The 72,089-nt window shown below is 43.7% G+C and overlaps 1 protein-coding gene and 1 long non-coding RNA gene across 3 annotated transcripts; one reads left to right on the top strand and one right to left on the bottom strand.

Moving 5' to 3' along the window:
• Positions 1-31,487: 31,487 nt before the first annotated feature.
• LOC138795587 (uncharacterized) lies at positions 31,488-48,240 on the top strand. The gene is made up of 3 exons (XR_011363634.1): positions 31,488-31,736; positions 33,909-33,972; positions 48,011-48,240. It is a non-coding gene; the product is annotated as an uncharacterized lncRNA (long non-coding RNA).
• On the bottom strand, positions 42,773-56,522 carry DYRK2 (dual specificity tyrosine phosphorylation regulated kinase 2). 2 transcript variants are annotated; one of them, XM_069974872.1, is made up of 3 exons: positions 55,801-56,522; positions 50,958-51,082; positions 42,773-47,885 (listed from the first exon to the last, which is right to left on the bottom strand). In XM_069974872.1, exons 1-3 carry the CDS (start codon positions 55,844-55,846, stop codon positions 46,284-46,286), a joined length of 1,773 nt encoding a protein of 590 aa, XP_069830973.1. In that variant the 5' UTR covers positions 55,847-56,522; the 3' UTR covers positions 42,773-46,283. The 2 variants fall into 2 exon arrangements, with proteins under 2 accessions (XP_069830973.1, XP_069830963.1); XM_069974862.1 differs by lacking the exon at positions 55,801-56,522 and adding an exon at positions 51,699-51,788.
• Between the last annotated feature and the right edge of the window lie 15,567 nt (positions 56,523-72,089).

The raw sequence follows: 72,089 nt of genomic DNA, 5'->3' as shown, positions 1-72,089 counted from the left end.
ATTTTGTTTTAGAATCCTCACATTTTTGCTTTTGAAATAACTCACAGTTGATACCAAATAGATTACTTTTTACAAATTTTTATTAGCACTGTTTACAGATATGTTCCATAGTGAAATTCCTAAAAGATCATAACTCTGCTAAATGGTTCACCACAGAGACATTGCTATAATCTCAATACACCCACTGTAATAGTGATGTTCAGCATGCAGAAAAGAATTCCGGTGTGAGCCCTGCCTTAGCTACTCCCCAAAGACATACCAAACTTTAGAAGCCACAGTAATACAGTACCTGGCAGCTGACTTGAAAGGGAAAATGTCATCAGAATTTAGCATGTTTTTTTATTATCTTTCAAGTCTTGTTTTTTCCATGTATCTATTATTTTTATTTTTAGGCTATGTTCACACGGTGTATAAACCACAGACGTTATTTGGCACTCAAAACAATGGCCGTTGTTTTAAGTATCAAAATAACGGCCGTTGTTTTAAATGTTATTTGCATTGAAGTCTACGGACAATGGCTGGAAATAATTAACATGATAATTTTTTTCGATGGACATAGCAAACACCGGCTGTTGTTCAATACATTGTCTAAACACCGGCCGTTGTTTGCATTGATTTCAATTCAAATCATTTCATTATGAAAAGAACGGCTGCTGTGTAAATTAAAAAAACAGTCGTTCTTTTCATAAAAAGTATGCTGTATGAACATAGCCTTAAACAAAAACAAAGTAATGCAATGCAGTATACAGAATACAGTAATACAATGCGATCTGGTGTTGTTACCATCCAGTGTTGAGCCGCCAGATCAAAATATGCAGCATTTTTTTCCAGTATAAACATGTTGGAGGCCAACTATGCTGAATGGTTCATTAATGTGGTACCATACTTCCTTTCTATCCTTTGAGGCACCATATGGGACACCATGCATGCACCATACTGAATAAGTAAGACTTTTGGACATATATGTTTAGGTTCTAATAAAATGCTAGTACTTTTTGTTCTGTTCTGATCACTTTTTCACCAGTGACCTCATTATTAGGATCATGAGGAAAGGCAACACTATATAGACCAGCATATAGACAACACAGGATCCCCCACTAACAAAATGTGATGGCACAGCTCTCCTCGGAAAGAGCTGAGTACGCCGGATGTACCTCAGCCCAGTTCGGTCATCTTTAGCTCCAACCTATTCTGCAGTGCAATACAGAGATTTTAGTCACCCATATTGGTCCCTGTGCCTAATGGGGCTCACAATTAAGGATGGTCCGAACCTGCCGAGCTTCGGGTTCGTACAAACCTGAACTCTCGGCAATGATTCCCGCTGTGGATAGGGTGGATACAGCGGGAGGACCGCCTGGAAAACTGGGATACAGCCATATCCACCCTCTCCACGGAGCGGGCAGACAGCGGGAATCATTGCAGAGAGTTCAGGTTTGTACGAACCCGAACCTCGGCAGGTTTGGACCATCCCTACTCACTATGTTTTGGAGAGTGTGATAAATTTCATGCAGACATTGGGGGGCATACATGTAGCTGTTATTCCAGGACCCCAACACTACAAAGTAACATGGCTAACCTCTGTTCCCACGACAACATGGCTAACCCCCCACAGAGGTCAATGCAATGCTGGTGTATTGAAAAATCCTGGAGAACCCCTTTAATTCGCGTCCTGAGAATGCAAACACAATTGGAAGAGGTGGCAGTCAGTCTCACAAGACATAGTAAAGATTCTCAATAACCTGAAGTAACACAACATTCCTCATACTTATTCTCACAACATTGAATACATTATACCAACCATTATCTTGTTCATCAATTATATACAGTTAAAGGAGTTTAGCCAGGTTCAACTCCAAGTGATGACTGCTAATAACAGCCATGCAACATACTAATGGAGAATGAACTTGTATTCTTATTTCATGCTCATTCTTTTCTTCTCATCCCTTTATTGTACATTGTATTTTATTTTGAACACATTTCTAGTAAAGTTACAGCTGTTATTGTTAAATTAAAGATTACTATTTGCTAATATATGAAGGATTGACAGTATAATAAAAAAAATCAATATGACAGGTAGGGGCATATGATGATTATTAAGATAAACTTACTTTAACCATGACTTAAGTTGTTAATTAAATTTTTATCTACTGGAAAACAAAATCCTAACAAATTGTCTGTTAATAGCCAATATTATTCCACTTGACCCTAAGGCTATGTTCACTAATTGTAATACAGCGGGCTATTTAGTACGACTGCTGTATAAAAACAGAAGGTGCAACAGCAACCGACAGGTGCAGGGGCTCACTGTACATACTCCTCCCAGCGTACACACGGTAAACACCTGCTCTGTAGATATTAAAAAGTGGGGATCTTAGCAAACTATTTGATCAAACAGAGTGTACCATGTCGCCAGGTAAGCCACAAGCAGCGTGCAACCTGCAGTGTGAACAGAGTCATAGATGTGCGGCCAATTTTTTCTTTTTCCTTTTTCTTTTTTCTGCTGTATAAAAACGACATACAAACTATGGCCGCTGTAAAGTACTGTCACATTGGCTGCAGGAACATCTTTTTACTATTTGGATTGTGTGCGCCTTTGGGTGTGCCCGCAATCCAACTAAGTATTGAACACAATGTAAAGTGCGGCCAGCTACATTGTGTAGAAAATAGACATGTTCATCATTTTCTATGGCCAACACAGTTCAACAACGGCACAGTGTATACTGTGTGTATACACTATGGCCGTTGCTACAGCCGTTCTTTTTTACTGAAAAGAACCACCGTTGTTAATGACATTTTTAGGTTGTGTGAAAATAGCCTAAATGTGGCCATATTCCTATGCATCTGTTAAGAAAATATGCCAATAATTTTCCTATGTTTAAAGTCCATCAGATCATTCACAGCTCATTCAGAAATCTACTGAGGATATAAATATGCAGAATGAATTAAATAATCTAGTCGTGAAGTAGTCATATATTTAAGTAATGTTTATCAGACATGCTTTAAATAAAAGGCATATAGAGTTCTGAAAACATATTCTTATACTGTTTGTTATTCAATAGCCAAACTTGGAAAAAAGAAACACTTTTTATAACAAATGTCCAACCAATAAAACTGTCAGCCCAGGGTTAATAGAAAGACACACTTGGGTCAGGTGAGAGATTTCCTTTAGCATGTTGAGTCCATTGGCATCCTAAAACCACTCAGGCAAAATCTGCAAACAGCAGTATATGCTCGCATATGGGGTACTGCCATACTCAGGAGAAATTGCATAATACATTTTAGTGTTTTTAGTGTTTAGTGTTTTTGCAGGCTAATATCAAAAACTTTCCTCAAGTATCTGTGGGATGTAAGGGTCCTTTTACATGGGCTGATAAAGGCCCAATTAATACTGTAAACAAGAGCCGATCTGCTAGATCAGCACCTGTTTACTGGGACTATTACATGGCCCAATAATCGTTTAGCAAGGGCTGCACAGACATCATTAGCCCTTGTCCAAACAGTTAATACTTTACTTGTCCACGATCTTGGTCTTCTTCTGCACTCTGTATGCGTCTCAGCACAGGGCACTACAGCTTCAGAGTGGCCTGTCTGAGCTGAAAAGCCGCTCAACCAATTACTGATTAGCTGAGCAGCCGGTCCGAGCTGACAGGCTGTTTGGCAATGGTTAGCCGTAGGTCACGCATTGCTATTCCACGTAGCAATGCACAGTCGGCGGCCAATGATTTAAGGTCTGGGCCTGAAGAAACAATCATCGGCTGTGTCATCAGCTGATCATTGTCTCTATTACACAGAGCGATAATCATCCGAATCGAGCCATTTCGACTAATTATCACTCTGTGTAATTGGGCCCTAAATGCACACTACACCTCTAAATACTTCTTTAAGGAGTGTATTTTCCAAATTGGGTTCAGGAATTAGGTTTCCCCTATATTCATACCATGTGGGCACTGCAAACGCACATGGCACCCTAAAACTATTCTTGCAAAATCTGTACAAAAAGGGCGCTCCTCCCTTTCCGAGCCCTAAAAGTTTTTGGTCACTTATGTGTTATTACTGTGCTGTATTTTGGATCAAGCATTTTTTTTTCTCATTGTCACCTTCCAAGTACTATAACTTGTGTTTGCTATTCTTTTAAGGGGTTAAACATTGTAAAAAAACATATTTTCTAATGATCTTTGCATTATCTTATATTTTCTCAAATTAAACCTAAACCTACTACTGTACTGACCTTCACTCAAGTTCCAGGGGTGCCATAAAAATAATTCTGCTCTTAATTGTAGGAGGAAATTGGATAAATAATTATACAGGCACTTACAACACCTGATAAACTGTCTGCAGAAGTTTTAACTTTCAGCTTGTTCAACTCTAATGTTACACATTGCAACTCGCTTGGAAGGGAAAAGCAGCACTTTACATCATGCACTTGACCTTTCTCTGAACTGTCTTCATCTCAACTTGCAGCAGATCTCACCAACTGGAAGTCCATCTGCTTAAACTTTCCATTGCTAATCTCTCCTCACCATGACCCTATCAGTCATACAGCTCTTCTAAATACATTGTGAATGTAACTTATTAACAAATAGAACATGAAACATCAACCAAAACTTCCCTGTCGAGATGTTCTGTTCCAGTCAACAGGTGTGTGAGTGAATGTTTTTCTTTGACAATTCTATATACTATGTACAATATGCATATTTATTTCTCTGGAAAAAAACTCACATTGCTATGACAGGCCACTTACTTTAAATGCCATTTTGTTATAATAACACAGATTCACTACTGGCAGTAGCGGTAATGTATATTATGAAAATACCAACCATAATTCCAACATGATGGTCATAAAATGTAGAATAGTCACTTCACTAAATTGACTCCAACAAAATTACGCAATAAAGAATTAACAGCTAAGATGTAGGATTAGTGTTGCAGATGGAGGAGTTTAAGACTGTGAGACTACATGACACAACCATATCGATATGTAATTTGCACCATTACATAACCTTGGTCTCACATATACTACTCACATGGACACATCTCTGCATCACCTCTGCTACAGAGTTACATGTCAGAGTTACAACTAAATCAGAATGTTATAATAAATGGAGAAACCAATCATTACTGTGTGAACTTTGTGTGTCTGTCCAATTATTGGCCTAATTATTTAAAATAATAACTTTATTAGGATTTTTTTGTACTTCTGTTTTTTTCCCCACAGGTTTTTAAAATATTTATTTATTTATTTTTTGTTTATTTACAAAAATGCTTAGATAAGCTTTACTATTTAGACATCGATCTGCAGGTATTAGATGACCCAGCATGTGACAGAAAAATAATTCCATACAACATCTCCACCAGCCTGGACTGCTGATACCTGACAGGAAGGGTTCATTGTCTCATGCTGCTTCCACCAAATTCTGACCATCTCATCAGAATGGTGCAAACTAAGGGTATGTACACACAACATCTGCAACGATTTGCAACGATGTCCGCGACTATTAGGAAATTTACGTTGTGCTGCAATCTATGGAATCCCGGCCGGAGTGTATATATATATAGGAGGACATTTATTAAGTCCGGTGTTTTCTGCACTGCAGTACCAGCACTACTGGTACTGCAGTATCGGGCGTTCTAAGACATGACTGAGTGACAGAACAGCTGGTGTGATACAATGTGTGTATCACACCGGCCTAAATGAGGATCCATCTGACCAGGCAATTGCTTTGGACCTCATCTGCTGTTTTTGCCACTCTGTGCTTAGGAATAAGGAGTCTTTGGAAGCGTTAGTTGCAGCACCAGCGGTTGTTGCCTTCAGCTGCAGTTTGCTTGACTGTTACTTGACACTGTTGCATTAGAAAACACTACAAAGTTGTCAGATTCTGAATCTTGCCGCCCACCAGGCTAGCACTGATAAGCATGCCTCATTTGCTTATCATGTCTTATCAAGTTGCTCAGGTCCCTTGATTACCACACTGTGGATTCATGCTGAACCAGATACACGGAAAATTTGCTGACTTGATTTCATGCTGCACTTTGGGATCATAAGTCAAATTTCTATACCAGGAAGCTCCTGTCATAAAAGGGCAGGTTTCTCCAATAAAGTGGCCATTTAGTATATATCCAGGTTCATTAGCCTGTGATCTTATTCAGACTGTTTTTGGGACATACCTTAGTACTATTATGATGCATGATATCACATGGTTAATTCCTTTATGAAAATAGGTATACAGTTATGTCCCACTTGCATGAAGGGTGTATGGCGCAATTGCAGTACTGAAGGGCTCAGGATTCTATACCCAGCAGCCCCTGGCTGCTTTTAGTATCTAAGAGCTCCTACTAAAGAGGCACCATGACAATGACCAAATCTGACAGTGTCATTTAAATGGTATCGCTGTGCATAACTGGTGGATCAGTGGTTGGGATCAGCTTCTTGCAACACTATCGCAGGGAGCTGATCTGTTTTCAGGCCAGCCTGAGATGTTTGCTAGGCCTTTATGGCTGCTGTTACTATGCTATTTATACAGCATATGACAGGCTGTACCAATACAACACTGATCTGATAAATCAATGTAGAACGTAAGTACTGCATTGATCTGTATAAACAATGAAGTGGTTGCTCATACAAGTTCCCTACCAGACTACAAAAGTGTATAAGAAAAATGTTTTTTTAAAAATATAAATTTTTGTGAATGTCGTAAATGAAAAAAGCATACCAGATGCCATAAATGCTTTTTTGCTGTCACATCCCAGCCCAGAAAAAAAATGGAGTAAAAAGTGATCAAAATGCCCATTCTATACCAAAATAGTAAAGATAAAAATTACAGATCATGGCATAAAAATGCAGCTGTGTAGACATAGCTACTACGAGTTTAACCCCTAGATGACCCAGGGCGTATAGTTACGCCATGGAAGTCTGTCCCCAGACGACCTAGGGCGTAACTGTACGCCCTGGGTGTTTCTCCCGCTATGAAGCGTGCTCCGGAGCGGAGCGCGCTTCATAGCAGGTGGGGGCTGGCTGCAATCAGCAGCCGGGACCTCACCGGTAATGACACGCTGCAGCGATCGCGCTGCCGCGTGTCATTAACTCCTTAAACGACCGCGGCGTTTAAGTGTAAGTGACAGGGGGAGTCCCCTGTCACTTACCGATCGGGACCCCCGCAGTGTGACTGCGGGGGTCCTGATCGGTAAAACGGACTGCCGGAGGTCTCTCACCTGCCTCCGTGCGGTCCGATCGGCGATCTGCTACACTGAGCCTGCAAAGGCAGGCTCAATGAGCAGATCGCCGATAACACTGATTAATGCTATGCCTATGGCATAGCATTCATCAGTGTAGAAATCAAACTAATGTATGTACAAGTCCCCCAAAGGGACTTCAAATGTGTAAATAAAAAAAAGTTAAAAACACCAATACACTACCCCAAAACCCGTCCCCCAATAAAAGTTGAAATCACCCCCCTTTCCCATTATATAAATAAAACATATAAAAATAAATAAACAAATAAACATATAATATACCGTAGCGTGCGTAATTGTCCGATCTATTAAAATATAACAAGCGTCATTGCGAACGGTAAACGGCGTACACGAAAAGAGGGAAAAAAGTGCACGGATTACCGATTTTATGTTACATTATATATAAAAAAAATTAATAAAAAGTGATCAAAACGTCCGATCTTCACAAATATGGTATTAATAAAAACTAGAGATCATGGCGGAAAAAATGACACCCCATACAGCCCCGTAGGTGAAAAAATAAAACCGTTATAAGTGTCACAATAGGCCCATTTTATTTATAATTAATTGCCAAAAGAAAGGATTTCATTTAAAAAAATTTATAACATTAGAGAATCTGTGTAAACCTGCATGTGGTTGTGTTCGGACTGACCTATAGAATAATAGTATCATGTCGCTTTTACCATATAGTGCATTACGTAGACACAGGAACCCCCCAAACGTTACCATATTGCATTCTTTTTTGCAATTTCACCAATTTATATCTTCATAAATAATATATTTGGAATTCCATCATACATGTTATGGTAAAATGAATGACGCCATTACAAAGTACAACTATTCCTGTAACAAATAAGCCCTTACATGGCCCTGTAGATAAAAAACTGAAAGTGCTAGAGCTCTTAGAAGGGGAGGAGGGAAAAATGGAAACACTAAGATCAAAATTTGCGCGGTCCACTGGGTCATTTTGGGCCTGGTCCTCAAAGGGTTAAAGGTCTGGTGTGGTGTTCAGCATAATAGCAATACAAATTGTAATTGTGGCACAGGCTGAGAGAAATGACAGCAGTGAGCTTCATGTCACAATAGATCTCTGTAGGCCAAAGGAAGTGGTCTTTTTGCCCATGACACAGCTGTCACCACCCCTTCCACCCTTCTCTACCTTGGTGCACCATGTGAGCAAAATAAAGAATTACATCAACATTTGGTGAGTGCCGCTGCTTTCATTTTTTCTCATAGCTTGGGGCACATTAGATGAAGACAAAATGAAAAATTGCAACACTTCCCAAAAATGTTGTAGTTTATGTAAAAATAATTGGCTTTACAGGCAAGCAATAGACATTGCTGGTGAATTTCTGATTTTCTATCAAAAGACAAATGACATCACTATTGTGTGAATTTGTGATTATTCTAAGTGCTTCATGACAAAATCAGGTGACATTTATTAGTTTAACAGCCTAGTTTTACAAACGGCAGGCAGAGGTGATGTCATTGTTAGCATAGTGCAGGGTAGTGTTGTCTCATTACACAATGTGCAGCCAGTGCTTTCTGGGTTTTAGTTCCCTTTGAACAGGCACACATTTTCAAATGGTCTAGTGCATTACAGTATTTCTAAATATGATTAGGCTTGCAGTCTGACTTCCCTGGCACTCCCTGATATGACTTACAGTGCAAAGCAATTCAAAGAGCTTCTGAAACTTAAAGAAGGCAAGTCTTTAGCGCATAACACTATATATCTACATAGCAAATAGTATTATAGTAGACAAATAATGTTATGCTATATTTATTAAAGTAAACTTAATTTATTTGCAGTGCACAAATGTAAGAGATAGCAGGATTGTAATCTCATAAATAAACTCCTGCAAAATGATAAAGAAAATAAGAAATGTATATTCAGTTTATGTGTGTATATATAAAATATGCACTGCACTGGTATGTCTGTCTATAATACCTGGTAAGAAAATAATAGCCACATCAGAAATGTTTGCTAATATTACCTCCTAATGTTATGGAAGCATCTGGATTTAGTTGAAGAGCAAATTACTGCCTACTAGGGTTGTGAAGTAACAAAGTACTGTAAAACATACTCATCTGACCTTTCCAGCTCTAGCGCTCCATCCCATCCCAGTCCCACTGTTTACTTACCCTGCTGGCTCTCCTGCTCACATTTCAAACATGCTGTAGACCATCACTGAGTTTATTGGGCTCACATAAAACTCATAGATAAATCTGTTTCACAGTAAAAGATCGATAGACTCCAATTAGATCCTAATTCATAACATCCAAGCAAACTTTGTGAAAAGAACAACAACAAAAAACACCCCTAAATGTATGCATAGTACCCATATTTTTAACAGCAAAAAAGACCGGTTTCCCTGTCACCAGTTTTTTTTTTTTTCTTTCTCCTTTTGATTGTTTGTTTGGAGGAACAATTTGTATTTTTAGTGCTGCCATGTAGTAATAATAACAATAATAATAATAATAATAATTATTATTATTATCATTATTATTATTAATAACATTTACTTTAGGGGGGATAGTAAAGTAAAAAGTAATTGTACAGATTTGGGGTGGGGTGTTAGGTGTTATAGTGTTACCTATTTCTTTTTTACTGATTAGTGCCAGATACTAAGCCATTTAGTGATTTTTTTTTAGTAAATTATTATGGGTCAGCCATCTTGCCTGAGCTGTTTGTAACAGCATTTAGAGATATGCTTTAGAGCAAGCCCCAATTAACATCTCCACTATTCCTTGTATTGGGCAGGTTTGTAAGCATGCTTTATGACCTGTGCAAAGGGGAGGGGAGACTGAGCTGCTATTATCTTATCTATATACTGGTGTCACACATCAAGGCCATTTTTTGGACGTTGTGTGAACCTAGCCCAATTCTGTACAGATCACTTTCCAGCAGTGTCTTTATTATCATTACAGATAGAACAGGAAGTCACAACTTAGATGTTGGAAAAGGTTAATTAGTTATGCATTAGCTGATTGTAAAATACACTATTGGCAAAAAAAGTTTAAAAAAAAAAAAAAAATATATATATATATATATATATATATACACACACATACACTCAAGTGCAAGGGTAGATGTTAACTATAATTCACACCAGTTACTGACATGTATTTTTTTTATTGTGTCAAAGTAGTAAAACATAGAAAAGCTCCATGAAGTTGGTATCACATTAATCATTAGAGGCATAGCTAGGCTTTTTTTATACCCAGGGCAACTATTTATTTTTGGTACCCCTTTAAGTAACTCTGTGATTTAAAAAAAAAATTATTTCATTGTTCTTGTGTTTCAGGAACACAATTTAAAAGGGGCTGTCCAGGTGTGATGGCCCCTTACCAGAATTAGTCATCAATATTGGATTGTGAGGGTTCGGATTCCTGGTACTGTGATCAGAGGCACATTGTTCCTGTGAGTGCTACAGTGTTTACACAAGCTGATTAGTATGTACTTGCATACCATGCATCACTGCTACAAATAGTATGGCAATTGTGAGCATAAGAAGGCTTGTAGCTAGTGTAAACACAGAGGAAGCATCAGCACTCCCACAAGCGCAGCACACCATTAAACAGCTGACTGGTGGAAGTGCTTGGAGTCCGACCACTGACAAATGTGGGCAGCCAAAGTTCACCACAAAGCTGGTGGCTGGGACCACCATTGTACAAGAAAAAACTTTGAAAAGGCCAGAGCACTACATAATTAATGAAGTCCCTTTATTCTCTGGATCAGTGAGGGTCCCACAAATAGCTGGATTCCCACCAATAAGAATCTGATGGCATATTGCTACATACTACATGTAGTGGGAAAACTCTGTTCAGGGTATTTTCACACATATTTTCGGTAGATTTTCTGCAACAAAAAAAATCCACAGTGCTTCTGCACCAAAATCCACTGCTGCTGATTGGTTTTCTGGCTTTACTGCAAAAATCAAGAATATCAGCACTGTGTGAACATTTGCGATATACCATTTAGGAGATGGGCACTCATTTACAGTGTGGCTTTAATCGTCTCATACGGCTTTGAAGTTGGTCCACTTCCCCTTTCCCTTCAATCTCAACTGTACATGGGTCACATACCCCACCTGTGCCCCCATCCATACCTATATACCTGGTAATCATGCGTACCTGCAGAATTTTCCACCCTTAAAAAAAGTCTTTCAATACATTTTTGTACTCCAATAAGTTGCCAATGAAGATACATAATAACATATGTAGTGAGGTTAAAAAAAGATCACATGTCCATTATGTTCAATCATGGGAGAAGATCTTCTATAGTTCTATATACGCATTATTGGTATTTTGTGCTAAGAACTTGTGTAAGACTATAGTGAAACCCTCCACTGTTTTGCTGTGACCAGCTCCTGGGTTAGACTGTTCCACAGATTCACTGTAAAGAAAGCCTTTCCCCTCTGAAGCAGAATCTTTTTTTTTTCTCCAGGCGAAGGGAGTGCCCACTTGTCTTTTGAGGAGGTTTTACCTAAAACATCTTTTCACTATATTTTTTAATGGGCCATTTATATACTTAAATAAGTTGATCATATTCTTGTCTCTTTTCAAGACTAAACAGATTTAATACTTTTAATATTTCCTAATATAGGACATTGTTTTTAAGAACTAGCACCCAAAAAAAACCAGAACATTCTAGGTGAGGCCGCACCAAAGCTTTATAAAGTGGTATAATTATTTCTCTGTCCCGCGAGTCCAAGCATGTTTAAATACGTGACAATATCCTGGTGGCCTTAGAAGCAACTGATTGACATTGCGTGATGTTCTCTAGTATATTATCTACAAATACGCCCAAATCCTTCTCCATCAGCGACTCTCCCTAGGACATATGATGCATGCAGGTTATTAGTATCTAGATACATAACATTACATTTATCCACATTGAACCTCATTTACCAAGTACATGCTTTTAATTAAGGTATATTATTCAAAGACTATACTGTACTACAAAGCTTGTTTTATTTATAAAAATACAACATTGCTGTTAACTCCTTCCCCTGTATCATTAATAAATAGGTTAAAAAAACCTTTAGGGGGGTTCACATATAACAGAATCGCAGCTAAATCTGCTGCAATTCCCTTCCTGTTAGCTTCAATAGGATTACATAGTCGCAGCGGAATTGTCATCCCATTGCGAGTAAGTAAGTGGCAGCCCCTTTAACCCCCCGCAGCTCTGTGCATACATTACCAGTCAGCGCTCCGGCTTGTTCTAGGGCTTCCGGTGTCTGGACGTCCCACTCAGCCAATCAGTGGCTGCAACTAGAGATGGGCGAGCATGCTCGTGCAAGCTTGGTACTTGTTCGAGTATTAGGGTACTCGATGGTTCTCATTACATCTTGCGATAATCGAGACAATGGCATTTTCCTCTTCCTGCATGTTTGGCGGCTTTTTCTCAGCCAATCATCATGCAGGAGAGTCTTTGGGAGCTCGTAGCATCACTTGGGAACCCTACATTTTGATAGCAGTGATTGGCTGGCCAAATCAGATGGCCTGGGCATATAAGAATCAGGTCCCACAATTGCTTCAGACACAGGCTGGATGAGCATAGGGAGAGAGCTGCTATCTGTCAGGGAGAGTGTTAGGAAGGGTAAAATAGTGTCTGTTAGGCAGGAATCATCCACAAAGAGCCCAACAGTCCTTCTAAGGGCTACAACTACATTTTATGGCCTCCTCTTCGCTGCTGGCTGGGACTTGTAGTGCAGTTACCACCATCTTGGCTGCATACTGTGCAGAGAGACTGGTGCCAGAAAGGGGACAGCACGTGGTCGACATAGACCCTAAAGAGTCCTCTCAGTACTCATTTTTGCTGCTGCTGTACCTTGGCTTGCTGGTATCTGTAGTGTAGCTCCACCTATCCTGGCTGTGCAGTGTGCAGTCTAACAGGTGCTCTAAAAAACAGCACCTGGTACCTGGTACACACATACTCCATAGACTACACCAAGAGGCCTTCCAGTTGCACCTAGTTGTGTGCTTTCCTAACAAGTGCCAGCACATGTGCCTTGCCCATCTGGGTCTGGGTCGGCAAAATTGTATTGAGGGCCACCACCTGGCTGTTGCCCATAATTTGGCGTGATGTTGCGATTAGCCAGCCCCAGAGGCATCCATGCATGCTGCCCCTGCTGTTTCCGGTCCATTTCCGTGTTGTTTCTATCATTTTCTGAGGTTTCCAGGTTTCTGAGGTTTTCCGGTGCAGGGCTGTGGTCTTTGGTCCCCTGCAAAAATGCTTGAGTTTCCCATTGACTTCAATGAGGTTCGTTACTCGAAACGAGCACACGAGCATCGGGAAATATTCGTCTCGATTAACGAGCACCCGAGCATTTTAGTACTCGCTCATCTCTAGCTGCGACGGGACAGTGCACTGATCAGCTGAGCGGGATATCAGGACAAGGAAGCCACAGAACAAGCCGAAGTGTGGACTGGGTAATGTATGCACCGGGTTAAGGGGGCTGCCATTTACATACTCGCAGAAGGATAACAATTCTGCTGTGAGTATGTAATCCTATCGAAACTGACAGGAGGGGAATCGCAGAGGATTTTGCTGTGAACTTGCTGCGATTCTGTTACTTGTGAAGCTACCCTAAAGCTACATCAAAGGAAAAAACTAACTCTGGCTCTACAAATGCAAAACAAAGGCCCCGACTAATTCATGATCCAGCAGTTTATCGCTCAAAATCCCAACTCATCATTTGCTAGACCTATGACATCACAAAGTGTGACATCACACAGTTATTACCACTAGAGATGAGTGAACCGGGTTCAGGTTCGAGTCGATCCGAACCCGAACGATCGGCATTTGATTAGCTGGGGCTGCTGAAGTTGGATAAAGCTCTAAGGTTGTCTGGAAAACATGGATACAGCCAATGACTATATCCATGTTTTCCACATAGCCTTAGGGCTTTATCCAAGTTCAGCAGCCACCGCTAATCAAATGCCGAAAGTTCGTGTTCGGATGGACTCGAGAATGCTCGAGGTTCACTCATCTCTAATTATGACATAAAGTGACTTTCTGCTCTGACAATAGGCTGGAGGACGAGTTAATCTTCTCTATATAAAACTGCGGTACAATGTATTGAATAAAGACTACAATTCTGGACTATAATACAGGCTATAACTCAATGCCAGTACACGTATATTGACATTTTTGTACAGTTACTGATCTTGAACCTCAATTATATCTGTAAACTGTAAAGTGGTGATCATATGTGAACATATGACTGAACAGATTTCTGAGATGTAGTCTCATTCAACATTCTGAGCTCTGTGAGAAAATGTATATAACACTGTGAAACATACTAAATAAATAATGGCAGCAAATGATTCAAAAACTTTAAAGAAAAAAAGCTCTGAGTTGTCTGGAGACCAAGTTTATCAATGTGTGCCAAGATGATTAGAAGTAAATTCTCATGCATAGAGGTATCAAATGAAAACAGATATGCATTCATCACTCATATATCAGGCTGATGGCTAAAAGATAATCAATGCAGTTAATGTTGATTGGAGCCCTGGTGCAATTGCTGATGTATTGGGATGTAAGTGTGGCTGAACATATATTATTCATATGACTGACAGCATCCTCTGGCTAATACACTTTGTTGTAGTGTTTTTGTCCAGTATTCTCATTATGAGATATCATGTCTATCTGGGCCAGGTGATAATATCATTACTTTTAGAATAACTCCCAGATTATAGCAATCTCTTTATCCTCATTAAGGGATCAGTAGCCAACAGAAATTGTGACAAAATGGTAAGGAGCATTAAAAATTCATAGCTCATTTATAAATGATGTGACTGAGTCTTCAAGAGTCTTACTGAGTTGACATGCCAATTAAATTCACACATAGGGTTACATACTATATACTTTACCAGTTTGTGATGTGCAAGATGAAAATAACAGCTGTTTCTGTATAATGTCTTAATACCAGTACTATTCCCATAGCAAAGCCCCTTTAAGGGTATATTCACACGGGCGGGCTCGCAGCGAGATTCTCGCTGCGAGCCCGGCAGGTCCTGGCAGTTCCCATACACTACATACTTGCTGCGGTCTAAACGACCGCAGCGAGTATGTAATTATACCGCCCTTAACCCCTTGTGCTCCCGGCCGGCTCCCCCGCTGTAAGCATACATTACCTGTCCTTGCTGCACGGGTCCGGCGTCCTGCTCTCCCGCCCGGCCAATCAGTGGCTGCGGCTGGGAAACACACTAATTGGCCGGACGGGAGAGCAGGACGCCGGACCCGCGCAGCGAGGACAGGTAATGTATGCTTACAGCGGGGGAGTCGGGCGGGAGCAGAAGGGGTTAAGGGCGGTATAATTACATACTCGCTGCGGTCGTTTAGACCGCAGCAAGTATGTAGTGTATGGGAACTGCCAGGACCTGCCGGGCTCGCAGCGAGAATCTCGCTGCGAGCCCGCCCGTGTGAATATACCCTTACACAGTCCAATTATTGGGAGGTAAGAGCCACATGAATGATTACTGGGTCTTTCATGCGGCCGTTCACTTCCGTGATTGTCCGCAGCGAATCCCATTTACATAGGGAGATGTGCTGCCAACAAATGGATTATATTACTGTTTAATGTTAGCGTTCAGTATTGGCAGATTGCTGTGCCTTTCAGCCAATAGTTGCCCTTTGTAAAATGGCCTTAATAGCATATCGTTTCCAAAAACTTTTTGTTTTCTTTTATAATAAAAAAGATATGTTGTGATCTGATGGCATTTTATCAGTTATTATCATGTATGCTTTGTTGGGTTGTGATTGGGTTGTGGTAGAGAGAAGCATTACATGCAATCCTTCTAATCTGACGATACATCTTTGGAGGAGTTTGTCTAAGTGCACTGATTGCTGTATTTCCACATAATCGTTGGTCTTTAAACCACTAGGGTCTACAATGCTAACAGTGCTGACTTCTTGGCATATGCATCTAGCAAACTGCCAATAAGCCAAATAAGCCAAGATCTATCAGTTCAAGGATTCTGTCCCTTTTAGTTTGCAAAAAGTGGCATTGCACAGAAGGCAGAAGGCATTGCACAGACATACTGTACTGGCTTAATCTGATGGCTGAGGTTTCATGTAGTTGAAAATATTTGCTTATGATTTAGCTTTTATACAGTTGAAGCCCCTCCTACATGCCACAGATTTGCATTAGGTGCATGAAAATCTGATCATTTCCAGATCATGGTGACACCTGCTGCGTCCTTGATTTGCATTACGTTATGAACGATCCCTCTGGGTGTTGCAATTTAGTGTTGAGGAGTGTATGCCAGTAAACTGACAATGTATCTTACCTGTAAGGGTGGATTCACATCTGCGGTTAGAATTTCCACTATTAGGCAAAAGAGAAACAAATGTGTCCCAAATGTGATTTCAGTGGGACACAAAGGGGTCTCACTTTGCCACAAATTTAGCGCTGTTTAGTTTGTAGTCCATTGTCTAAACAGAGGAAAAAAATTGTGCAGGCACTAATATCCTCCCTTGAGTGAGAAGAGAGGTGATCAATGCTGTGTCATTTAAAGTAAATGTACCACCCCATCTAATAAATAAATATTTATATACAATGTGATCAGCGCCACAGTGCAGAATCTCAGTGTCATCCAGTTCTCAAACATTTCTGTGGATGCAGATGAAGTAGTTTGGTACACTGAAGGCAGGCCCAGTTCACTGAAATCTCTTCCCTTATTGCTGTGCCGCCTCCTAAATCTCATCAATCCCTGGCCTGGCTCTCATCAACCAGGGAGAGCATATAGGTGCACTGGGGGGTGGTGGGCCTGTCTTCAGTCCGCCGGACTAGTTCCTTTGCATACACAGAAAATAGGGGAAATATTGGAAATTGGGTGGGGGTTGAGAAATGAACGTCAGTGTCAGAATCTGTGTGGCTGTATCAATGAGGTTTTATGAAAATATTTATTTATTAAATGTGGTGGTACATTTGCTTTAAGCAGTTCAGCTACATCTCTTGGACACTTCCGGTGCCTATCTAAAGGGGTACATTTAAAATACATTTTATAGTGTCTGTCTAATACTAATACTGTCTGTAGTTTATCATGTTAGAATGAGCAGACATACACCCTTTAAGCCAGAAAATGAAATATATGCCTTCTCTAAGCAATATTTTCTGTTTTGTAGTCTATTCATATTTTATTCTAATTGATCTTATTTTAGGTAGGCTGGGTGTAAACTAAGGTAAAAATATGTGCTTCCACAACACCAATAAGGGAGCATGTTTTAACTGTTTATGACAGCACCATTGTCCCTTTTACACAGAGGTATCCTGAAAGAAGTGCAAAGTACAGTGAGTGGAAAACTTCAGCCATATTTTCCAGAATAAGGCTATGTTCACACAACGCTGAAATGGCTGCTGTTTTTATTGGACGGCCGTCATTTACCAGCGGCCAATGTTACTGAATAACACCCATTATTTGCCGGTAAATGACAGCCATCCATGGTGTGTGACACATGGCCTAACTCTTCAGTGTAAATTGCAATGTGAGTAGACCTTTATAAATGCCACAAAGTGAGTGTCCTGTTACAGATAAGCTTCAAATATCGTGACAGTATCACAGGTAATATTATGTAGTTTTGTAACGCCTGGAGTCGTGGATCCACTGAACTGTCACTAGTGATGGTGGAAACCGCACCAGGGAGCGGAGTCTAAGGGGCCCAGAGCCTGCCGCAAGGCTACCCCTGGCTTGGTTGCTAGTGACAGCAGGCGAGGCTTGGCAGGAGCAGTAGGCAGATGGTAATGCAGGCAGAGGTCTGAAGGCGTAACCGTAGGTGGCAGGCAGCACTCAGGAACAATGGGTAAGCAGCGGACAGGGACTAGGGACCGGGACTGAGGACAGGGACTAGGAACAAGGACTGAGGACAGGAACAAGCGGGAGCTGGGCCAAACGCTATGGGAAGCATGGAGAGGCTCCAACACCTGGGTGGGGGCAGGGCTGGAACTTATAGGGGAGTGATTGGCACTAAAACCAATTAGGAGCGCACTGCCCCTTTAAATCTGGGACAGCCGGCGCGCGCGCGCCCTAGGAGGCAGAGACGCGCGCGCCGGCCGGCACAGTGACGGGCAGGAACGACTACAAAAAGAGTTTGAACATTTACTTAATGTTTTAGAATTTTTATTGTTACTAATTAAACTTTTTTATTTAAGTGATAACAGATGGCTTCTATCCCAAACAACTGAAGTGTAAAGTGACAACATATGAAAGCGTTATATATGATTTTAAGCAGTATAAGTAGACAGCTGTTTGGTTGTTTACTACAGGAGATTGGAGAAAATAAACTTTATTTTGTTTGACGTGAATAGTACAGCTAGAATAAGAGCATGTATAGTGGCACCAACGCAAAATGGCATGGCAAATGTTTCTTTGGAGATAGATATTAAATAGTCTTAATAACAACCTTGCAGTGCTTTGCTGTATATACAACTTTAATTTCAAGTCTATTATTATGTAAACAGTGTAAGGCTATGTTCACACAGCATTTAACAATGACCGTTGCATAGCAATGGACGGTGTTATACTGCCGGCCGCTGGGTCATTACTTCAGTCGATACTTCTGTATCAGCTGTAGAAACATTATTTTTTCACAATTGACTTGCAAGCAATGTCGGGTGTGCTCGCAAATCAATTAACCATTCACTCCAATGTAAAGTACGGCTGCAGGTCGTAGTTTATATTGTGTGACCAGCTATTGTTTCCAGAAGCTCTACAGTGTATAGTGTCCGGAAATAATAGGCATGTTCACTATTTTAATGCCCTTTCTAAAGAACGGGCGTTAAAATAATAAAGTGTGAACCCAGTGGGTGGCATTGCATTGAATTCATTGCTAATTTCATTACAATCAGCGTCTGTTCTTTTCAATAAAAAAAATGGAGAGAGTAAAACAGCTTATTAAACCACTTTTGCCTCCCAGGCCACCTCCAGTCCAAGCAGTCCAAATGGGTCTTGGGGGCCATTGATCCTCAGATAGGTACCATTCCTAGAGTGGTGCCCATACCTATCAGACATTTATGGCACAGCTTGTGGATATGACTAGATACACATAACATGTCAAAAGTTTTCTTAAATGACAGTAATGTTTTCCAGGTCTTTTTGTTTTGGGCTGTGTCTGATATTACGGTTCAGCCCTAAGCAAACATAGACCATAGACTTGCAAACAAGAAACAATTATTAGATTAGTCTGTGTAAAGTAGCTACATACCAATCCAGTTCAAAGGACACAAATGCTTGTTTTGTATCTCTAATACTTGTTTTATTGTTGCAAGCCCATTTATATTTTAGGCAATCAAAGAACGAAATTCAACTGCAATGTGTAAACCCAGAAAACACACAGGGGGAGATTTATCAAAGGGTGTAAAATTTGGTGCAAACTTGCCACAGCAACCAATCACAGCTCCTCTTTCCTTTCACCAGAGCTGGAAGCTGAGCTGTGATTGGTTGCTGTGGCCAGTTTGCACCAGTCTTAATTTTACACCCTTTGTTAAATGTCCCCCACAGAGTTTGCTTCAAAGGTTGATGATGGTCGATCCATATTAAAGGGGTAGTGCAGCGCTAAAAAATTATCCACAGAATAACAGACATTACAAAGTTATACAACTTTATAATGTATGTTATGTCTGTGAATCGCCCGCTTCCGTTTCCCCCCACCCACCGCACGTGTACCCGGAAGTGTGGTGCATTATACATTACCTGATCCGTGTCGAGGGCCGTCCGCCATCTTGTGCCAAACGTCATCTTCGGACGGACAGCCGAGTCGCTGCCGCCCCTCCCCCCTCCGCCGCGTCACAACTGTGCTCAGCCGCGATTGGCTGAGCACAGTTATGCTCAGCCAATCGCGGCTTAGCGGCTGATGACGCGGCGGAGGGGGGACGGGTGGCAAGGATTCGTCATCAGCCGCTCAGCCGCGATTGGCTGAGCATAACTGTGCTCAGCCAATCGCGGCTGAGCACAGTTGTGGCGCGGCGAAGGGGGGACGGGCGGCAAGGATTCGTCCGTCCAAAGATGACGTTTGGCACAAAATGGCGGACGGCCCTCGACACGGATCAGGTAATGTATAATGCATCACACTTCCGGGTACGTGTGCGGGGGTGGGGGGACACAGGGAAGCGAGAGATTCACAGACAGAACATACATTACAAAGTTGTAAAACTTTGTAATGTCTGTTATTCTGTGAATAATTTTTTAGCGCCGCACTACCCCTTTAACTCTTAAAATAGTATGGTTGCGGATTTCAGGCACTGAATTGAAAATAGCTTCAAGTTTAAAACTTGAATTCCTAAAGGGGTTATCCAGCGCTACAAAAACTCCCCCCCCCCCTCTCTTGTCTCCAGTTTAGGTGCGGTTTGCAATTAAGCTCCATTTACTTCAATGGAACTGAGTTCCAATGCTACCCAATCTGGAGACAAGAGAGGGGAAAAATTGGCTATGTTTTTGTAACACTGGATAGTCCCTTTAAAGTGGCAGGAGGTTTGGGCCAATGAACCTGCTGATCTTACACAGTCGCTGTTTACCTTAGGACCGCACTGCTGTTAATCTTATTTCTCTGTCTTCTGGTATAGTAGCCGTTTTGATAATTTCAGATATGCTAATCCCTCGCTAAGGAGCATTCTGGGCGTTGCCTGGAGCACCCCCTCAGCTAGCCTGGCTTACCCACTATGCATATTCATAATTGCATAGTAATATTGCCTGTTACGGGCTGCTTCCTGCACATGCGCAGTAACAAGTGGCATTACTATTCATATATGAATCTGCATAGTCGGCGGGATGGGAGGGACGGGCTAAGCGGGCCGAGGGGGTGCTTTGGGCGGGCATCTCCCAGAGTGCTCCTAACTGGGGGATTAGCATATCTGAAGTTATCAAAAAGTGTCACTATACCAGAAGACAGAGAAATAAGATTAACAGCAGTGCGGTCCTAAGTTAAACAGCGACTGTGTGATATCAGCAGGTTCATTGGCCCAGCTGCAGCGCACTGATTGGCTCACAGCGACGTCTAGCCGGAAACCCCCAAAGCAAGCCAAAGCGTGGAGCAGGTAATGTATGCTCTGGCCGGTGGGGGTAAACAGGGCTGTCCGTTACATACTTGAAGCAGAATGTCAATCCCACTGTGAGCATGTCCTCTCATAGAAATTAACAGGCAAGAAATCCACAGCAGATTTCACCACGAAAAATCCGCTGCAGATGCGGCCTGTGTGTTTGTACCCTTAGAGAGAGGAGATATTCAAGCTTGTAGCTTGAAATAGGTTCTCTCACTCTCTCTACCACAGAAAAAAAGCATTTTCTACACAGGCACAGATGGATATATGAAATGTACCATGTGTCTCCTTGACCTAACAGCTATCTAACAGTGTCAGCAGTTTGGACAGTTCATGGCAAATGGATGAGAACCACATATTGTATTAGTTTTAATGCTGTCATGGTTTTGCAGCAAAAACAGGAGACGCCAATTAAGGCTATGTTCACACTGCGTATATATTTCCGGCCGTAGTGTGAACCGCGAATATACACACGTAGTTTTGAGGTTGATGCGTTCGCTTGAAAGTATACGATATACGGCCGCACAATGCACACTACGTATGAACTTACGACCGGATCGTATACGGCGCCGTGAAAAATGAACAAGACCATTGTTTGAGGACGGAAATGTTCCCACTCACGGCCGTGGATTTCCATGCGGTCCCGTACGGAGTACTTATTTCAGCCAAATTGAACTTGATTTTTCGATCCAAAAGGTTCTGTGAGTTTTATTGGGCTGGGCGAAGATTTCCAAGTAAATGACCTGTTTCAGTGAAACAAGAAGTATGCCAGGGCACTCACCAATCGATGCGCTGTAATCTTTATTGTATAAACTTCATAGCAGGTTAAAAAGCAGGCGGCGGGGAGGATGCCAAGCCCTCTCAGCAGGACAGCTGTTTCATGTTTCCACGCTTCATCAGTGACTGATGAAGCGTGGACTCACACAGAGAGCACCACTAAAGCTGTCAAGATTACCACAAGTATAACTCCTATCCTCCCGAGTATGAATCTAGCTGCATGGAGGTGGTAGTGCCGGTAGCTGTTTTCTATATATAGACATGACCTGTTTCAGATCGCTTCGAAAAAAGCTAGGGAAGCATAACTGTACTACGGGCGTATATTCACGGTTCGTATGCATCCGGCCGCATGTCGATTTTTCCCACGCCCGCAGTTTCAGCCGCACATGTACGGCGGCGTACGAAATGCAGCTGGAATCGTACGCAGTGTGAACATAGCCTTAAACTGTGAAAGTGTGGCAATTAGTGATAAAATAACATGCATATGTGGCCTGCATTTCTATGCCACGTGGCAAGAACCATGCCACAACTGCACTTTTTGAATACACCGTTAGTATTCCTAGCAAGATGCCTTTGTACCTTTCCCTAAATGGGTAGTTCACAAAAAAAATTTTTTCAAACCAACTGATGCGAGAAAGTGTCAGAGATTTGTAATTTACTTCTATTAATAAATCTCTTCCAGTACTTATCAGCTGCTTTATGTCCTGCAGGAAGTCTGGAGAGCAGGAGAGGTTTTTTATGGGGATTTGATACTGCCCTGGACAGTTCCTGACACGGACAGAGGTAGCAGCAGATAGCTCTTTATCAGACTGGAGAGAATACAACACTTCCTGCAGGATATACAACAGCTGATAAGTACTGGAAAACTTGAGAATTTTTTGACAGAAGTAAATTACAAATCTCTTACACTTTCTGGCAGCAGTTGATTTGAAAGAAACATTTTTTGGTAAACAACCCCTTTACATTGCACCTATGCATAAATGAAAGTCAGCACCGATAGGGAATGTAGAATAATGTAGGAATGATAGGACCCCTACAGTGCTAATACATATTTGTATCAAGATTTTACTTTGTATAAGCATTTTAGGGGAGTAAATCTTCGGCATAAACAGCAGACTACAGCTGTCAGAAATGAATACACTATGTAAAACCACAGGTATTAATTTAGTATTAATGGTCTCCGGTCTAATTAATTCAGAGATGGATGACTGAGACCTTCCTGTGTAAAATCAGCTTTCCCAATTGTTATGTTACTGGAATAATAGCCGTGGCAGGCGCCATACAGGATTGGGGGGAAAAAACAGTTTCCATCTTAGAAATAAGCTCTTATGTCTGCTATCCTGTACAATGAGGTTGCATAATGTTCATTACAAGCGGTGTCATCCAAGCAGGAGTCATTTTAGCTGACAATCAATAGCGCACAGCAGCAGCTCGGAGACAGGACTGAAGGCAGGCAAATCACAATAAGTGACTATGTTAGTGCTGCACACTCCCCACATTCATGCTTCTTTTCCCATGTGTTGCTTTCTAAATATAGATGTAGTTCTCCTAATTGACAGCAGTTCATGCTGTGTGTACCAAACTCCTAATCTCCATTTCACACATGCCTTTTAAGGCAGAGCAAAACGACCAATCAAATCCAGGAGATTCTTACAGTATACTGGGAGAATAAGGGTTGTGATCCTCACCCTATATTTATTCTTTTTCTTTAGTCACATGAAGCACTTTGCACAAAGCAGTATCCATGGTGAGAAACAGATGAAGATCAGGGCTGACAATATGCTTTAATGTTTGCATTGGGATTCTTTACAAAGAGCAAATATGATAAAATAATAGACGTTAAGTGGAATACAATTACAAACAGAATGGAAGTAATAGATTAGTAATAAACAACTGACATGAGAGCTCATGGTTCAGCTGAAAAGATTTAGAAAAGGACAATTGTGTCAGCAGAAAATCACTTTATGCAATTGTAGCACTTTTATTTGGGGGGGTTATTTTTAGCCATATTTTCTGCTTTTGATTTAAAACATTCTTATTTTAAGTGCATTTTTACTAACTTTTCATTATTGTTACAAACAAAATGTCTGGCCTGGTGAGAGGTGGGGGGCCTGAGATGTTTAGGTGCTGGAACAAGTCAAAACACAGGTGTAGGTAACTATAAGGCCCCTTTCACACTACAGAATCAGCGCCAAGATTCCGGGCGGAACTCCTCCAATGGAAGAAAATTGGGAGAGAGCACGCCTCCACTAAAAGAATTGACATGTCAATTCTTTGAGCGGAGAGGCGTGTAGAGCTGAGGCGCACGGGCTCTCCCGTTGTAATTGATAGAAGGCAGGAGTCAGTACAGAGGAGTTCTGCACAGAATCTCGCCGACGATTCCGTAGTGTGAACGGGGCCTAAGGGTATGTTCACAATGAGCACATGTCAAGTCTTTGAGCTGAGGCGCGCGAGCCCTCCCATACAGACGCCATCTTACATTGAAGCAGGCAGGATTCCGCGGCATAGAGTTCCGCCACGGATTTTCACCCATTTGCCCAGTGTGAACATACCATAATTCAGACTTTTCCTTTGCACATCAATCAACCAACAAAATGGTAAAACAGTCTCTGAAAAGCAATAATGCAACAAAATGATCTCGTCTAAGGTAAGAGAGGAAATTTGTAAGGTTCCAAATACTTCCAAAGTTCACTAATTTATCTATTAGGTGTGCACACTATTGGTCTCCCAGTGGAATCCAGAAATAACAGTAGTATTTAATGCATTGAGCTGCAATGGCCACTTTGGGGTGTAGGTTTAAGAAAAAAAAAAATCCGTAGCTTGGAAGCCACAAAAATATCTAGATTGCATAAACCATCACAATCTCACAAAAATAGTGCAAAACAGTGAAACATTAATATACTTTAGGATAACAGATAAATAACCAATAACCAGTTCACATATTCCATAGGAAGCTGCAGTGGGACACAGCACATTATATATAATATATATATATATATATATATATATATGAACAAGATCTAAGTATATAAATGTGGTAAATAGCAACTTTATTGCAGAACAACATACAGTAGGTGTATTGTAGCTACAACATGTAGCAGAAGCACACTGGAGTAAATTATATTTTAGTGGCTTGTTAGTTGAAAGCACAGTTTTCTTTAACCACTAGGGTATGAGCTGCAAGTCTGATGAATGCATGTCTCCTCTGTGAACACACTGATGTCAGTGATTTAAGCATTTAAATGTCAAGATCAATAGCGATCACAGAATTTAAAAGCTTTATTGACTTGTCACATTGGTTTCCAGTGTCCAATTGGCACCTCCCCAACAGGATTGTTGTGTGACAGTCAGTTACTATGGCAGTCAGAGACCTTTAGTAGGCCTCTGTACCAGCCATAGTAACAGAACGAGCACTGAACTAACTGATTAGTGCTATGCAGAATATAGCAATGTAACGATTGTTTATAATAGTCTCCCAGTCAAAAAAAAACATTTTTAAAAATTTATATATATATTTAAAAAAGTTCAAATCAAGTCATTAAGAAGTTAAATTTTCTTCATAATCCTTTCAGTGATCCTTGGCTTGTCAAATCTATCCCCCAAAGCAAAAAATGGTCAGCACCCCAATACCACTGTTCATATTGTACAGGTCGCTCGCTGCTGTGGCTAATGTACATTGCCAATCTATCCACCACAAAATCAGTATATTCCCAACTATTCTTGTGACAGTCTACAGCCTGATGACCAAATGAACAGTTCTTTTATTCACATAATACAAGCTGGGATTACAACTAGAGATGAGCGAACCGGGTTTGGATAAAGCTCTAAGGTTGTCTGCAAAACATGGATACAGCCAATGACTATATCCATGTTTTCCACATAGCCTTAGGGCTTTATCCAACTTTAGCAGCCACCGCTAATCAAATGCCGAAAGTTCGGGTTCGGATCGACTTGAGCATGCTCGAGGTTCGCTCATCTCTAATTACAACCAAAGTAAAAGATCAATAAAAATGGGTTTCCCACATTGATGGCCTATTCTTAGAATAAGCTAGCATTGGGTAACTGGTGGGAGTCCAATATCCAAACACCTTACCAGACATCCAAATGAAGGCACTGTAGCACTCCTGGATCATCAAGGTCCCTTGCCTTTTGTACAAGACACAGCAGCTTTTCCGTGCCAAGTACTGCAGCTCTTTGTCTATAAAGCTAGGTTGCACATATAATGCCTCGCTGCATTTGGTACAACAGTGGAAATGCCATAATTGCGCAAATATATCATTAATGCATTCAACACAAATAGGCCTAAATTTATCAAAGGGTTTGAAATAGAAACTGGTGTAAACTGCTAAGAGAAAGCTATAGTGGTCAAATCTCAGCTCTGGTAAAATGAAGGCTGAGCTGTTATTGGTTCCTATGGGCACTTTATGCCAGTTATTTTATCCCACTTGATAAATCTGGGCCATAATGTTTTATTCGGATCAAACAACTCTTTATTAGTGCATTATTTTTTGGTCATTGAGTGTATGATATTACTGCTGAGGCAAAGTTAAGGCCACCTTCACACGACTGTATATTTCTATCCGTAAACTGTATATTGATAATGCATGATTATGGACATTATAGAATCTAATGATTGCTATGGAGCAGAACACGCAACCATTTTTTCAGACCTCATACAGATTCCATTTATGTGCTGTCCATATTTGCTAATTCTTTCCCTGTAAACCCTTGGGTATTCTAGGGTTGGTACAGGCTTGTGACAACTTAAAAAAAAAACTGCGGGGGTGGGTGAGAAAAACAAACAAATAATTGAACGCACCCGTCCTGTGCCTCCATTGCGCCACTCTAGGGGCCCATTCATCACCGCCAGCTGTCATCTTCTGCAGGAAACCAGGTACGCCATGTACCTTGATCCTGCAGCAGCAACGTCACAACCTCCGCTGAGTGATTGCCCACTCAGCCAGTCAGTGACTGGGGCGCTGTCCTGTTCCAGTCACTGATTGGCTGGCTGCCTACCATTTTTACAGTTTGTGGGACTTCTCCTTTAGGGTGCCTTGACACAGGATGGATCCGCAGCGGATTTCTCGCTGCGGATCCCTGCCCTGTAACGTCTATGGGCCTACATACTCACAGTGGGATGTATATCTTGCTGCGAGTATGTCGGGAGACCGCCACATTAGGCCCTGGCCGGCCGGGACTTATACATTACCTGCTCTGCGATCCGGAATGCTTCGGGGGTTCCCGGCTGCACGTCTCGCTCAGCCAATCAGTGTACTTCGTCGGGGTGCATTTACTCCCTTATAACTATTTCAACTGGGCTTCATTGCAATTAATTGCTTTCTTGTAATTTCTTTTCTTTTCCATACCTAGGTATCTCAAAATACTTTATTGTAATTCATCAATACAATTGCATACTCATGAAGGACTAGACATCCCAAACGCAATAGCACAGCTGTATTATAAACAGTTTAACTACAAATAAATGAACAATTTATAGTTCAGGGCTGCTCTCCGCTGTCCTTTAAAAGCTTATTAGAATCCTATTACTTATGATGTCTTTGCGAGGATTTGGAAGAGTAAGATGAAGACAGTAAAAATCTAGAGCTCATCAGCTAGTTGGCTGCAAGTCAAAGAACAAAGAGTAATTTATTAAAGTCCACTACTTGAAATGGAATTAAAACTGGTATCTCATTTGAGATGCTCCTCCTCATTTGCAAACAAGTGAATGATTTGTATGCTCCAGCAGAATGGTCAACCCTATTAACACATGTATCCGTAAGTATGCAACCAAATAGCTTTATTGCGGCATGACCAAAAAAGTTGGAGTAGTGTAAAGCTGCCTGGCTGACAAATTAGAGAAATGGTTGGCTAAACCCACCAATTTGGTACCAGGCATCCATTGTATGTGGTAGTGTTAAACTCCCAACTCTCCCTTGAAGGCAGATGTTATATTGCAGCTGTCCAATCCTTTTTTTAATGGGATGATAAGCCACCAGCAGAAGTGTCTGTCACTACCTTACTTACCCCTCCATTGAAAACATGAGCTCACTGTGCATGTTTATGGCTGGTTTAGGGGTGGGGGGTGTAAGAAGAGACTGCTATTTGCACATCCTTTATGTAATATGTATATTAAAGTGGTGGTGTCATGAAGCAAAGAAGGTATGTACCACATACATACATGTACAGGAGAACAAATATGCTGTTTATAGTAAAGTGGCCTACGTCACTCTTTCCTAACCATGTAATTTCTTTCTGGTTTCCTCGTTGAACTGTGATCTGGCTGTTACCATGTAACAATGCAGACACTTTTCCCACAATCCCCCTTGCTGCATGTAAAGTGAAAACCAACTGCCAGTACTAATCAGGCAGATCATGTGACGACTGAACCGAGCATGTGTGTCCCAAGCTAGTAGAGGCTGGGCAGGCCTTCACCAAGGGCAACAGATTATAAAACAAGGCAGACACATGGGGGGATTAGCAAATCTATACCTTTCAAACAATCCATTTTAAGAAATGCTTGTACATTGGAAATAAATATATGTCTTACTTTACAGAATGTATCAGTATAGACCTAGTTTCCTTCATGACATCACTCCTTTAAAGGAGTAGTCCACCCAAAAATTATTTCTTTCAAATCAACTGGTGCCATAAAGTGCCAGAGATTTGTAATTCACTTCTATTAAAAAATCTTAAGTTTTCCAGTACTTATCAGCTGCTGTGTGTCCAGCAGGAAGTGGTGTTTTCTTTCCTGTCTGACCCAGTGCTCTCTGTTGCCTCCTCTGTCCATGTCAGAAACTGTCCAAAGCAGGAGCAAATCCCCATAAAAAACCTCTCCTGCTCTCCAGACTGGAAATAATACAACTTCCTGTTGGGCATACAGCAGCTGATAAGTACTAGAAGGCTTGAGATTTTTTAATAAAAGTAAATTACAAATCTCTGGCACTTCATGGCAGCAGTTGATTTGAAAGAAAAAAAATTTGGGTGGACTACCCCTTTAAGCCTAACAAGACTAGTGATAGAGAAGCTGAGCAGAATAATGTATCGATTACATTGTTCTGTGCAGTTGGTTTTAGTGTTGTGCCTAAGGTTTGGACAACATTACCAGGTTAGCCTGGTCCACTTTCAAGTAATTTTCCAACTGGTATTGTCCATGCTACACTATATTGGTGCCCCTCTTTATATATGTTTTTCGTCTGCCCTGTCACTAATTTCATGTCGTGCTCATTTAAGGCAGCATATAAACCTAGTGACAGATTTCTTAGGTTACTTGGGTAAACATTCTTGATGGCCTATCCTCTGAGTAGGACATCAAATGCTGATAGTCGGGGCTGCAGCAGCAGGATGTATGTGGTGAACAGGGCTGGAGGCAGTTGGTTTCGTTCACTGTGTAGTGGCCACACCTGGTTACTGCAACTCAGCTCCCGTTCAATGCAAAGAACCAGGCGCAGAAGTCCCGTTGGAGAGTTGATTGGTGGTGTATCCGGATGTTGGCAAACCACCAATCAGTTATAGATACCCTATCCTAAGATCAAGCCATCACCATTTCTGTCTTAAAAACCCAGCCCGGCTCAGCTGTGTATCCATCCCCATATGCATATACCCATTGATTGGAATTGGTGAACATATCCATAGCTACTACAGATGTGTAAAAGGGCCTATTGAAATCAACAAGTTCTAAACTATCCACAATTACAGACCCATAATTGCAGACAATATAATACTGATGTGTAAAGCTGTATTCTAAATTTTGTTAAAACAACAATTAGAGCCTGATAGGGTTGTAAAACAAAAATAAAGCATACTCGCCTCGCTTAGTCCAGTGTTGGCAATCCAGTCTGCCCTGATCTATAGTGGCATTTCTAAGCTCAGTGGTAATTCAAAACGACAATGGTATTTTATATACTGTACATCCTAATGCATTATTAACTTAAAGCAGCACTATAAGCAGGTTCTTCCCAGAGAACCTGCTGATATTCTGCAGTAGCTGTATCCCTCAGTAGATCACCATTAGTTTCACCCCTCTCCTCCCCCGCATTGTTTCTAAAATCGCTAAATGCCCTTATGCATATTACTTGCATAAGAGCATTTAGGGCGTTGCTCGGAGCTGGAGAGCATCACCGCGCCCCCCATGCATATTCATGACTGCATAGTGGGCTGTATACACTGACGCTGCACGGGGAAGCAGGCCCGTCTGAGACAGGCTGCTTCCGGCGCATGTGTGAATCCCCCGGGGCGCTGCCGATCCTCCCGGAGGAGATATATATCTTATATGTACGTCCTGAGGGACAGGGCCGGACTGGCCATAGGGCAATTCTGGCAAATGCCAGAGGGGCCGGCCCCGGCCTCCTCCGTGCCCGCTGCCCGGCTACATCTTCTGACTGTGTGAACGCTGCACCACACGCTCTAATGTGCAGCTTAGTTACCAGCAGGGCCGGCCTTAGGGGTGTGCGACTAGTGCGGCCGCACAGGGCGCTGTGCACTCCCAGCAGGAAGGGCGGCGCCACCTGCCTCCCCCTGAGCCCATAAATCCGGCCCTGCCTCTGCACAGCAGCCTTGCTGAGAGACAGCAAGGAAGAAGCCCTTCTCCCCCTGTACATGTGATTGCAGCCTGGCCCCATCCCCCGCCCCCCCACAGCGTCTCCCGACTCACAGATGCCCATAACCCCGCCCCCTCTCCCCACAGAGACACCAGCAGTGTGATCCTCCGCTCTACCTCCTCATGGGCAGAGACATCCTCCACTGATCCTTCTGTGTGACTGAGTATATATATCTACCTCTGTCTGTGTGTGTCTGTGTGTTAATGGAGTTTGTGTGTGCTCTGTGTGTGTTAGGGCTCTGTGTGGTAGGACAACAACTCCCAGCATGCTCCTGTGTGGTAGGACAACAACTCCCAGCATGCTCCTGTGTGGTAGGACAACAACTCCCAGCATGCTCCTGTGTGGTAGGACAACAACTCCTAGCATGCTCCTGTGTGGCTGTGTGTGGTAGGACAACAACTCCCAGCATGCTCCTGTGTGGCTGTGTGTGGTAGGACAACTCCTCCCAGCATGCTCCTGTGTGACTATGTGTGGTAGGACAACAACTCCCAGCATGCTCCTGTGTGGCTGTGTGTGGTAGGACAACAACTCCCATCATGCTCCTGTGTGGCTGTGTGTGGACAACAACAACTCCCAGCATGCTCCTGTGTGGCTGTGTGGACAACAACTCCCAGCATGCTCCTGTGTGGTGTGTATGCGTATATGTGACTGTATGTGTGTCTGTGTTTGCAGGCTATATATATATATACTGTGTGTCTGTATGTGTCTATGTAAACAGTATATACACTGTGGGAGAGATTTATTAAACATGGTGTAAAGTGAAACTGGCTCAGTTGCCCCTAGCAACCAAAGAGTCTGTGAGGAATGACCAGACAGCCGTCGGTCTCGTGTCTGGCCCGCCCACTGTGATGTCACATGCCTACGTCTCCTCCACGCTTCCCTCACATCCCCAGCACTGGCCTTACATCCCCAGCGCTGCCCTTACTTCCTAAACGCCGCCCTCACATTCCCATGGGCCCCCTCTTCTCCCCAGCACCACCCCCGCCCCTGATCCTGTTCCAGGCGCCCGCCATTAGCTGATTCCCGCCTGGCCTGTGAGGTGGAGCAGTACTAGGAGCGAGCAGAGCTTGTACAGAGAGGCAGCCAGCAGGTAGTAAAAATGAGCAAGTATAAATAAAAAAAACTGTAGTGTGAAAGCTGGGCCACTACCCCTGGGATTAAAAAAAAATAAGATTATAATAAAAGTTGTGAACTACACCTCCCAGCATGCCCTGACACTGTCAGTTATATACCTTCAGTAACTGCTGGGAGTTGTAATTCTCCCAACAAAATAAAAAGAACTATAACTCCCAGCAGTTACTGAAGGTATATAGCTGTCAGGGCATGCTATGGGGTTGGGTGTAAATTTTTTTTTATTCATGTAAAATGAATTCTCCAGACCTATGTAACACCCAACCCCATAGATTGGGAACTACAACTCTCTTCATGCCCTGGCAGCTATAAGCTTACAGGAACTGCTGGGAGTTGTAGTTCTCCCAACAAAATAAAAAATAAAAATAAAAAAGGATTTTGTAGGGAGAACTATAACTCCCAGCAGTTACTGAAGGTATATAGCTGTCAGGGCATAGATTGGGAACTACAACTCCCAGTTTCCCCTGACAGCTATAAACCTTCAGGAACTGCTAGGAGTTGTAGTTCTCCCTACAAAATACAGGAGTATGTATTTTGTTGTGAGAACTACAACTCCCATAAGTTCATGAAGGGCATGATGGGAGTTGTAGTTCCCAATCTATAGGGTTGGTTGTTCCATATTTCTGGGGTGTTCATTTTACATGAAAAAAAAAATGTAAACCCCAACCCCATAGATTACAAAATACAACTCCCAGTATGCCCTGGCAGCTATATAACTTTAGGAACACACTACACTGGCAGGGGTTGTGCGTAGCCTTAAGGGTGCCTTCACACCTACCGGATCCACAGCGGATCTCACTTCTGCAGATTCGAAGCGAGAACCGCTGCGGATCCTGTATCAATGTACCCATATGATAGCACATATTCGCAGCGGGATTAACATCCCGCTGTGAATATGTGCTTTAACTCCCTGGGGCCCGCAGCCCCGCCGTCGCATCCCGCATGCCCCCCATCCCGGCCAAATCCCCCCATTCGGCCACCCCCAGCCCCCCGCCACCCGCATCCCGCCGCCGAGAGCATACATTACCTGCTCAGCGGCGCGGCTGCAGTGAGGCTCCAGGCTCCAGTCCCGCTCAGCTGACCTGAGCGGGACCAGAGCCGGCAGCCTCACTGCAGCCGCGCCGCCGAGCAGGTACTGTATGCTCTCGGCGGCGGGATGCGGGTGCCGGCGGGCTGGGGGCGGGCGGATGCGCCGGGGATGCGGCGGCGGGGCTGCGGGCACCAGGGAGTTAAAGCACATATTCACAGCGAGATGTCAATCCCGCTGGGAATATGTGCTATCATAGGGGTGAATTGATACCGAAGTGAGATCCGCTGTGGATCCGGTAGGTGTGAAGGCACCCTAAAAATGGCTGGATTTTCCCCAAACGCCGTGCGGTAAGTGGGCCTATGTACTCTGAAATGCCAGGGCCGATTTTCAGTCCCAGTCCGGCCCTGCTGAGGGACCTCCAGGAGTATCAGCGGCGGCCCAGGAATTCACACATGCGCCGGAAGCAGTCCGTCTCCTATGGGACAGCTTCCCTGCGCAGCCTTCTTGTAAAGAGCCCACTATCTCTGGGAAGAACCTGCTGATAGTGCCGCTTTAAGTTGTGAGAAGCGGCCACTTCTGAAACACATTATGTAAACACAATGCATGGGTTAGTGATTAGCAAAAATTAGATAAAGGGAGCAAAGTTCATCACATACTGTGCTGTGTAGCACAAACCAGCCTCAGCTACTAGGAGGTATTGGCTTCCTCATTTATATCATGTACCTAATTTTCATGCCAGCTCAGGATTTTCTTGAGTTGCCCCAATTATGCCCAACTCACTCAAAGTAATAGCAGTGGCTACTTTATGGTGATTTGGTTGAAGCATTATTGTACAATTCTGTATAAAGGGCATTAAGCTGCATTACCTCATGACGATAAATGCATACAGCAGAAACCATGCCCCCATGCACACACCAGTGGTCATGCAATGCTGCCAGAATTGGGTGGCATGGTTTCTGCTGCACACATTCATTGCCATGCGGGACTGTAGCTTAAAGGGAATGTGTCATCAGAAAATGAGTTATTGTTTAAATAATGTTTTTATGGTAAACATATTTTTAGGAATATATATTCTTTGTGACATGTTTTTCTAATTTGCAGTGACATGTGACACAAGTACATAGAGGAGACAACAGTAGCTCCCTGTGGAATGACTTCATGAAAGGTAACAGAGTACACTCACTAATGTTTCACATTGATCTCAAAGGAACAGACTAAGGCCACATTCACACACCCGTAGTGCAGTCCGTGGCCGCGGAGCGCACTACCGTATGTGTATCCGTAGTGCTCCGTGCTTCATGGAGCACTACGTTCACACATCATTACACCAGCGATCTGTGCCGCAAAAAAATGGTCCGCATTACAACATGTCCGTTTTTTTGCAGCACGGATCGCGGCCCCGTATACACGTACAGACGTGTGAACGGGGCCATAGGATAACATTGGTTTCATGTTCTGTCCGTAATTGTGTGCCCGCAATTGCGGAGAGAACAACGGATGTGTGAATTAGCCCTAAGTCGGCTATGTGCATGAGTCTGCATGTAAAGCATGTCACTAAATGCTGTTAAAAATAGCTGAGGTAAGATGGTAGCCCCCATAACAATGTACAAAAACGACACCGGCATCGCTGCGTTTCCCAGTACTATCATTTTGTATAGCTTTACATACTCATAGGGGAATTTTCATTGCACTGTCAGTATGTAAATCACCATTTCTCTTAACTTGTCCGTGCTCCGGCCTGCTTCTGTGGATCCCGGCACCCTGACGTCCCGCTCAGCCAATCTGTGGCTGCGGTGGGACAGTGCACCGACTGACTGAGCGGGACGTCAGGGAGCCGGGAGCCACAGAAGCAGGCCAGAGCGCAAATGGGTAAAGTATGCACCGGGCCACAGTGTGTTAAGGGGGATAGGGTTTTGCATACTCGCAGTGTAATGAATATTCGCTATGCGAGTATGTAAACCTATACAAAATTACAGTAACTCGCATCGTGAAATCCGCTGCCATCCGGTACATGTGAACCCACTCTTAGGGTAGAAACACAAACACTGAATCTGCAATGGATTTCACGGTGCAAATTTTCAGCGAAATCTGCTGCAAATCATTTTCGGGGCAGCGCACTGATTGGCTGAGCGAGACATCCATCCGTTCACCCCGCGATGCGATCACGGGGGGGAGATCCGTTCTTCTGCCCGTACCGGGCCTCAGCGTCGGAATGACGCTGATCCCGGCTCGGCAGTAGATTGCTATGGCCTGCAGCAGGCCATAGCAATCTATGACCGATCTCATGGATCTTTGCTGTGTATATACACAGCATTGATCTCTATGAGAGATCAGTGCTATGTATATACAAGCCCCCCAGGGGGGCTTCTAGTCCATGTAAAAAAAAAAGTAAAAAAGTGTTTTTATTAATAAAAAATCCCCTCCCCTAATAAAAGTTCAAATCACCCCCCTTTTCCCATTTTATAAATATAAATTAATAAATAAATAAATAAACATATTTAGTATCGCCGCGCGCGTAATCGCCCGAACTATTAATTAATCACATTCCTGATCTCGCACGGTAAACGGCGTAAGCGCAAAAAAATCCCAAAGTGCAAAATTGCGCATTTTTGGTCGCATCAAATCCAGAAAAAATTTAATAAAAAGCGATCAAAAAGTCGTATATGCGCAATCAAGGTACCGGTAGAAAGAACGCATCATGGCGCAAAAACTGATACCTCACACAGCCCCATAGACCAAAGGATAAAAGCGCTATAAGCCTGGGAATGGAGCAATTTTAACTGACATATATTTGTTAACAATGGTTTGAATTTTTTACAGGCCGTCAGATACAATATAAGTTATACATGTTATATATCGTTGTAATCGTAACGACTTGAGGAACATGCATAACAAGTCAGTTTTACCATAGGGCGAACGGCGTAAATGCAAAACTCCCCGAAATCAAAACAAATTCGTTTTTTTTTTCAATTTGACAGCGCAAATGATTTTTTTCCGGTTTCACAACATATTTTATGGAAAAATTATGCCTGTAATTGCAAAGTACAATTGGTTTCGCAAAAAATAAGCGCTCATATACGTCTCTAGGTGAAAAAATGCAAGCGCTATGGACTTTTAAACATAAAATGGAAAAAGCAAAAGCGCAAAAACGAAAATTGGCTTGGACCTTAAGGGGTTAATGAATTTTGTATTTGATCTCTGAAGCCTATAAGATTTGTGAATACTGCTGGCACATACCTCCCAAGGAAGAAAATACATTTCCTTGTTTAGGCATAATAAGATGCTAAAGCCACATACATATGCGTCATTTCTCTTTTAGATTTGCAACTAGCTACACTACAATGCAAGTGATCGGTATTTAGGAAAAAGAAAAATCTGCATGTCCATAGCTCACAGAAGCAGCCTTCTAAAAATATAAATAAACTGATTGTGTTACATTTCCTAACTGTGCAATAGATATCTTTAGGCCATGTTTACACAACGTATAAAACCATCCGTTTTGTGACCCGGCTGGGTCACAGAACAGCCAGTGTTACTGAAGTACAGGCCGAATGATCTTCACTTCTGCTGAATGCGGACGCGGGAGCATCCGAATTCCCCGCTGCACACAATGGAGCTTGTGGCCGGAGCCGCACGCTCCATTGTGTGAACTGACAGGTTCTATGCGGCCGCTATTTAATGGATCTGCAGCAGATTTAATGGCACAGATTTGAAGTTGAAGATTCAAAGCAAATTTAATCAAATCTGCTGCAGATCCTGTACGTGTGAACGCACCCTTACAATACTATGAAAAAGAAGATAATCTTTGACCACTTCAGTTAAATCATGTGAATGACATGGCTTCTACTGTAAGGGCAGTAATCTATGAGCATGAATGTAAAATCGGTGGAGGATGGCTAATTTAATAGAAATACAAAGCAATAGAACATGTTTACCACAGGAGCAGCTGTTCAGTTTACACAGTCAAAAGATGATCGCTTGTGACAGGCAGAAACCAAAGGACAATGCAGCTGCAGCCTGCTCCGGAAAAAGGCAATCATAGGATAATGCACCCTCCGTAAACACCATGTGGTGCATTAGCTGGAACACATGATAAAATGACAACAGTAAAAGAAATAAAGGGCTATAAAGCTATAAACCTACAAACTGTGTCTATATACACCAACACAGCCATAACATAAAAAAGTATGTAGTCCCCCTTAAAGCGACTCTGTACCCACTATCTGTCCCCCCAAACCACTTGTACCTGCTTTTAAGATCTTTCCTGCGGTCTGTTCGGCAGGTGATGCAGTTATTCTCCTAAAAAACAACTTTTAAAACATGCAGCCCTGTGCCCAACAGCCGGGGCTAATGGTACTTTTACACGGGACGATTGATCGTTCGTTTTTGCACGATAACGGTCAAATTCGAACGATAATCGTACGTGTAAACGCAGCGAACGATCAAACGACCAGCAAAAAATCGTTCATTTTGATCTTTCAACATGTTCACAAATCATCGTAGATCGTTCGCAAAAAATTCGCAGATTGTTCAGTGTAAACATTCTTTCAACGATTTCCCCTATGTGTGAGATAGGCTTAAATGATCGCAAAACGATCGCATAGCGAATTTTCCGTACGATGTATCGTTCCGTCTAAACACTGATCGTTAGAAAAAAAACATTGTTCATTCAAAATCGTTAATCGTGCGATCAGGCAAATTATCGCACCGTGTAAAAGTACCATTAGAATATCTGTGCCCTAACTTTGCACTGTCTCTCCTCCCCACCCTCTTCATCGTTAGGAATGCCACTGGAACATTTTCTCCTGTCTGAACATTGCACAGTTGCCTTAACGATCCAGCCCATGTTCAGTATTCACACAGCTGATGAATCTGCTTGGAGCACTCCTAATGAGGAGGAGGGTGGGAAGGAGGGACAGAGAGGTTGTGCCAGCCTAAGGGCCCTATTCCAAAGGACGATTATCATTCGCATAATCGTTAACGATAAACTATCTCAAACGACCGATATTGCGAAAGACCTAAAATCATTCAACCATTTACATGGAACGATAATCATTACTTATGATCGCTCTTGCAGTAGTCTTGTCGACGCTATTGCGTTCGTCACTACTGCAAACGACCGAACGACATCTTATTTAATGCAAACGATTTGCGAACGAGCAACGATAAAAGTAGTTCCAGGTCTTAGTAAGCGATCAGCAATTTCTCGTTCGGTCGTTAATCGTTGACTGCTAGTCAAGCGAACGATTATCGCTTAGATTTGAACGACTTAACGATAATCTAAACGATAACCGTCCCGTAGATTAGGGCCCTAATGCATAGACATTCTAAGCCCCGGCCATTGGGCAGGAGGCTGCAAGTTTGAAAGTTGTTTTTTAGGACAATAACTGCATCACCTGCTGAACGGACCCCAGGACAGATCTTGGATTAAAAGCAGCTATCCGAAGGTACACGCGGTTTGGGAAAGGGGGGGGGGGGTCAGATTGTGGGCACAGAGTCACTTTAAACAGCTCTGTCAAGACTTTCCACATAGAAACATAGAAGACCGGTCAGAGCCTTTAAAGGGGAACTCCGGATAAGGAAAACTAGTTTTCTATTAAAAGTACATTAAAAGTTATATAGATGTGTCTATACAATGTATTACCGTATCTGTGCGGTTCTGCCACACTGGTAGCTGATAGAAATCCAGGAAGTGAGGAAAAATGGCCTCTGTGCCAATTCACAATATCTCCTGCTCCCACTGCTCTCCCACCTTAGGCTATGTGCACACTGAGGAATTGTCGAGGAATTGAAGCAGAAAGTTTTCAGGCAGAATTCAAGCAGAATTTAAGCCCCCCATTGACTTCTATAGGATTCCTCTAGCAGATCTACAGCAGAAAATTCTGCTCGGAAATTCTGCAGTGTGAACAACAGAGCAGAAAACCCATTGAACGCAATGGGACTTTGCTCTGTACATATTTTACAGAAGGAATTTCAAGCTGAATTTCAAGCTGAATTCCTCGCCTTTTCCTCAGTGTGCACATAGCCTTAGGAGACAAATCTTCCATGTCTCTGTCTCACATTGTGTGTATTTGCTAGGCACAGGCTGCTAATGCAGAGAGAGGGCAGGGCGTAATTCACCATCTCTGACCGGCCAGAAGCAGGTATTTCAACTTCGCTGATTGTGCAAAAGTCTACAGAGAAATTAGGGCTTTGTTCACACATGTTGGAGTGTCATTGCAGTACTGCAGTATCTGCACAAAAATGATGCAGTAACACAAATAGATAATGCTAGGATAGGAGCCGACACTGCCAATCCCACCTGCACAAAAAACAAGGCATAAACAGTATATCCCATGTAAGATAATATCGGATAAAGTCCTTTTTGTGGGAATCAACTTCAAAGATAAAAGATGCTTGCGTGTGGAAAGGAAAAGAAAAAAAAAAAGTAATTTAATTCATTCCAATATCAGCGTTACAGGTAGAGAATAACTGTGCGGGTAGGACCACAATGAAATGATAAAGTACTGCAAATAATTCAGTAACACAATGAAACTGCAATGTGTGAACACAGCCTAGATGTTCTGCAACAGATTTGGGTGGGGAATGTGCAGGGTGGGGGACTGTGGAGGGCAGGGTTAAGTCAATGTCAGCTCTTAATGGTGCGTTCACACCTACAGGATCTGCAGCTGATTTTCTGCAGCAGATTTCATTTAAATAACTGAACAAAGCATCAAATCTGCTGCAGATCCTGTAGGTGTGAACGCACCATAACTCAGTATTCAAAGAATGTGATGGCAGATTACTTGAGCAGGGTGTTCTTTAATCAGGGGAAATGGGTCCTGAATCCCTCAATTTTCTATTAGATTATGACACTGTGGGGAGTTCCTTTCATTAGCTACCTGGGGCAACAGAAAGGTTTTATTCTCTGAATCTCAGGGACTTCCCGTCGGGGGTCGATGCATTCACCCAGAGCTGGAGCAGGGGGCTACTATATGCTCCCCCTCCATTCGTATGATTCTCAGGGTTCTGAGGAAGGCCTGAAACATAATGGTAGTGCCCTTCTGGCCCAGAAGGGTTTGGTTTACTTTGCTCAGGAGTCTTTAAAGTGACACTGTCACCCCTTTTTGCATTCTGACTTCTCTAAAACAAGTGTAAAGGGAAAATTTAGCAGTTTTCATACATTATTTTATATCATACGTCATGGTGCTTGTTCAAGTAAAAAGTGATCTTTTATCAACTGCAGACTGTGCTAAGTGGGCAGGGCTTTACAGCAACTGCACCACTTAGCTCCGCCCCAGCGCCACCATAGGTCCAACCCCTCAGTTACATCGTTGGCACATAGACCCCGCCCCTCGAGCCCCATTGGAACAGGCTGGCCTAAAGGTCTATGTGGTGTGTCAATGTAATGGAGGGGTGGGGCCTACTGGTGCACTACAGGTGGAGCTAAATGGCGCTGTTACCATGACACCCCACCCACTTGACACAATCTGCAGATGATAAAAGATCATGACGTAAGATATAAAATAAGGTATGAAAACTGCTAAATTTACCCTTTAAACCAGTGTAGAGAAGTCAGAATGCAAAAAGGTGGTGACAGCATCACTTTAAGTGCCCAGGCCTTGGATATTTCCAGAGATCTTGAGTCTCCTATTCCAGGGACCAGTACTTCATCAGTCATCAGAGAATCTTCATCTGACAGCCTGGCTGTTGAGAGACCACTTATACTAGACAGAGGGCTGTCAGAGTCGCTTATCAATACTCTATTAGCCAGTAGGAAAAGGGTGATGTGACAAACATGATGTATCATCATGTATCTTATTGTTTTCCTATTGTTAAAGGGTAATTGACAAACTTCAGTGTGCTGGCTGGTTAATGAGCTCCAGCTGGGCTCACATCCTGTCTCAAGGATGAGCCAAGTTAGTGGAGCATTATGGGATTGATAGTCTTCATATTGCCTTTGTTAGGGTTTATTACCTACTGACTCCAGTCACCAAAGGGATTGGCTGGAGGGCAGTAGGAGACCCCAGGTAACTTGAGGTGATTGGGGAAGGTAATACAGTGGGTGGTCTGCCCAGCACAAAGTAATAAAGTGTAATAAAAACCCAGTGAGTATTCAATCATCAGCCAGAGGAAGCATTTGAGTAACACGAAACGTGTTTCGCTGAGACCTGTCTGCCATGCTCCCTCACCCTGAGTTTTTTTTATGACTAACTGTAGAAGATTACACATTTATGGGTGAGTGCCCGTTCCTTTATCGAATTTGGATTTTTGTTATTATATAACAGAGCACCGCTAGGACGTGTGTGTGAAACGTGTCTTATTGAGGTGACAGTATATGCAGGATCAGTAGTGCCTGGTCCAGCTTGCTTGTTGGACTGATTATTACCAGTGAGTAATTCCAGTTTTTCTCCTCTGGCTACCCTAACAACCCATCAACAAATCACTATGGGTACGTGCACACTACAGAATCCTGACGGAAAACCCATTGATGATTCCACAGCTCAGACCCATTTCTGTCTGCACCATAAGACTCCTTTCTATGCACGGGCGGATTCCGCCATCCATCCACATCCTGTCCGGCTGAAACCACCTGTGCGCAGAAAATAAATAAATGCATAGTGCAAACTTGCTTCATATCACATCTACTGTTGATTTAGATTTTGAAAGTTATGACAACATTGACACTTTAATATTTAATGATAACATTTAAGACAAATTGATTTTAGGGTACAAACACACACACCGTATATGCAGCGTATTTTCTGCTGCGATACGCAGATTAATCTAAATAACTGAATACAGCATTAAATCTGCACCATCAAATCTGCTGCGTATACGGTGTGTGTGTGTTTGTACCCTTAGGGTCTGTTCACACGTACAGACTCGCTGCATAAAACTCGCACAGAACTCGCATCAAACTCGCATGAAAGTAGCTGCGTTTTTTGTGGTGTTGAACTTGCCTGTGAAAATCATGTGAAAATCAAAACTCGCATGTAAAAATCACACCAAGCACGCAGCAAGAATACACATACATTGACTTGATAGCAATCAGTATCACTGTGGATTTTTGTGCGAGAAACTCACAGCGATAAATACGCAGCGAGTCTGTACGTGATTCTGTGCTACTATACCAATAAAAGGATGCTGACATATACCACAGTGGTTCTCTTACTTTGCTCCAGTTACAAACATGTACCATCATTTTGCATGTAAAAGGTACAGCAAACAATGCTTTTTAGTCCCACAAAATAGAAGTATATATTGAGCATTAGTAGACTGTGTTCGATTTATTATAGTGAATGGGCCTTTTGTACTATACTGGTGATGTAGAGGCAGAAGGCACTATTGACCCAGCCTAAGCTATGGACTTCATATCAATCTTTTCCTAAGGAAAAATTGACGGAAATGTGGAACCTGACGCCCCAATTTTCTGGTTCTGGTATTTGGAACCCCTCAAGACATTTATGGCATATCCAACTGATAAGCCATAAATATATTCTAGTGGAAAAAAAAAGAGAATAGACCAGGAACCTAGGATACATGGACCTTTGGATTTGCCATCTGTGCTGGCACTTACAGCAAAATGTATTTTAGTGATATTTTTTTTTCTTAATCATTATGGACATACGAAGAATCAAGTAAACAGACCACTTATTGTCTTGAACAAGAGCAGCAAGGCGGCTTGTATTTTAGAGATCCTTTCAAGGGAACCTGTCATCACTTTCATGCTCCCTGAATCACAAGTGATCAGGATGTTTCCCAGCAGTGGCTTCTGTCTCCCTTGCTGGCTTTGATTGACAGATATCTCCCTAAACCCAAACAGGGAGAGACCTATCAATCAAGCTGATTGGGTGGGGAAAAAGCCACCAAGGACAGCCATCAAGATTTGCAGTTCAACTTTTTACATCACTAAAAGAGTTTGCAAAAACAACTTAGGAAATGTAAGGAAAAAAGCCAAGGTTTAGCTATAAAAGGCAAATAAATAAAGGCAAAGGGACATACATTTTATTCTGAAATGATCTCTGGCCACAACAATAAAATTTAACAAATATTCACTAGAAAGTCATACTTCTGTCATCTGCTGTACAATACATACAGTATTATAAAACTGGCCACTGATTCTAGTCCACTAGAACATCTGTAAAGAGGAGCCAGCAGCATCTCACAGAAAATGTACACAAAATATACACAAGTCCACATTCAATCCAAGTGTTTCACATATTATCAGTACACACAATTGCAGCATTTTACAGTCACATGTCTAAGATGTTGCTTGAGAAGCAAAGCGAAGGCCTAAAGCAGTGGTTATTACTATCAATCCCAAAAGGAGAATGCTTTAAAGACCTCTCATAAGGAACAGGACAATTATCATGTCTCTTGCATTAGATCACTCAATAAAACGTTCTCCATTTAGAATGCAGGCAGACTCGGATGAATAACCACATACCAAGGCAATAGTAGCGGTTTTGTGAGCATTCACATTAAAAGTCTTCAGAACAAAATATCTGCCAAGATGTAAAAAGCTTCAATAAAATAGAAGTCACATTGTCATGTTTATGATAAACGTGTATCAAGGGGCTATACTGTAACCTATGGAATAGCATTTGCTGGAAACCTTTAGAATAAGCATACTAGACTTACTGAATGTCCACCTGGGTTACAGTACAGCCCAAAGTAAGAACATGTGCACTCCAAGGTCATACATGAAAACAGGCTCAAATGCCTTGCACCTAGTAAAAGTCCCCAGCTCTATTCATTACGCCAGGTTATTAGAAAAGGAATGCACTTTGGTTCTTACCAAATGCCCTGGGATTGAACACACAAAAAAAATGAAAATTTCTTGAGGTAATTCTTACAAAAAAAAAAAAAAAGATCTCCCACTAAGTCTAGCATAACAAAACCTTGTACAAAAAGGAAGGGTTGGTGTACAAATGCAAGAGACCAGTAAACCATATATTGTACCTGTTGATTGACTCAGAGCTTCCTTAAACCTTCAATGGAAGTATGTTCCTGCAGTCTGATTGGTCAGTGATGAGAAAAACAATATTACCGTTATAGTTCCTTGCAAGGCCTCGAAGTAGGATGGTGATTTTAAGACAAGTAGCTTTATTCTGTAATAAAAACGCCTTTACTGTCAGAGTAAAATATGAGGCCAAAACATGCCCAGCATGGCATCAATAACAAAAAGGCACGTGGTTCACAAAGGGCACAATTTATCCGGTATTGTCAACATTAACTCCTTCTGTTGTTGCACTTCAATTTCAACACACTTATGTGTTCAATAAGCCCCAAAGGGTTTCTGAAACCAATCCAAACAAGACTGCAACCAAAGAAACAGCAACCCATTGTGCTATCACGACTGCTGGAAATAGTCAAGATGTCCCTCGACAATGGGAACCTGTGAGACGCAATATTGTTTCCAGGACAACCTACAGCAGATCAGTCGCTTGAGCCCTTAAGAAAGTAATGACAAACTTAAACTCAACAGGCTTAGAGTTTTCTCTCTTAACATTACAAAATGATTCAAATAAGAGAGCAGCTAGAAAAAAAATTCATGGCTGTATGTGAAAAGTGTAATAGCAAAAAAATGGAAGGAAACATCATTCAAGATAAAGAGGCTTGTTCACTTCTCATACTCCACCTAAATTATAGGATTTAAAATACCATCGGAAAAAAACATGGCTGCCTTGTAGCAGATACACCACCACTCTTATCCACAAGCTATGTCTTGCACTTCAACTCAGCTCCATTTACGTCAATGGGATGAAGTTGCAATACCAGGAAAAGGCTACGGACAAGAGTGGCACTGTTTCTATATATATTTAAAAAAAAAAAAAAAAAAAGCAGGCATATTTCTCTAATCTGCTATAATTTTTTTGCAGAATTCCAACACTCCAAACTACAGACAAAAAAAAAAAAAAAACAGATGAGAAAGTAAGTGCATTCAATGCCCAGTGGGCACAGGAGACATACAACATATTAATGGGCTCATCTTTAAATTAGCGTATAGAATACATAGTCAGTATACTGCTGGCCAAGTCCGTGATGACCAGTGGTTCTGTCTTCACTAAACACAATGTGCAATTACCAGTGTGGATATTCTGTCTGTTAAATATATAGAAATAGCCTTCTATAATAAATACATTCCTATATTTAGTGAAGAGGGATAAGGTTTTCTTCATATTATAGAATATTTACTCTGGAAAAAGGGTTCAACACAATTCTATCTGGGAAAAGATTACAAACACTGTAAAACAAACTGTTAAACATTACGTTGCCCCTGCTGACTGAATGTTGCCTTTACCAAAGGAATACAAGAAACGGGAAAACCAGCAGATTGTTTTAGCGGTATTGGGAGACCATGCTTTAAGTGTTACTAAAAAAATCTGAACTGGAGGTCTACAGTGTAATTAAAAACATTTAACAGTCAAACACTGTTCTTTATTCCATTAAAATATTACAAATCTGGACAGCCCTTCTAGTATACTACCAACCAGGTGTATTCACTCATAAAATACGTTAAAAATACCCACTCTACTACTGGAAGCATTCATGTGGAAATGACAATGCAAATGTCTAATGCTGGAACTAAGAACCGTGGGGCACCGATATCCATGCGCCTCCATTCCTCCAAAGCCAAGTGCAATAGGTAAATAAATATTAAATATTTCAGGTATGACTTACACTGTGCCGTGAATAGCGCTGGTCCTCAGGGGTGGGTACATGACACAGGGATTCTCTCTTTAGTGTTCTTTGAATCCCTCTGGTGTTTACTGCCCCAGATGCCCTGTACTATCCATTACATAGAAGACTTTAGACCAGAGTGTTCTGGTCTGGGTGCTTAGAGTGGGGTGGGTTGGGCAAATAAAAGGAATTGTCTAATCCTGACAAACCCTAAATACCTATTAGATTATATATAGTCATATATATATATATATATATATATATATATATATATATATATATATATATATGTATTCTCTGGTTCATTTTCCATCATACTTTCAAGTTGCTTGCTCAATGCAACTTGTTCAACTGTTCATTAAAAAAAAAACAAAAAAAAAACAACTCTAAAATGCACACCCAACAGGAAATGTTTTCCCTCTGTGTACCGCATATGCATTAAGAATTAAACTGTTAAATACAGGGCTAGATTTCTTTTTTTTCTGTAGTTTTATGGTCACAACTTTAAAATGAATGGTGGCAAAACCTTCCAAAAACAATAAGTTATGTTTAACAGTCAACCAATAGTCAGTGGCCAGCCACTGATTTTGACACTTCCTAAGCAAAGCCAACTATAAATGGTATACTTAAAATATAATAAAACCCTTAAAGCATCGTCCCCAATGTTTAAATACAAAATTGCATTGTTACTAAAAAAAATTACAATGGCTGCCTAGATAAAGAGTTGATATAAATGGAGCCATTAAAAATATCCCGAATTTGAGCTGTCTGCGTAAGGCTCAACAAGGTGTTCAAAGAAAGTTGTTTACATCAGCTAACAAGCTTTGGCAATACAGTCCTTTGCTGAATATTTCCATTGGCATCAGTCATCTGGGCCAAATTAGTTCTTAGTTTAGCAGCTGAGCCTGATGTGGGAGGTAACTTAGAAATGGATGTTATAGCACCAGAGCTTTCAGTTATTCTTTTGGATGTGGCCTTCTCTCCAGTTGGAGGCTTTGGCAAGCGTCTACGTAGCCAATGGTGTCGTAATGCTTGGCTGGGCGTCATGCGCAAAGCAGGATCCCATTCTAAACATTGCGCTAGAAAATCAAGAAACAAGGGGTCATCACAGCCTTTTAATGCAGTCACCCAGTCCCTACTCCCAGGGGGGCCTCTTAGTTTTCCTCTTCGAGAACGCCCACCATTCAGTACCACAGATCCATCTGGTAGAGTTGTAACAGTGCAATAACGTGGATAACCTTTGGAGCTGACAAAATTCTTGCCTCGTTTAGAAGAATCCAGCAGTTTTTGGGATGGCATCCCTAGTAATTCAATCATACACGCAAGCTGATCCCCTTCATCTTCTCCAGGTAAAAGTGGATAACCAGTTAACAATTCTGCAAGAATGCAACCCAAGCTCCACATGTCAATAGGCATGCCATAGCGACCACCAAGTATTACCTCTGGAGCTCGATAGAAGCGTGACTGTATGTATGTGTACACACGTTGATGCTCATAACAGCTGGAGCCAAAATCTATTACTTTAATGCCACTTCTACCCTGTTGCTTCAACAAAATGTTTTCAGGTTTAAGGTCACAGTGGATTATTCTGTTTTTGTGCAAAGCATCCAAGCACTGTAAAATTGAGTGCGCAAACTTACGGACTAAAGGGAGACTGAAGCCCTGAAATTTGTTTTTCTTTATGAGCTCATACAGGTTCATGCTCAGCAGCTCAAACGTCATGCAAATATGATTACGGAATGTGAAGTTCTCCAACATGTGGATGACATTCATGTTGTTATCTTTATCCTGCTTCTTTAGGTGCTCTAGAATGCGTATTTCTTCTGCAGCTTGACGGTGAAAGCGTTTCTCATTCCTTACCATTTTTAAGGCCACGTGCTGATGGAGTTTGTGATCATAAGCCTTCACAACTTGCCCAAAACTTCCTTTGCCAATCACCTTAAGAACTTCATACCGGTAGGCAATATGATCGTGTGGCACTTGCACATATGAACCCTGGTCATCATCATAGCCACCATTATTTGAGCCACCAATCACACCTTGACGTTTCTTTGCATTTGGACCCAAAAAAAAAATCTCGGGATAGTTAAAAATTTCATGGTGCTCAAATGCTGTCAATTTTTGCATGTATTGCTTCATTGCTTGCTCGGGAGTTAATGAAGAGGACTTTACTTTGGTTGTCCCATCTGAAGATTTCAAAGAGCTAGAACTTCCTTGTCTACGATGTGTTCCTTCTAGTTGTCTCTCTGAAACAACAGGTAAGCCAGTTTTGCTAACAGCGGTGAGCCCATTGGGTTGTGTCGTCAGAACGGTCCTTTTGTTGCTGTTCTCTTCAAATAGTTGTTGAACCTGAATCTGTCCATGGCTGCCAATGTGCAGGTGTTCATTCATGGTGTGCTTATTGCCTCCAATCTAAAAAACACAATGTTAAATGTTTTAACATTATATGTTAACAATTTTTTTTTAAACTATTTCAGAAAATATGTCATAATTGGAGTAATTCTTGTTCTAACACATTGTTTGCATTCCTTCACCAGGCAAATGACAAGATGAAATTACAACTTATAGATCTGCTTCTACAGTCAAAAAAACTAAAACCATTGTTCCTTTCAAGGCATGGAAAGGGGGCTATCCCATTGGGACAACTCCTCCTTCAAAGAAAGCGTCATCCTGTGATCCGCTGATTGTGGGGAGTCCAGCAGCTAAATATATTTCGCCACTTCAACATTAGGGGTAAGGTCATATCTTGCTTCAGCTCAAAACAAGCGAAGGCAATCATTCAATCATCAGAGGCTAAGAGTGTCCATCTGTCCTCTGCCTGGCGGATATGCATCAATGTATATTTTTAACTGTGTGTGAAGCATAAAGGGTTGAAGTTTCCTATAGAAGTTTTAAACAATGGGCAGCTTGACACTTTATAGCTATAAAATGACACACATCAGACCCTGCCATCAGCACATATGGATGTAAAGAGTCTAATGCCACAACAGGGAATGTAGAAATATATGTTACGACTACCCATCTAGCAGAATGTTAAATGTCGCAGTAACAGACAGATGATTGCTACCAAACTTCCTTGCCTTTTTTCTTGGCCTAAATAACTAAAGACACTGGCATCTGGGGACATGCTCCATGATAAGTCCACACTAGATGGTCAGACATGACTAAACTGAATAAGAGATGCAGCTTCGGGACAGTGAAGGTATGCCATATCATATATTAGGTTACATTTCGGCACAGTTTTCTAAAAATAAATACCAGTCAAGCACCTCTTTAAAAATATACACAAATTGCACTACCCTAACCCTCCCTCTGGGTCCTCCACTGAGCCTGTTTATGACTATGGGGGAAACAGAGGGAGGGGCATGGTCACATGCTCCTACATTTTATTGACAAGGTTGCCATTGAACATTGAAAGCAGGACGACACAGACAGGAGGGGAGTCTGATATTTGCTCTACAAGGCACACAAGGAGCTGCTGTCAGTAAATGCAGTGCATATATTTACTAATATGGGACACTGAACAGTTGTACAATAAAGTGACCAACCCCTTTAAGGGATGGACTCAAGACGTTAGTAGCTGATTCTCTAAACAATATAAACTGTGACATGTGGTCTTTATGGATCCCACAATTGCTCAGTCAGACTGACATTTGGAGGCAATGTCAGCACCCTGAATCTTTTGTCACATTCCTTAAACTATTCCTAAATAATTTTGTTGTATCGAAGCTATTATATATATCAGTATTATGTGATACCATTATCATGTAGGAGTGTGCTTGGTCTAAAAAAATGTTTAGGTACGTGATGTCAAAGCAACAGCAACATGAATGCCAGGAACCAAGATTTCCAATTGCTTAGAGCAGTACACTTTCTCCAGCGGCTTGCCTTCATCCCATAGTGCATCCTGATGCCATTTCTCCCCATGCCAACTTCGGATACCAACATATCCACTGTAGGGCTTTGAGTCTAGAATAATCACAACCCTGTAAGGATTTGTTGACACTGTGTAAAAATGGCAGAATTCCGAGGCACCCCCGGAATACTACACTTCTGACTGGAAGGTAGTGAAGGCATTCCATCGACACACTGAGGCAAGCGGGATTCCGTGTGAACATACCCTAACAGTTTTTGCTTCCTTGGACCACCTATATTAGATAGTAATCATTGAATACCAGAAACACCCCCTGCCCCCCCTCTACATGATCTGACCCAGTAGCCTAACAGTCACAATTAAGCCCGGTCAGATCCTTACACTCAAATTTTTCTACTTCTAACACTTTAATTTTAAAGGGGTTATCCAGCGTTACAAAAACATGGCCACTTTCTTCCAGAGACAGCCCCACTCTTGTCTCCAGCTTGGGTGGGGTTTTGCTGCTCAGTTCCATTGAAATGAATGGAGTTTAATTGCAAATCACACCTGAACTGGAGACAAGAGTCGTGTTGTCCCTGAAAGAAAGTGGCCATGATTTTGTAGCACTGGATAACCCCTTTAGGGACTGTCTATTCATTTTCTGCCCCTTGAGACCAAACTTCATGTAATTGTATGGGACTGGATCGCTCCCATTAAAAATGCACTGTATGCGGTGGGCCTATTCTGGCACCAAATTCACAATACACTTACATTAGAGAAATTACTATTGTGGTGATATACTAGAGGTACATTTTAGGGGTATAATAAAGGTAGGCAAGGGAATAGCACAAGAAGGTAACGAGGAAATAAATAGATATATTCAACCATATCCTTCAATTATATTTAAGAATGCAAGAATAAAAATAAAAGAGAAGGGTCACCAGATTTGGTTAAAAGAAAAACTGGCAGAAAGAAACATAACCCACTCGGTTAATGAAGATGACAATTAAGCAGCAGAAACTGGTACTGACATTTTATTCCTAAAATGCTTGAATAGTGAGCAGCTGTCAGCCACCTGTCCTGCCAGCACCCAGGGCATCCAACAGCTGCTATACACTAAAACCTAGAACTGAGCTGTTTGTGTGAAATAAGCGCCACATGATATGACTGCATGCGACCCAGCACACAAAACTAAACACTGCATTCTCTAATAAATAATACAAGGCATACTTGCTAAAATATAACTTCAGCTGCCAATTGTTTCTGTTTTAGAAGGTTCATACAAGGTAAAGTGCAAATTCTCATGAAATAGCTACATATGAGAAAATGTGTCTAAGTGGTTCTAAATAAGAACTAGCTATGCAAACACTATTTGTACTATATTGTACTGAACATGTATTTGTACTATATCGTACTGTACTATATCAGTCTTGTAGCCTTCCCCAGCAGAAAGGAGATAAATCTGCGGCTTGGCTGTCACCTTGACTGTACCTTGCACATTTATTTCTATAAATACTAATGTCTTAGCTGAATTTAGAAGGCAAGAAGACCCTTACAGACGGACCAGGAATGTGACAGAAAACAGGCTGGTGAAGTCATTTAATATAAGAAGTGGCCATTAAGATTCTCACCGTGTGTGTTGCGTTGCTGGTTCTTAAGGGTGGCAATGATACTGGTGATGGTGGCCCTGTACCAGCTGCAGAGCGGGGTAAGGCCGGAGACGCCTGCAGTTGACTAGTACCTTCACTTCCTCTGCCTAAAATACAAGAGACAAAAACCATGACTCAATGTGGTTATTGCAAACATATATAGCACACTTAGGACTCACATGTCCTTATTGCATGGGTTTTTTTGTGTCTAATTGCAGGTTCATACTAGGACACATGAACATGGCGATTCAAGCTAATGGATCTGTAGCTCTGTTCACAATTGCAGACTAAGGTCATGTGAATAAGGTCTCAATGTACAGAACATATAGCAATACCTACTAAACACTATAGTCTGATTTATCATTCTGCTCCAATCACAGCTCAGCTTTCATTTCTCCAGAACTAATAAAGGTTACTGGTCACAATAATTCCCATGCCTGGTGAGCTTCTTTCACAGGCCACTTAAAACAGAAAAGGACTCGTGAGACCAGTACCTTGTATTAGTTCTGGGGAAATGAAAGCCGAGCTGTGATTGGTTGCTAGGGGCAAAGCAAACCACTTTTTAGGCAGAATGAGAAATCTTGCTTATAGTGTTTAGTTCTTGAACATGATTCATTTAATAATGTCCGTCAGGCCCATACATGTGAGCTGTCCCCGAGTTATCTGTCATAGGCACACACTAGACACATACAGCACAGTAGTATCTGTAACATATAGGTTAACCTCTTAAGGACGGAGCCAATTTTCGTTTTTGCATTTCCGTTTTTTCCTCCTTGTGTTTAAAAGCCATAGCACTTGCATTTTTCCACCTAGAGACTCACATGAGCCCTTATTTTTTGCGTCACTAATTGTACTTTGCAATGACAGGCTGAATTTTTGCATAAAGTACACTGCGAAACCAGGAAAAAATTCAAAGTGTGCTGAAATTGAAACAAAAAAAAACCCAACGCATTTTGTTTATTTGGAGGGTATTTGTTTTTACGCCATTCTCCCTGGGGTAAACTGACTTGTTATGCATGTTCCTCAAGTCGTTACGATTATATATATTCCTTAAATTCGCTGTATTCCCAGGCTTATAGCGCTTTTATCCTTTGGTCTATGGGGCGCCATGATGTTTACTTTTTGATCGCTTTTTATTAAAATTTGTCTGGATTTGATGCGACCAAAAATGCGCAATTTTGCACTTTGGGATTTTTTTGCGCTTACGCCGTTTACTGTGCGAGATCAGTAATGTGGTTAATTAATAGTTCGGGCGATTACGCGTGCGGCGATACTAAATATGTTTATTTATTTATTACATGGGAAAAGGGGGGGTGATTCAAACTTTTATTAGGGGAGGGGGCTTTTTATTAACACTTTTTTTTTTTTTTTAACACATATACTAGAAGCCCCCCTGGGGGACTTCTAGTATATGCACTCTGATCTCTCATTGATCTATGCTGTATATAGTTATACAGCATAGATCGATGAGATAGGCACTTGATTGCTTTCAGCTGCTGCAGCCGAAAACAACCGAGGACCCCGGCAGGTAACTGACACGGAGATTGCAACGGGGGGGGGGGGTGGCGATCTCCGCCACTAGACACCAGGGACTGCTGCATACAAGTGATCGGATGCAGCTGTCAACTTTGACAGCTGCCTCCCATTACTTAATTAGCGGGCACGGCGAACGCGGCGGTTCAGAGCGCGGCCCTGCTCTGAACACCTTTTGCAGACGCATGACATACCGGTACGTCATGTGTCCTTAAGAGGTTAAAAAGAGATATAACCAGAAAGCCACTGCTGCACAGTACATGTTTTTCTTTACAGGATTTAGTTAGATGGAGAAGCGTGGTACTTCTGCTAGAAGTGTGTGAAGTGCGGCCCGCCATAAACTGCTTTAGGGTGCCTTCACACGTACCGGATCCACAGCAGATTTTACGCTGCGAGTTTTCATTCCGCTGCGAATATGTAACCCAGCCGCTTTAACTCCCCGCCGGCTCCGAAGCAAGCAGGAGCCTGAAGCAGGTGATGTATGGTCTAGGGCTACCTGCTCGACACAGCGACTGTGTGAGGCTCCCACAGCCGTGGCGCCAAACAGCTAATGTAGGCTGCTGGCAGCCGGGGGTTAAAGGGGCTGGGTCACATTTGCAGCGGAATGAAAATTTTGCTGTGGGTATGTGACACCCATAGGCTTTCATTATACCAGGATCCGCAGCAGATCTCGCTGCAAACTCGCAGCGGATCCGGTACGTGTGAAGGCACCCCCTTTAAGGGGTTATCCAGTGCTACAAAAACATGGCTACTTTCTTCCAGAGACAGACCCACTCTTGTCTCCAGCTTGGGCGGGGTTTTTCTGCTCAGTTCCGTTTAAGTGAATGGAGCTTAATTGCAAACCGTACCTGAACTGGAGACAAGAGTCATGTTGTCTCTGAAAGAAAGTGGCCATGTTTTTGTAGCACTGGATAACCCCTTTAGCACACAGTGAATCTAGCCTAAGGAAGACATTAAGGAGCCCTTGTATTGTGTAGAAAATAAAGAGACTATATTGTACTGTAGGGAACAGGAGCCATAGGCCTGCTACTGAGCGCTACACATAACTGCCATAGACTGCTGCTGCACCTCCACAGACTGTCATGTCACCCAGGGCAGGATCCAGATTGACTGCTTCTACACCCAACTAAGGATCACCGAAGCCTGTCATACTACCCTATACAGACAACCCACAGATTGCCGCTGTGCCCCACACACAACATCCATAGACTGCCGCTTTGGCCTATACACAATATCAATTGACTGCCGCTATGCCCCATACAGATCATTGATAGGCTTTATTCATACGATCCGTGCCGCGATCCGGATAAGGATTGTGGCACGGATCCCCTAGCAGTGACACTCCCTAATTGTTTGGACAATTTTACAGGACGTGTGAATGCATCCATAGCCTGCCGCTGCCCCCCATGCACAACCTCCATAGCCTGCCGCTGCCCCCCATGCACAACCTCCATAGCCTGCCGCTGCCCCCCATGCACAACCTCCATAGCCTGCCGCTGCCCCCCATGCACAACCTCCATAGCCTGCCGCTGCCCCCCATGCACAACCTCCATAGCCTGCCGCTGCCCCCCATGCACAACCTCCATAGCCTGCCGCTGCCCCCCATGCACAACCTCCATAGCCTGCCGCTGCCCCCCATGCACAACCTCCATAGCCTGCCGCTGCCCCCCATGCACAACCTCCATAGCCTGCCGCTGCCCCCCATGCACAACCTCCATAGCCTGCCGCTGCCCCCCATGCACAACCTCCATAGCCTGCCGCTGCCCCCCATGCACAACCTCCATAGCCTGCCGCTGCCCCCCATGCACAACCTCCATAGCCTGCCGCTGCCCCCCATGCACAACCTCCATAGCCTGCCGCTGCCCCCCATGCACAACCTCCATAGCCTGCCGCTGCCCCCCATGCACAACCTCCAGAGCCTGCCGCTGCCCCCCATGCACAACCTCCATAGCCTGCCGCTGCCCCCCATGCACAACCTCCATAGCCTGCCGCTGCCCCCCATGCACAATCTCCATAGCCTGCCGCTGTGCCCCCATACACAATCTCCATAGCCTGCCGCTGTGCCCCCATACACAGTATCCATAGCCTGCCGCTGTGCCCCCATACACAGTGTCCATAGCCTGCCGCTGTGCCCCCATACACAGTATCCATAGCCTGCCGCTGTGCCCCCATACACAGTATCCATAGCCTGCCGCTGTGCCCCCATACACAGTATCCATAGCCTGCCGCTGTGCCCCCATACACAGTATCCATAGCCTGCCGCTGTGCCCCCATACACAGTATCCATAGCCTGCCGCTGTGCCCCCATACACAGTGTCCATAGCCTGCCGCTGTGCCCCCATACACAGTATCCATAGCCTGCCGCTGTGCCCCCATACACAGTATCCATAGCCTGCTGCTGTGCCCCCATACACAGTATCCATAGCCTGCTGCTGTGCCCCCATACACAGTATCCATAGCCTGCCGCTGTGCCCCCATACACAGTATCCATAGCCTGCCGCTGTGCCCCCATACACAGTATCCATAGCCTGCCGCTGTGCCCCCATACACAGTATCCATAGCCTGCCGCTGTGCCCCCATACACAGTGTCCATAGCCTGCCGCTGTGCCCCCATACACAGTATCCATAGCCTGCTGCTGTGCCCCCATACACAGTATCCATAGCCTGCTGCTGTGCCCCCATACACAGTATCCATAGCCTGCCGCTGTGCCCCCATACACAGTATCCATAGCCTGCCGCTGTGCCCCCATACACAGTATCCATAGCCTGCTGCTGTGCCCCCATACACAGTATCCATAGCCTGCTGCTGTGCCCCCATACACAGTATCCATGTGGAGGTGCCCTGTGTACCGGCAGCCATACTGATCCCCGGTACAGCACAGACCGCACGGCCGCTCCCTGCCATGTAGATTCCGGCTTCCCCGTGCAGACCGGCAGCCCAGCCGTCCCCTGTACTACCCGGGAGCCATTGTTACCACAGCCCGGACTCGCCAACCATTAACACGTTATGGTCCGGGAAGCGGCATGGGATTCCCGGTGAGACAGCCGGTGCCTCAGGATCTTCCCGTACAGACAGGCGGCCGGCGAGCAGACAAAGCGGGGGGAAGGGGCTTAACCCTTCGCTGTCCGCGGGCCTGCAGCAGCACGTCTGGAGAGGGTGGCTCAGGACATGGCCCCAGCCGCATCTATGGGAGATCCCGGTACACACGGCGCGTCTCCGAGGAGGAATCCGGCTTACACGGTCCGGGAGGGACAAAGCTACCGCCCCCCCTGCTCCGGGCTCAGCTCTTACCGGACGGATGCACCGCTGCAGCAGCACAGGGTTTCCTCGTTAACATGGCGGCTGAGCAGGGAGAGGCCAGTGGGGAGCAGAGACCTGAACTCCGGACTGGTTATCCCCCACCGTCTCCACGACCTCCGCTCCCCAGCTTCTTCTCCGGTCAGCACGGCAGCGCCCCGGCATCCCCGAGCCCGTCTCTCGCTCGCACAGCACGGGTAGCCCCGATGCGTCCTCCGCTCCCAGGCGAACTCCCCGGGGAGTCAGTGTGGGAGGAGAGCAGCAGGGAGCCCAGGCCCCGCCCCCTGGACTTACGGCCCCGCCCACACACTGGAGACGCCGTTACACCGCCCACACGCCTCACCGACCCTCGGACGGGCTGGGTGGCGGACGCACGCGCTCAAACTGCTGCCACTGCTGGAGCCGGACTGGCCCGTCTGACTATAGGAGGCGGGCGCCGGTGACAGAGTTCGGGGAAGGAGGCGGAGACACGAGGCCGGGTGACCAACCGCTGACAAGCGGCTGTGCTGTTGCTAAGCAGCACCGTGACACACTATTCACGGACTATCAACGAGGAAATGCCGCGCAGGAGGGCGTTTGTTTTTAGGAAATAAAGTGGCAGGAGGCGGGGAGCGGGCGTAGCAGATGGCTGTCACAGGGTCTGCTAACAGTGCAGACCAGGGCGGGCCCGAGAAACGTGGAGCAGCTGCAGCGCCCCCTGCCCCCAGGCTCCCGCACTGCACACTGGCCACATGTAACGGCTAACAATAGGTCAGCGCCCTGGTAACCGGCACCACGTTGCTAGGGCTGCATTGTTTGTTTACCCTGGCAGCCATTCATTGTGAACTGCTGCCACCACAAGGGGTGAGGTGTGGGGAGATCTCCTAGTGATCTGTCAGCCACTGGGCTGTAGAAGGTGCTGGACATGGCTGATATGGCTGCATTCACACACTGCTGATATGGCTGCATTCACACGCCGCTGATATGGCTGCATTCACACGCCGCTGATATGGCTGCATTCACACGCCGCTGATATGGCTGCATTCACACGCCGCTCATATGGCTGCATTCACACGCCGCTCATATGGCTGCATTCACACGCCGCTGATATGGCTGCATTCACACGCCGCTGATATGGCTGCATTCACACGCCGCTGAAACGGCTGCATTCACACGCCGCTGATATAGCTGCATTCACACGCCGCTGATATGGCTGCATTCACACGCCGCTGATATGGCTGCATTCACACGCCGCTGATACGGCTGCATTCACATGCCGCTGATACGAATGCATTCACATGCCGCTGATATGGCTGCATTCACACACCGCTGATATGGCTGCATTCACACGCCGCTGATATGGCTGCATTCACACGCCGCTGATATGGCTGCATTCACACGCCGCTCATATGGCTGCATTCACACGCCGCTGATATGGCTGCATTCACACGCCGCTGATATGGCTGCATTCACACGCCGCTGATATGGCTGCATTCACACGCCGCTGATACGGCTGCATTCACACGCCGCTGATATAGCTGCATTCACACGCCGCTGATATGGCTGCATTCACACGCCGCTGATATGGCTGCATTCACACGCCGCTGATACGGCTGCATTCACATGCCGCTGATACGAATGCATTCACATGCCGCTGATATGGCTGCATTCACACACCGCTGATATGGCTGCATTCACACGCCGCTGATATGGCTGCATTCACACGCCGCTGATATGGCTGCATTCACACGCCGCTCATATGGCTGCATTCACACGCCGCTCATATGGCTGCATTCACACGCCGCTGATATGGCTGCATTCACACGCCGCTGATATGGCTGCATTCACACGCCGCTGATATGGCTGCATTCACACGCCGCTGATATGGCTGCATTCACACGCTGCTCATATGGCTGCATTCACACGCCGCTCATATGGCTGCATTCACACGCCGCTGATATGGCTGCATTCACACGCCGCTGATATGGCTGCATTCACACGCCGCTGATACGGCTGCATTCACACGCCGCTGATATAGCTGCATTCACACGCCGCTGATATGGCTGCATTCACACGCCGCTGATATGGCTGCATTCACACGCCGCTGATACGGCTGCATTCACATGCCGCTGATACGAATGCATTCACATGCCGCTGATATGGCTGCATTCACACACCGCTGATATGGCTGCATTCACACGCCGCTGATATGGCTGCATTCACACGCCGCTGATATGGCTGCATTCACACGCCGCTCATATGGCTGCATTCACACGCCGCTGATATGGCTGCATTCACACGCCGCTGATATGGCTGCATTCACACGCCGCTGATATGGCTGCATTCACACGCCGCTGATACGGCTGCATTCACACGCCGCTGATATCGCTGCATTCACACGCCGCTGATATGGCTGCATTCACACGCCGCTGATATGGCTGCATTCACACGCCGCTGATACGGCTGCATTCACATGCCGCTGATACGAATGCATTCACATGCCGCTGATATGGCTGCATTCACACACCGCTGATATGGCTGCATTCACACGCCGCTGATATGGCTGCATTCACACGCCGCTGATATGGCTGCATTCACACGCCGCTCATATGGCTGCATTCACACGCCGCTCATATGGCTGCATTCACACGCCGCTGATATGGCTGCATTCACACGCCGCTGATATGGCTGCATTCACACGCCGCTGATATGGCTGCATTCACACGCCGCTGATATGGCTGCATTCACACGCCGCTGATACGGCTGCATTCACACGCCGCTGATACGGCTGCATTCACACGCCGCTGATACGGCTGCATTCACATGCCGCTGATACGAATGCATTCACACGCCGCTGATATGGCTGCATTCACACGCCGCTGATATGGCTGCATTCACACGCCGCTGATATAGCTGCATTCACACGCCGCTGATATGGCTGCATTCACACGCCGCTGATATGGCTGCATTCACACGCCGCTGATATGGCTGCATTCACACGCCGCTGATATGGCTGCATTCACACGCCGCTGATACGAATGCATTCACACACCGCTGATATGGCTGCATTCACACGCCGCTGATATGGCTGTATTCACACGCCGCTGATATGGCTGCATTCACATGCCGCTGATATGGCTGCATTCACACGCCGCTGATATGGCTGCATTCACACGCCGCTGATATGGCTGCATTCACATGCCGCTGATACGAATGCATTTACACACCGCTGATATGGCTGTTCACACGCTGCTGATATGGCTGCATTCACACGCCGCTGATATGGCTGCATTCACACGCCGCTGATATGGCTGTATTCACACGCCGCTGATATGGCTGCATTCACATGCCGCTGATATGGCTGCATTCACACGCCGCTGATATGGCTGCATTCACACGCCGCTGATATGGCTGCATTCACATGCCGCTGATACGAATGCATTTACACACCGCTGATATGGCTGTTCACACGCTGCTGATATGGCTGCATTCACACGCCGCTGATATGGCTGCATTCACACGCCGCTGATATGGCTGCATTCACACGCCGCTGATATGGCTGCATTCACACGCTGCTATGGCTGCATTCACACGCTGCTGATATGGCTGCATTCACACGCCGCTCATATGGCTGCATTCACACGCCGCTGATATGGCTGCATTCACACGCCGCTGATATGGCTGCATTCACACGCCGCTGATATGGCTGTATTCACACGCCGCTGATATGGCTGTATTCACACGCCGCTGATATGGCTGCATTCACATGCCGCTGATATGGCTGCATTCACACGCCGCTGATATGGCTGCATTCACACGCCGCTGATATGGCTGCATTCACATGCCGCTGATACGAATGCATTTACACACCGCTGATATGGCTGTTCACACGCTGCTGATATGGCTGCATTCACACGCCGCTGATATGGCTGCATTCACACGCCGCTGATATGGCTGCATTCACACGCCGCTGATATGGCTGCATTCACACGCTGCTATGGCTGCATTCACACGCTGCTGATATGGCTGCATTCACACGCCGCTCATATGGCTGCATTCACACGCCGCTGATATGGCTGCATTCACACGCCGCTGATATGGCTGCATTCACACGCCGCTGATACGGCTGCATTCACACGCCGCTGATATAGCTGCATTCACACGCCGCTGATATGGCTGCATTCACACGCCGCTGATATGGCTGCATTCACACGCCGCTGATACGGCTGCATTCACATGCCGCTGATACGAATGCATTCACATGCCGCTGATATGGCTGCATTCACACACCGCTGATATGGCTGCATTCACACGCCGCTGATATGGCTGCATTCACACGCCGCTGATATGGCTGCATTCACACGCCGCTCATATGGCTGCATTCACACGCCGCTGATATGGCTGCATTCACACGCCGCTGATATGGCTGCATTCACACGCCGCTGATATGGCTGCATTCACACGCCGCTGATACGGCTGCATTCACACGCCGCTGATAAGGCTGCATTCACACGCCGCTGATATGGCTGCATTCACACGCCGCTGATATGGCTGCATTCACACGCCGCTGATACGGCTGCATTCACATGCCGCTGATACGAATGCATTCACACGCCGCTGATATGGCTGCATTCACACACCGCTGATATGGCTGCATTCACACGCCGCTGATATGGCTGCATTCACACGCCGCTGATATGGCTGCATTCACACGCCGCTCATATGGCTGCATTCACACGCCGCTCATATGGCTGCATTCACACGCCGCTGATATGGCTGCATTCACACGCCGCTGATATGGCTGCATTCACACGCCGCTGATATGGCTGCATTCACACGCCGCTGATATGGCTGCATTCACACGCCGCTGATATGGCTGCATTCACACGCCGCTGATATGGCTGCATTCACACGCCGCTGATACGGCTGCATTCACACGCCGCTGATACGGCTGCATTCACATGCCGCTGATACGAATGCATTCACACGCCGCTGATATGGCTGCATTCACACGCCGCTGATATGGCTGCATTCACACGCCGCTGATATAGCTGCATTCACACGCCGCTGATATGGCTGCATTCACACGCCGCTGATATGGCTGCATTCACACGCCGCTGATATGGCTGCATTCACACGCCGCTGATACGAATGCATTCACACGCCGCTGATACGAATGCATTCACACACCGCTGATATGGCTGCATTCACACGCCGCTGATATGGCTGTATTCACACGCCGCTAATATGGCTGCATTCACACGCCGCTGATATGGCTGCATTCACACGCCGCTGATATGGCTGCATTCACACGCCGCTGATATGGCTGCATTCACATGCCGCTGATACGAATGCATTTACACACCGCTGATATGGCTGCATTCACACGCTGCTGATATGGCTGCATTCACACGCCGCTGATATGGCTGCATTCACACGCCGCTGATATGGCTGCATTCACACGCCGCTGATATGGCTGCATTCACACGCTGCTATGGCTGCATTCACACGCTGCTGATATGGCTGCATTCACACGCTGCTGCTATGGCTGCATTCACACGCCGCTGATATGGCTGCATTCACACGCCGATGCTATGGCTGCATTCACACGCCGCTGCTATGGCTGCATTCACACGCTGCTGATACTGCTGCATTTACACGCTGAAATACGGTTACATGCCCTGAGTGTGGTGGGCACCATGGGGACATAACAGACGACTGCTGTAGATCTGCACTGCTTCCCGGGGGGGGGGGGGGGTGATCATAGAAATCCTGTGACCTTGGCTCTCATGTCCATAGAATAGAAGAAGTCCCCAGCACAACTGCCTGTACCCTAGTAGTCACTTTTATAAGGGTGCAAGACTCCTTAAAGAAACAGAGGATTGACAGGCAGGTCAACCAGTAGGTTACACCGTCCTTCTGGGGGAGGGCTTCTTTCCATATAGATGCACATTCAGGCCTTACATATATGTTAGGTTGTTAAACCATGTCTTTTGTTAGGTTTCTTTTGTCTAAAGTAACATTTGAAAGGGGTTGCATAAGAAAAACATGGCTGCTCTACAGCAATACTTTCATTTATAGGCTGTGTGCGTATTACAGCTCCCAAATCTTAGCAGCAAAATTACCAGTGTATCAAAAACAGAACACGGTACTCTTAAAACGTAACTTTTAGTAAATACTAAAACATTAGCCCACATATAGAAATCCATCAAGATTAGATCAAATATCCCCATAGAAGGATGATTCCTACAGAAATCAGTCCAGTCCATCAAAATAAAGAGGTATTAGAAAGTACATAGATAATGGGAGGTTTATTATTCTGATTTGCGTTGATAGTCTGCTCATCCTTGTCCCACCTATCTGTAGACATGGCCGGTACTGCTGTATATTGTTTGTCCTATAAAGAATTGCTCAAATTACACTGAAGAAGCTACACAGGGCTACAGATTCAAACAGGCCACCCTTCACCCAGCAACTAGCCCTGCACTGTATTAAAAGGGTTTTCCAGACAACATTGATTGATGGCCTATCCGCAGAAATGGGGGTGTCAACAATGGGGGCCGCAAATGAACGCTGATATATCGAGCAGCTGGGCTGCATGAATGATCCTTGTATTGTTCATGCAGCCCTGAACACTGACAGCACAGATATGTATATATCTGTGCTGTCAATTTACAGATCAGAAGCAACTGTCTATACATACCAGTCATGCTGCTTGTGATCTGTATCTGGCTCTCTGGCCCTTTCCCCGGCTGTATCTTCAGGCCCCGCCTTTTCCGGCTGTTAATCATTCCGGAGGAGGCGGCCTGAAGTCACAGCATCAGCCAGAAGACAGAAGAAACCAGATGCCGGATCACATTTTCTGTTTAGCACTTATTTTGTGTTCCTTTGTGCTTTTTTTGTTGTTTCATCTTGGGATTCTGCTTTTTGCATTTATGCACAGACATTTTAGTGCTTTACGGTATAATTTATTGTTTACACAATCCTTTACAGTACTAGGGGTTTACTTATTCTTGTCTCGTGTTCAGTCTCCTATATTGTGTTGGACGGGGGAGTGAGCTGTTACTATTCATTTCAGCTCCAGTACATGGGGAGTTTTTAAATGTTTTTAGGGGTTGGGAACATACATTTAGTGCATTGTATTATTTGTACTAATAAAGCGCATATATTTGATACATTATTTCTGGTGTGCTGGTCTATTGTGCTATTCACTCTGTTCTCCTTCTTGTGTTGACAGGTCCGTGTTGAGATCGGGAGCTGTGCCAGAAAAAAAAGGGGCAAGCCATTATATAGCCTGCATTTGTGACACAGATCCTCTATCTTGAATTAAATAAAGGTTGCAGATGGCTGTGGGTGCATACCCATACTGCTATCTGTACTACGGATGTGTGAATGTGGCCTTAAGGCTATGTTCACACTACGTATATTTTCATAAAACCACGGCTCTTGTTGCTGATTGCAACAACGGCTGTGATTATTACGAAAATATACATAACATTGCCGCCTATGGAATCCCGGCTGGAGTGTATACACATGATATACACTCCGGCCGGGATCCCTAGCAGCGACGTGACAAACTGAAATGTCAGTTTTCTGCAGCTGCTATTCATTGAATAGCAGCTGCAGAAAACACTGTCAGTGCACACAGTGGAGTGAGCGGCTCCGGCCGCACGCTCCATAGTGTGCAATGGAGAGTTCTGATGTGGGCGTGCACGGATGCACCCGCATCAAAACTAAGCAGCACTAAAGATCATCTTTTCTGAGACCGGTGGTTCTGTGACCTGGCCAGTCTCTTACATTGAACATGGCCAAACACCATATTTGTGCATATGAGTTGTAGAATTACTACACACTAATATAAATTCCATATTGTTTATCCTGAAGCAAAATGGCAATCTTAGCATTTCCATTAACCCTTTACCTGTACCATTTTGCGAAAATATATTTCTTCCATTAAAAGTAGTCAATTTCTATTTTATTTTAGCATCTGTAGTGAAAGAATTCAGCACATAGTCACATTTTATAGTTAAGTCATTCCTTATGACAGATGGCTGATATGTTGGCATAATGACCTTGGCAGTGGTGTCCACACCATCTGAATAATGATTGTGCCAAAGGCTGTCTGTTTCTCACCAGGAAATTCACTAACCAATCTGTACCATGGCAAGTGCAACATCCATTGAGAAAATACAAATGGAATATACTAAAACATTATGTGTTGGCAGGGAATTCCGTACTAATGTGGCACTTTGTGCAGGAATAGCCAAGAGCTATCGGTTATACACAAAATATCAGTTCTTACAAAAACTATTATAGCAATATAACTAGTTTTTATTTCTCCATTTCCTTCAGGTTAGGAATTGTATAGTTATTCTTTCTTTTATAGAGCTCACCTAATTAAGTTTAGTTCACCTTCTGTATTTTATCTGTCATTATTATGTACCAGGGCCAGCATCAGAACCTGGGCCAAGACAAGCAAAAGGAGGGTCCACATCTGGCTAGGCTATTACATGCTCCACAATGCCTCTCTACAAGTGCGAGCAGCATACTTACTGCTGCACAACCAACTATCCCCTGAGCACTGGCCTGCAACTTTCCTCATCACCTACACATAAGGGAATCAATATGCCTGCAAAGCCCAGTTATTAGTGGCAGCACTAATGGCCTGTCTCTTGGCTGTCTCTTTGGCACCACTGACTACAGACAGAGACCTGGCATAGAAGCACAGAGGGGCAATCACCTTGTTACCTAGTTATTAAACACAAGGCAGAGACAGACAAAGTAGGTGAGGAAGAGTGCAGTTTACACGGGCAGTACTACCCCATTACAATAAAGAGGCCCATACAGACTAGGAGCTGGCCCTGGTATGTGCACGTACACTGGCTATAGTTAAGAGCAGATGGAATTACAGCCACAGTGTTACGAATAGCTGTGATCATCCAGCTTTTCTGTCTTCTGGTTATACGTTTTTGCACTTATCATGCAATTGTCTCACAACTAAATTAATGAATCTGGATCAGCTAATCATGAGTGCTCAGCTCAGGACTAGTTTAGGCCCCCTTCACATGTTCGTGTCAGTTTTTACTGATCAGGAGGCCTCAAATGGCATCAGGAAAGTATCAGGATTTCCTGACAGTAATCTGTTTTTACTTTCAGGAAACCATCAGGAAATGCCTTCAGGATTTCCTGATCCCCCTATGGAGTATTATACCACCATATCCCCTTCATCTACAGTGCCATCCTCTCCTCCTCGTGTACAGTGCCACCCATTTCCCCTCGTGTACAGTGTCATCATCCAATCTCTTGCAGAACTACAACTCCTATTATGTGATGTAGTTCTGCATATTACCCCTCACACCATGCTGGGAGATGTAGTCCTGTATATTACCACACAACATGCTGTAAGATGTAGTCCTGTATATTACCACATAACATGCTGTAAGATGTAGTCCTGTATACTACCACACACCATGCTGGGATACGTAGTCCTGCATATTACCACACAACATGTTGGGAGATGTAGTCCTGTATATTACCACACACAGCATGCTGGGAGATGTAGTCCTGTATATTACCACACACAGCATGCTGGGAGATGTAGTCCTGCATATTACCCCTCACACCATGCTGGGAGATGTAGTCCTGCATATTACCCCTCACACCATGCTGGGAGATGTAATCCTGTATATTACCACACAACATGCTGGAAGATATAGTGCTGTATATTACCACACAACATGCTGTAAGATGTAGTCCTGTATATTACCACACACCATGCTGGGATACGTAGTCTTGCATATTAACACACAACATGCTGGGAGATGTAGCTGTACTGTAGTTCGCCACCCCCATCCCCATACTGTGTCATCCTCTAATCTCATCCTCTAATTGACATCCCACTGCGAGTATGTAAATTAACCCCCTTGGTGTCCGGAGCGTAACTTACACTGATAGAGGCCCCCATCATTCTGCCCACACAGACCGCTGTTAGATGGTGCAGGCTCCCCTCCAGTGTGTTCAGCGCTGTGCAGCTGCTGCCGGGCACAGCTCTCTCCTCACGGCTCTGGACGTCCCCCCCGAAGCAAGCTGAAGCGGTGTGTGCAGCGTCCAGAGCCGTGAGGAGAGAGCCGTGCCCAGCAGCAGCACAGCGCTGAACACACTGGAGGGGAGCCTGCACCATCTAACAGCGGTCTGTGCAGGCGGGATGATGGGGGCCTCTGTCAGTGTAAGTTACGCTCCGGCCGCCAAGGAGGTTAATTTACATACTCGCAGCAGCATGTCAATCTCACTTCGAGTATGTAGTGTCATAAGGTTGAATGACACTGGATCCGCAGCGGATTTCACTGCGAATTCGCAGTGTGAAGGCACCCTTACTATATTTATTTCTGTGGATCTGTTGTGAGGCAGCTGCCCTAGCAACCAATCAGATTCCAGCTCCCTGTGAAAATGAAAGTAGTAATCCTATTGGTTGCTAAGGCTGCCGTTTCTCCTGGGCAGCTGTAGCACTAATGATGTCACCTGTGTGTGCAGTGTGGAGATTCTCCCTTTCATCTATAAAGGCGCTCTTACCCCTCCCCCTCCCCTCCTGTAATCTGGCGGGGACGGGACCTTCGCTCTAACCTGCCCAGGCACCCAATGTATCAGTGGGCCATTTGGGGTCAAACGGTTCAGGCATTTGTAAGTCTATACGGGACAGAAAGACAGACTTTCATTTTTATGATATAGATGTGCTATGGAACAGAGTTTGGAGTTCCCGGCATCGTGATTCATTAAGATGCTGGGAGCTCTGAAACTGTATAAATCTTTGGGCTACTGTACTGACACAGCATGTATAAATCATGATTTTTGACAGTTTGCTGATGTGAACTCTCAGGGCACTGTGCATTCATACATGACAATTTCTTTTACTGACAATTCATTTATTAGAAAAAAATTACAGACCCTGAGATTTTGTTACAATTTCACTGTTACAATTTGCTCTTTTCTGAAGAAAGTGTCCAAAAAAGCATTTAGACCACAATTACAACTGAGGAGATAATCAGTTTTTATGGTGTGAAAACTATTTGGTCAGAAATAAAGTGCTTCGAAAAGATTCTACATGCCACTGCTACATGCTTTTAGGTATGATACTTGAGATTATAGAGCATAATCACTGCTATTTGCTAAGTTTGTAATGGTTTTCTAATGAGAAAATCATTCAGTAGTACTTGCTTTACAGACGGAATCCTTTTATGTTTCTGATCTCATTCTTACTTGAAAATAAAGAAGCAATTTACATGCACTATATGTTAGCATTTTATAATGGCAATGAAGTGTATTCACTGATAGGAAATGATTCAAGTTTATTCTATCCTGTACAGAAAGACTGAGGAAATACAATGACATAAGCTTTATATATACTGCTGTTAAATATTATATTTGTGTCATTCTTGAAATATTTTCATATACTAAGCAGAGGTCACATTTGAGTACTGCATAAGTTTTATTTGAGGTGGAATGCCAGAGAAAATAGCTTCATCTGCAACAGGTTTTTAAAACATTACACGACAGTTCACAAAATATGCTGGAGGGGAGAGTGTATGACTTTTGTACACCCATTGCATTTTAGACATACATAACTAACATAGCATATTTAATTTTCAGATTTTGGCTGGTATTCAGGTATGTTAACCACCATGGTCTCCAGCCTTTGACTCTGCTTTTTAAAGAGACTCTGTACCCACAATCTGACCCCCCAAACCACTTGTTCCTTCAGATAGCTGCTTTTAATCTAGATCTGTCCTGGGGTCCGTTCGGCAGGTGATGCAGTTATTGTCTTAAAAAACAACTTTTAGGGTAGCTTCACACGTACCGTATCGCTGCGTATTTAATGCTGCGTATTTATCGCTGCGTTTTTATCGCTGCGTGTTTGGTGCGCGTTTTGATTTTCACATAAAAATCATGTGAAAATCTTAACTCGCATGTAAAAATCGCACCAAACAAGCAGCGATAAAAATGCAGCGATAAATACGCAGCGATACGGTACATGTGAAGGCACCCTTAAACTGGCAGCCCCGTGCCCAACGGCTGTGGCCTAGATTGTGTATGCATTAGGCTGGCACAACCCCTCTGTCCCTCCTCCCCACCCTCCTCATCATTAGGAATGCCCCAGGCAGATTTTCTACTGTGTCAGCACGGCACATGGCCTGGATCGTTAAGCAGCTGTGCAATGTTCAGACAGGAGAAAATGTTCTAGGGGCATTCCTAATGATGAAGAGGGTGGGGAGGAGGGACAGAGGGGTGGTGCAAAGTTAGGGCACAGATATTGTGGGCCACGGCCGTTTGACATAGGGCTGCCAGTTTAAAAGTTGTTTTTTAGGACAATAACTGCATCACCTGCCGAACGCACCCCAGGACAGATCTTGGATTAAAAGCAGCTATACGAAGGTACAAGTGGTTTGGGGGGGGGGGGTCAGATTATGGGTACAGAGTCACTTTAAGTCACTTTTGTATTTTTTTTAATTAAAGGGAATCGGTCACTAGTGACAGAAATGCTGAACAGATCGGTGTATCACTTACATCTCTACTTAGACAGGTGACTGCCAAAAACAGCATGGATAAACAACTGCCAATCAGCAGCTGGTGGGTGGAGCTTTCTGCCTATTTTGATCTGACCAATGCCAGAGATAAAGCATTTACATCTGAAGAAGAGCAGGGGAACAGAGTGAAGGACTCTTGCAATCTTGTAACTTTTCATAGCTCCAGGAACAGCTTGGCGAACAGTGCAGGAACTGTTCTGATATCGCTGCTGCTGTCTGTACTCAACAGTATGGGTAACAGCAATGAATAGCAGAGCTGTGTCAGCACTGTGCACAAGGCTTCCCCCAGTCCCAGTGTGATTTAGCTCCCCGCTCTTCTATAGCTTTCCTGGATGCCATACCCAGTTCTCTGTGTCTGGTATCAGATATGGCATTCAGGAAACCTATTTACAGCTCTAGAAGGGCATGGAGGCAGAGAGCAGACAGCTGTGCAGAGTCCATCCACAGCTATAATGTGTACAGATTCTCCATAGCAACATGTATTTAGGATTGAGGGCTGCTCAGCTGCTGCTTTCTTTTAAAAACAAACTAAAGAAGTTATTAGTTATTAATGTATGTTACGGAAAGGTTTAAAATTGCTTCTATATTTCATGTACACAACAGGTACACTTTAAGAGACTAAGGCCCCTAGCAAGCCCTGACAGCTCTTTTACCACAGCCCTAACTTCTAAGTGTTTTTTTTTTCATTTGTGTGCATCCGTTTTGATCCGTTTTTCATTGACTTCCTTTATGAAAAAAAGGATCAAAACGCATCCTTTTTTTTACATTTTGTAAAAAAACGTGGTCGACCACGTTTTTGAGTATGTTAAAAAGGGATGCGTTTTGATCCATAGTTTTTCTATCCGTTTGTAACAATGAATAACATCAAATGAAAAAAAGGAGTGTGAACCCAGCCTAACACTGGTTTATAAACATATGTCAAAGTAATCTCTTTCCAAAGATCTAATTGAACAGGTTTAACTTTTCTGAATAAATGCTTGTATATCAAAATAAGCCCTAAAGGTGTCTCTACACCTTCAATAACTGTTCCACAAACAGTTTCTTTCGCATTTTCCCCATACACATGAACATTCGTCATGGCCAAATGTTCGTGTGTTACCTATGGCACAGCCAGACTGCTCTGCTGGCAGCTTATCCCTCCCAAAACAATAGGCTAAAGCTGTAAAAGTCCATCACACCTGAGCCTTCTCTCCACCAATATCAGCTGCCCCCATACACCTTAGGGCGCATTCACATGTTCCATGAATATGGTCCATGCACAGAAGAATAGTCTGGATTCAAGAACCACCCGACATCATGTATCATTATGATGCCAGGAGCTTCACAAGTATTTAAATCTTGCGTCACTCACTGCATCATATTGATGCATGATGCAGGGAGGTTTGTAAATCTGGTCCTTTGCACATCCTGTGTGCATGGACTGTATTCATGAAACTGTCTGAACTGTCAGTGTTCTGTGTGTTGTGTTCAATGAATAGCAGCCGCACAAAACTGACATGTCAGGGGTTTTTTTTTGGTCGCAAGTAATCCTGGCCGAAGTGTATAGAGTGTAAACCCTTCGGCCAGGATTCCTTTACAATCAATGTAATCGCCAATTTCATTAAATATTTAACTACGGCCGTTGTTTAATGAAATTATACATATAGCCTTGGACTTTAGTATAAAGTGTATGTGCACCTTTAGATGCCAAAAGACATGATTGAAATTTCCAAAATGTTCTATAAATAATGTAAAGGAATGTGCTGTGAAGATTGTAAAGATTTTACATATAAAGATTCACTTTTACACATCTGTTTGCAGTTGTCTTGCTCTAATCCCCCTAATAGAACTGCTGCTATGGTAGCTGACTTTCCTGTCTCTTAGTGTAGTCAGAACCCCTCTATTATGTGTGTACAGTAGTTTATTCCACAACACATAGGGCATAGGGCTTTTTGATTCTGACAGCATTATTATGGAAGGAACCATTGTAGGGTGAGGTATTGACTCCAATATGAAACAATTATGATTCCTTCTGCTCTAGACAGAAATAAATGAATGTATTGTAAAATTATTCTCTTTTTACTTACATTTTGTACACTTCAATTACACATAAACATAAACCTAAATAGCTTTATGAGTAAAGCACCTAAAAATACCAGAGATATGTAAGGTAACTATAGCTGTAAACATATTTAATATAATTTTAAGGCTATGTTCACACTACGTATCTTTCTGGCCGTAGTGTGAACCGCGAATATACGCACGTAGTTTTGAGGTTGATGCGTTCGCTTGAAAATATACGATATACGACCACACAATGCACACTACGTATGAGCTTACGGGCGTATCGTATGCGGCGCCGTGAAAAGTTAACACGACCATTGTTTGAGGACGGAAATGTTGAAACTCACGGCCGTGGATTTCCATGCGGTCCCGTACGGAGTACTTATTTCAGCCAAATTGAACGTGATCTTTAGATCCATAAGGTTCTGTGTGTATTATTGGGCTGGGCGAAGATTTCCAAGTAAATGACCTGTTTCAGATCGCTTCGAAACAAGCTAGGGAAGCATAACTGTACTGCGGGCATATGTTTGCGGTTCGCCCGCATGTTCGCAATCCGGCCGCATGTCTATTTTTCCCACGGCCGTACTTTCAGCCGCACATGTCCAGCCGCGTACGAACTACGGCCGGACTCATACGTAGTGTGAACATAGCCTAAATATAAGAATATCTGATCAACTTGTACATGAGTTCTGGTACAGAGATTGGACTAAGGCTGGGTTCATAATGTGTTTTTGCAATCCGTTTTATTTTTCATCCATTTTATGCCAAAAAGGATGAAAAAACTGATACATTTATGTGCATCCATTTTGATCTGTTTTTCCATTGACTTCCATTATAAAAAAGAGGATAAAAACAAGATTAAAATGCATCCTTTTTTTAGCATACACAAAAATGTGGTTGACCACGTTTTTGTGTATGCTGAAAAAATGATGTTTTGTACCATTTTTTGATCATGGAAGTCAATGGAAAAATGGATGCACACAAATGCATCCATTTTTTGCATAAAACAGATTAAATAAAATGGTTTGCAAAAACGCAGTGTGAACCCAGCCTAAGCAAAATTATTCCCATTTAAGCATCAGTTTAATCCGCATTACATCACATATTGTTACAGCAGGTGTCACCAGGTGTTCTCTTACAGACCAAATTCCTAAAGTAAATTACAGACAATTGTATTCATTGCAGAGTGCAAAGGTCAGAGGCTTTCTTGTCTCCCATACACTTTAGTAAGGTTACTATGCATGAGGGCCTTTTCCCTGCCTGGTGCTAGTAACTATTTTAGATTATATTGCAGCAATATGACAATGAAAAATGAAACATGCCATTTTTTATTTTGTTTATTCAAACTACAGTGTGTAACGCAGAGTCTCAATACCAACTCTGCTTTTAGAAAAAAGTGCAAATTATTTCCTAAAATTTGTGAGCTGTAAAACCAGTATTAATAAGGGATCTCAACCATGCAATACTGTAACTGAAGCAAAGGTCCTACTTACCCATAATTATTCCTGTCTATATTCTGAACAGTTTGTTCATTAGTAAAGAAACTGGAAGAGAATGTCACTGAGAGGCGAGAGCCTAGTACAAACGTAGTTGTTCTATTTAAAGTCTTGCTCCTGCGCTCCTGGTGCCTTTATCATTAACAGGAACACCGCTGCTCCATGACAAGTTTAGCGAAAAAGAAAT

The sequence above is a fragment of the Dendropsophus ebraccatus genome, chromosome 1 (genome assembly GCF_027789765.1).
Source record: "Dendropsophus ebraccatus isolate aDenEbr1 chromosome 1, aDenEbr1.pat, whole genome shotgun sequence".
Taxonomy (NCBI): Eukaryota; Metazoa; Chordata; class Amphibia; order Anura; family Hylidae; genus Dendropsophus; species Dendropsophus ebraccatus.
The sequence above is the reverse complement of the archived record's forward strand: the minus strand, read 5'-3'. Positions and strand labels throughout refer to the sequence as shown.

Coding starts and splice junctions, on each gene's coding strand:
- DYRK2 (XM_069974862.1), bottom strand. CDS start 51,765: ATGGCTTTTAAACACAAGGAGGAAAAAACGGAAATGCAAAAACGAAAA. Junction 51,083..51,698: donor ATTGGCTCCGTCCTTAAGAG/GTTAACCTATAT, acceptor CTTGTATTTTAG/GCAGAGGAAGTGAAGGTACT. Junction 47,886..50,957: donor CCAGCAACGCAACACACACG/GTGAGAATCTTA, acceptor TGTGTTTTTTAG/ATTGGAGGCAATAAGCACAC.